The 72,089-nt window shown below is 37.8% G+C and overlaps 1 protein-coding gene, 1 long non-coding RNA gene and 1 pseudogene across 2 annotated transcripts; 1 reads left to right on the top strand and 2 right to left on the bottom strand.

The window, feature by feature from the left end:
- Window positions 1-25,690: 25,690 nt before the first annotated feature.
- Window positions 25,691-29,195, bottom strand: LOC147512858 (uncharacterized). Its single transcript, XR_015217280.1, has 4 exons — window positions 28,935-29,195; window positions 28,099-28,265; window positions 27,525-27,560; window positions 25,691-26,431 (listed from the first exon to the last, which is right to left on the bottom strand). It is a non-coding gene; the product is annotated as an uncharacterized LOC147512858 (long non-coding RNA).
- A 14,399-nt stretch (window positions 29,196-43,594) lies between these two features.
- On the top strand, window positions 43,595-44,381 carry LOC147512857 (uncharacterized; annotated as a pseudogene).
- A 3,822-nt stretch (window positions 44,382-48,203) lies between these two features.
- On the bottom strand, window positions 48,204-51,815 carry LOC147512856 (uncharacterized). The gene is made up of 5 exons (XM_086598806.1): window positions 50,156-51,815; window positions 49,823-50,083; window positions 49,449-49,626; window positions 49,129-49,360; window positions 48,204-48,803 (listed from the first exon to the last, which is right to left on the bottom strand). The coding sequence occupies exons 1-5, from the start codon at window positions 51,813-51,815 to the stop codon at window positions 48,204-48,206; spliced, it is 2,931 nt and encodes a 976-aa protein (XP_086454932.1).
- Window positions 51,816-72,089: the final 20,274 nt, after the last annotated feature.

The raw sequence follows: 72,089 nt of genomic DNA, 5'->3' as shown, positions 1-72,089 counted from the left end.
TCCCTGTAACACCTAATAAAGACCTCTAGCTCAATTAGGAATAGGTTAGTGTGATAGTAAGTGGCAGATCTGTTTGATCGACTTTGGCTCCTTTTGTGTCATTGAGTTTGTAAGGTAAAGTGTGCCCACTTCACACTGGAGTAGCGAAACTTGAGCGGAAAAATCAGAGTATTTTTGTCTTGACTTTTATGTGAGGACCTACTTAAGGACGCTATTCCAAAGTTTCAGAAACGGACCTGTTAGTGCATTTCATAGTATTACTCATTGTATATATGTTTATTTATAGATGATTGATTATTATGCATATATTAGCTTAGGTTTCAACTTGATTATTCTGTATTCATTACTAGTGAAATGTATAGATCATTGAGACATAAATAAGGAAACAATAGTTTTATTTCTTAGTCGTTGTAGTACAGATGAAGTTTGTAAGTACCTTCACTGGAAAACTCTCACGAGGCTATAACTCGTCCACTAGGGAATTCCTAGTGGTTTAAGGCCTTGTTACATATGGTCAATGCAATTGCACTCGGTGAAACGGGAGTAGTTAGAAATCCATTTTTTGTCACTTATGCTAATTTCTCATATTTGTTTGAGGACAAACAAAATGCTGTTTGGGTGTGGTTTGATAAGAGCCCTAAACTGTAGTTTTAACCCCTTTAACAATATTGCTTTTGACCAATTATGTGATTAATAAGTAAGAGTTAGTGTTTTTTTTATCGTGTTCTTATGTATTACAGGCATTGGAATCGGATATGTGCAGAAATGCGCCCCTTTTGCGAGATAATGGAGCAAGGGTTAGTTGTTAAGAAGTTCTATGATTAAAGGCCAAGATCCAAGGAGAAAAAGCCCATTTAATGCTCGGTCAAAACTAAAAACTCAAAGTCAATGCAGGCAGAAATAGCGCACAAAAGTCAGCAGAACTTTCGAAGGATGTATCTTTGGACTCATACCTCAGAATTGGGCCTACCTTATGTCAAAACGACTAGCTTTGAAAGAGCTTTCCAATGGTCTAAGCCTTGACCCAATCAGAAAAGTAAAAATGGATGAAAAGGCTGTTGAAGTCAAATCCAGCTAAAAAGACTTCTGTGGACTGAAGAAATTAGGTTTTGGGCTCGATTTTTCGGCCCAAAACATGGCTCCTCAGCCCATGCATGAAAAAGTGGATCTTGTCTCCTCCATATGGGAGAGAAAGACTTAGCTCTTAAGCATCTAGTTTTTTACTTAGCAAGGAATCCAATAACTTAGTTTTTGGGATCTAGTTTTTTTTATATTCAATAGAATTAGTTGACATTAGAATAGAATTAGTGTTAGAACAAAGAAGATATATTATTTAGAATCAGATTTAGTTTTATAATAAGTTATTAGTTTTTCATTTCAATTTCGTTTATTGATTCAATTCTTATTTAGTTTTAGTTGTCTTAAATTCATAATTAGGTTGTCTTAATTTGATAATTAGTTAATTATCATCTTAGTTCTAGATTAGTTTTAATTTCAGTTGTAATCCATTTCAAATCATTAGATTATTATTCATTAGATCAGTAAAGTTAGTTGGTTATTAATCATTACTTAGTTGTGAATTTAGTTTTGAATCCTTGATTAGATCAATATATTAAATGTATAATCTTTTTATCATGTCTTATTATTATTTATATATTAATGATAGTATAATGATTCAAAGCTAAAACCTCCATTAGAGTGGTTTGAAGAAGTCTTGATGAAACTTGATTGTTGTTAGTGTAAAATAGTTCGTAATATTCTATTCCATTCTATAAAGCAATTAGTTCACCATGAGAATGGGTTTGATTGTTTCACATGCTAGTTGTTAGTTGGTAGAGATTACCATGAACAATTGGGGATTAGGAAGACCTAATTGCTATGCGAAAGCATTGCAATTCGGATTACAACAATTCCTCGCTAGTTGATTAAGTCGAATTAAGGTAGAATCAAATCCCCCTAAGTCCTCCTCATATTGTCAAATTAGTAATTACATAGTTTGAATTATCGTATCTTGTTTAGTATAACTTCCATCGTTACTCTTATTGACTTTGGTAGAACTGATTATCGTAGTTAACATTGAATTCTAAAGAACTAGGAGTGGAACGAACTTTCTATTCCAACTATATTGCAATAGCATAAAGAGTAGAGAACTTTGATAATATTAAGCTAAAATTAGCTTTAGTTTTACTTGCGTATAGTTTCGTAGCTTATGCATAGGTAAAACTATCATTTTACCTTTTATCAGTAGGACTGGAAGTACGGTCGTAAATTCTCTGCACCAAAAACAAGTGCTAAAGCGACTCTTTCGAGTTTAGGGTACCTTGTTTCTACTGGTAGGAGCGTCCGGCTCAAGAAATAGATAGGTTTTTCAAGATTCTCTTCATCCACGCATATCAGTACATAACTGATGCCGTAGTCAGATGACCAAAGATAAAGACCCAGGACTTCTCCCTCAACATGCTTTGAAAGGATTGGTGGTGGCCCCAGGTATGTTTTGAGTTAATCGAATGCCTTTTGGCACTCTTTCGTCCATACGAAGGAGGTGTTTTTTCACAGTAACTGAAATAAGTGTTTGCACTTATCTGAACTCTTGGAGATGAACCTATTCAAAGCTGCTAACCTACCTGTAACTTTTTGAACCTCTTTCATGTTTTTAGGTGAGGGCATTTCTATGAGCGCTCGGATCTAATTTGGGTTCGCTTCAATCCCTCTCTTAGTAACTAGGTACCCTAAAAACTTTCCTGATGATACAACGAAAGCACATTTCGCAGGGTTGAGCTTCAAGCGATATTCTTGAAGAACATGAAATGTATGTTTCAAGTGGGAGAGATGATCTCCCCATTTCAGACTCTTGATCAGGAGATCGTCCACATACACCTCCATAATGTCGCCTATTAATCCCTCGAACATCATGTTTACCAAATGCTGGTATGTTGCTCCTGCATTTTTCAATCCGAATGGCATGACCTGATAGCAGTACAGGCCATCCTCGGTTGTGAAACTGATATGTTTATAGTCCTCTTCATGTAAAGGGATCTGGTTGTAGCTTGACGACCCATCTGTGAAGGATAATAGTTCATGTCCAACCGTTGCATCCACCAACTTGTCAATTCGTGGCAGAAGGTAGTTGTCTATTATACATGCACGATTCAGATATGTGAAGTCAATACAGATTCTCCATGACCCATTATTCTTTCTTACTGGGACAATATTAGAAATCCAGGTAGGGAAATTGATTTCCCTGACAAAATTAGCTGCCTTTAGTTTTTCCACTTTAGCTTTTACCTCCCTAGATCTGTCAGCACCTATCCTTCTCAGTTTCTGCTTGACTACTACTACATCACTGCGGACATTGAGCTGGTGGCATGTCACATGGGGTTCAATTCCTAGAATTTCTTCAAATTACCAAGCAAACACATCTTTGTGCTCTCGAAGGAACTGTATCAGAGCTTGGCGCTCTTCAGATCTCAATAAGGTGCCAATGAAAGTGGTATTTGGCGAGCTACCACCTATAATTTCCACTTCCTCTAATAGCTCCAGTGAGGGGGGATCCTCCCTCTCTCGTAGGACCAGGTCTGGGAGAGGTGGATCCAACTATAATTGCTATTTGGCGAGTCACCCCACCTCTATTGGTTTAAAAAAGAGTGGGGACTGCTTCGTCGCCAGTTCATAGCATGCTTTGGCAGCCACCTGATCCCCTCTGATCGTCTCAATTGTCCGGTTATGTGGGAACTTCAAACATTGGTGATAGGTGCTAGGAACAGCTCAGAGTCTATACAGCCAGGTCTTGCCCAAGATCATATGATAGGGTGTGTTAGCTGTTACTACGACAAAGTTTATGATGAGAGTTACCGGACCAGTAGCTACGAGTAGTTGGATCTCCCCAACTTTCATAGCTTTGTCCCCACTGAATCCATATAGGTTGGAGTTGGTGGCGACCATTTTAGAGTCAGGAATTTGCAGCTTTGTGAATGCTACGTAGTATAGCACATCTGCAGAGCTGCCTGGATCAACCAATATGCGATGCAAATCATAATCTCCAAAAGGAAGTGTCAAAACAAGCGCATCCTCATGGGGTCTGGATGCTACAACAGTCGGCCTCAATGAAGAGGATGAGCGGATCTTTGTGGGGTACCACGTTAACCTGAGCTCCTGTAGTCAGCTCGCTATTCATGATCCTCACCTGCTTGACAATGCACATTTGATATCGCGCACCCATCTCAGTGATCTGTGCATTCCGTTTACTTGCTTTTCCATAAATCATATTTATTTGGAGTTAGCCATTGAGCGGTTCAGTACCTGGCGGATCCCGAATCGATGCGGCCGGGTCTCTCAGTCAGCATCTTTGTGTTCACTTGTTCGTGCCACAAACCGCCCCGGATACCCCTTCAATCGGATCCCGTAGTTTATTTTTCGAGGTCCGGTTGTGCTCAGTGCTATGACCTTTACTCTTATGGAACTTGCAGTAGGTCCTTTGGTCTCTGGTACCCAAGGAGCCTGGCTTTAGCAGAGCTGGCCATTTGAGGTAGCTCTAATTTTTTATCGAGTCCAGAACCTCAACTGGTATTTTGTTGAGGGGCATTTACGTCCATCGAGGGAAGAGCTTCTTCAGTTCCTTCCACACGTGGCTTCTTCTGTGGTTTTCCATCTATACTACTGGCTATATTTTGGTATTGCCCTCTGGGCATTCATCCCTTTGATGAAGATTCGGCCCTTTGGCGATTACGATTACGGTCTCTCTTCGATTTTTTAGGGGAAGAATTTCCATTCCCCTCTGGGGGAAGCTCAGGTACTGTCCAACTAGTCTTCTTCACTTCCTGATGTCTGTTCAGGACATCTTCTTCCCACCACGCATGAGTTTCAACCCTGTCAAGGAGTTCCTCTAAATCGCAGGGTGGTTTCCTAGAGAGAGATCCGAATAAGGCGTTGTTTTCATCCAACCCTTGTTTGAAAGCTATTATAGCAGTCTGTTCGTCACAAGACTCTATTTGGATTGAAATTTCCATGAACCATTGCATGTAGGATCTCAACGCCTCTCCTTCCTTTTTCTTGATGTTGAACAGTGCATCGATCCGTTTTGGTTGATGCTTGTTGCATGAGTACCTGTCTATGAAGGTCCTAAATAGTTCTTCTGAGGACCTTATATGATGATCAGGTAATCTATGATACCACTGGAGCATAGATTCAGACAGGGAGGCTTTGAACTTCTAACACATGACATTGTCATATCTCTCATATTGTCCTATAGTGGCACGATACCTGAATACGTGATCAACCGGATCTGACTTGCCACTGAAGACACTGAACTTCGGTTGTCTGTACCCACGGGATATGGCTTCCTCATCACCCCTGATGCAAAAGGAGTTATGCCTGCTCCCATTATGGCGGATTGAACAAGTGAGTCTTGCATTTTTCTCCCCTTGCCTATCATCCGGTGCATCCTGACGGATCAGGTCACTCTTCTCAGTTGCCCATGCACTTTCTTTGATAGAAAGTTTCCTATTCTGAGTTCTTTTTCGGTGTCGAGGGCCTACATCCTGATCCTGGTCAGTGGACTCTGGCTCTGAGGCTATTCCTGAGTCCTCATCTGAGTTGTTGTATTCTAACTTAGATAGCTCGCACCGAACTGGGTCCCCTCGCCTTGGGTTCCTAGCACAACCACCTTCCGGAGGGTCGTCGTCATCGAGATCGATGAGTTGTTCCTTCCCTGTGTCGGACTGATATAAGTGCTTTAGCAGCTGTAATTCTCGCTCAAGGTTGCTTCTTTGCTATTCCAAAGCCTGCACCGCCTGAACAAATTGTGGGTTGGTGAGGACAGCATTCTCGCCATTTTGACGTTCATCCTGAGAACAACTGGTTCATCGGTGCTGGTCATAGGTCCTTGGGGGGGATCATTCACATCTTAGAGACCTTCTCACACCCTTCAGGCATCTCATGCATTTCTTCTCTAATGGCGATGCTACGCGTGGTAGCGCCACCCTTTTTTTTATTTGCTCATGTTATCACAACAGTAAGAGTTTTTAGAATAGATCAATCGTTTGAAATGAATATTTACCTGCTTTCGTCCCCACAGACGGTGCCAAAAGATGTAGGAGAAATTCCAAGTATCCTCTAATCTTCCTCTGTGCTTTGTGATCTGGAATCCTTTGCTAAATAGAGAAGGGATGAGATGATGGTGAGTTCAGGGTTGACCCGTCTGATGGCTGCCTACGTATCTCCTTTGTTCTATTGGAGAATCAAACCCTATTTTGCGTAGTTCCTAAGAGCAAATCCATATGGTTTATATAGGAATGGTGACGAGAGTCCTAGGGTTAGGGATGTCCTCACCGCTTGTGAGTCCCCTTCCATCTTTGGACTCTGCCTTCCTATTAGGATTCCTCTTCTTATGGAAGTCTGCATCTATACCACATCTTATGAGAGGTAAGTTTCCTTGTTGATCATCACGATTCCTTCCTTATCATCAAAGATCGCCATCTTCAGTTTACTTCTGTTCAAGAACTATCTATATCAGTTCCTAACGACTGGGGTAACTGTTATGTTTGAAGGCGGTCAGTCATGTGCCTGGCACATGTCCACTAAACACTCGTGCTAAGCATGAGATCACTTATTCACACAACTGATCCGATGGTCCTCGTCTCATTCTGGACATCTATAGTCTTAGATTATTTCCCATACACGTGTCATCTGTTCAGTGATGGGAAATCCCCCCTACAGTTCGTTCAACCCTTTTTTTGTACTTTTCTTCACCAACAAAAAGATTTTCTTCACAACTTAACACATATCTGAAGGTTGTGATTTGCTAACCTTACAAATGTAGGCAATTTCTGGGGAGAAAGGATTTGTATATTGGAATTGATCGAGTTCGTGTGGATGAACTGCCTGCATATCAAGATCTCTCTCTCTAGGGGGAGACTTGAATCAGGCCAGACGTAGTTCCTCCTCCTCTTTATATAGGCAAGGTACCCGCGCCTCTTTCTCTCCCGCATCAGGTCAGATCCAGGTCTTCAGGTCACTCGCCAGCCATAATGGCGAGTTAAGGACATTTATTGTGAAGCTTGCCTGAAGCCTCGGTATTGATGGCTGTAATAAAAACATATGTTACGAGCCGTTGTGGAATGAGAGGAGTGACCGCTTATATAGGTCGCTTCTGGGTGAGATCGTCTACTCGACTCGAGTCACTTTGAAGCGAGCTCGCACAACGATTACCTAAGTTTGGTTGGTTGGACACTCTGGGCGCGGGTTGAATAGATTGCTTGCATGAGTCGAGTCACTATGAAGCGAGCTCGAAGGATGAGGACTCGAGGTCGGTTTGGTAGTTCTATATGTGTTGGACATGTGTCTGATATCCATTGGTTGTGGATATTGGTCCCTCACATAGCCCCATCTCAGTAGGTCGCTTTGTGCGGAGAAGCATCTGCTGAGAGAGAATGATAGCACATGTGCGGCACATGGGAGGGTACCCGGTGTGGGTAGTTTTGAATATGAATAGTAACTGCCTCGTTTTTAGGGTGGGTGAAACTATCCCATTTTCTGAAAGGACAAGGCATATATAAGAAGACGTGTCAGTTTAGGGTTCAGTGTAATGATGGCTTGTATTGGGAACTGAATGGGCATCTTGTATAAGACGCTTTTGGGAACTGAAGTGTTTCACATTTTCTTCACATTTTTAAGAGCGGTTGAGTATCCATGTTAGTTCTTTTGTCATTTTTGCTTTTCTTGCTTTCGTAAATAGCATTTGCTTGTTAGGTTTGTAATCTTTCTGGTGTATAGGATGTCTGACTCCGATGATACACGTTCTAATGAGATTATAGAGAGATCGCTAAGATCTAAAAATATGATGGAGGAAGAAGTTTTTGGATCTGTTATTGCTATTTCGAGTGGCAACGATGTAGAGGACGGTTCTTCCTCCAGTAGCTTACCACCTAGGGTTGTAAATAGGAGTGTGGTCACGAGTTTTGAAGATATTAGGTCAAGATTTGACATTAACATCCTCGACCTGGAGGTACATGACCTGAATAATGTAGATAATATGTTTAGCAGTAGTTTTTTACCGATAAATGGGGGGGTCGTTGTATGTGTGGGGCAATTGAGGGCGGGGTTGCGCTTGCCATTTTCAAAATTGACCTGCGATGTGTTGAATTTTAGTGGGAAGGCTCCCTGTCAGTTTGTTGGAAATAGTTGGAGGTTGTTTAAGGTTTTCGATTTGTAGAACGAGTCTGGGGAATATGATATCGAACTCGATGATGTGCTCGAGCACTTCGCTATGAAGCGATCTAGGTCGAAAAAATTTAGTTTACAATCTTTGTCAAGTAAGTCGTCTGTTCTGGATGGAGTTAGCAACGAGTCTTGGGAGCAAAGACCATTGTTGTTTAGGGGGAACTACTGTGTGGTTAGAAGTAGTTTGCAATGTAGGAGTTGTAATTTTGATGGTATGTGTGTACTAGTGTTTATTTGTACTTGTGTTGATTACTAATTTCATTTTCTTGTTGGTTCTGATATTTGGCTTGTGTTGGTTTTGCAGACGTTGTTATTATGAACCGAGGGTTCCGTGGTGAAATCGAGAGATTTGCACGGCTTAGTCGATCTGAGAAGAGGGAGATATTAGAGGTTGTATGTAGCGAACTACTTCACTGAATGCGGGGGTGAAGGTACCAGGTCGAAGAGGAGGCAACAGAAGAGAAGGGCATGATCTGCTATCGTGTTGAGCTCAGAGGCTGAAGTTGAAATGGAAAGGGAACCAAGTGACCTGCTTACCCGGGAAGATTGTCGTCAAGGACGTTCTAGACCAGGGAGGATCGGGGGTGATGCTGGCGGCTCGGGGAGTAGGGCTGGTGTGATCAGGCGACCTGCTCCTCCTACTAGGGGGAGTGCAGAGGTCGCTCTTAGGGAGTTTGTGAGGTAGCAGAGAGAGGGTCCTCCATTTGTGATGGACGATATTGTCATCACAGCGCGTGACTCCCATCTGAATAGGAAGGCTGGTCCTTCTGATGTTAGGCCTGGGAAAAATGCCATGGCAGAGGGTGGGCAATCTGCCCCTGGGGCAGAGCGATCTGGGGGGGCATCCTGGGTCTGCTCCTAGGTCCAGGGTTACACCCAATTTGAGCGGCCTGGACTTAGAGGCTTTTAAGGCAGTCAGAGCCAACCTGCTGTCTCTGGTGTACGTACCGCGACAGTGAAGGTAAGAGTTCGAGTAAGGCGAGTGTGAAAGCTGTGATGGGTCAGGATGATCTAGACTGCAACCTGGTGTGCTGATAAGAGCCCAAAACTGTAGTTTTAACCCGTTAATAATATTACATTTAGACCAATTAAGTGTATAATAAATAAGAGTAAGTATTGTTTACGCGCTTTTGTGTATTTCAAGTCTTGGAGTCAAATATGTGAAAAAATATGTCACTTTTGCAAGAGAAATGAGCAAAGGTTGGTTGCTAAGAAGTTCAATGATTAAAGCCCAAGTTTCAAGGACAAAAAGCTTTTTAAAGCCTACTCAAAGCTGAAAAGTCAAAGTCAACGCGGGTAGAAAAAGAGCAGAAAAGTCAACAGAACTTTCACAAGCTCTATATTTGGACTCAGACCTCGAAATTGGGCCTATTATATGTCAAAACGACTGGCTCGGAAAAATCTTTCTAATGGTCTAAGCCTTGACCCAATTAGAGTAGTAAAAGTGGATAACAAGGGTGTTAAAGTAATTTTGTGCAGAAAAACCCTTTTTGGACATATGTAATTAGGTTTTGAGCTTGATTTCATGGCCCAAAACATGGCTCCAAAGCCCATGCACGAAATTGTAAACCTAACCCTCTCCTATAGAAAAGGTTTAAGGCTAAACAAAACTTGGCTACTCCCCTCTTTAATTTATTTTTAAAATTAGGGTTCTCTCTCTCTTCCTTCCATTAGTTAGAATAAATTAGGATTCTGTCTCTCTCTCTCCTTTTTAGTTTTAGTTTATGAGTTTAGTTTGTAGCCTCCATTAGAACCTATTAATAAAAGCTTTAGTTTATTCAATTTAATTACTTCTTCTTTACATTATGTCTTCCTTTCATTCTTTTGTTCATGATAGTCCCATGAATCAAAGTTAAACTCCCATTAGAGGGAGTTTGAATGAAGCTTTGAGAGGACTTAATTTGTTAGTATAGATTTGTTGTTAGGATGTTAAGTTTAGGTTTTTCTTGACTTAGAGATAAGAAGAGTTTAACCTAAACTAGAGAATAGTGAGTTTGTCATGAGAATAGGAACAAGCTTTCTCTCATGCTAATTAGTTTATGACTAGAGATAGTATAAAGTAATTGGGGATCATTAAAGGTCTAGTCTTTATATTTTAACCTTGTGTGAGAATATCTAGACTAGGATTTTCTATACAAATCTATGCTAGCATGTTAAGAAATTAAAAGTGGATTTCAATCTCTCTCTAGTTTTCTCCATATTTGATTCACCTATAAATAATTACTATAGTTAATATTAGTATAAGATCAATTGATAGTATTATCTCACTACAACAAAATAGGTTTATTGCAGGGCCATACCCCGTTGCTAAAAGTCCTAAAAAGCGTCGCAAATGATCAATTGCAACGCCAAACAAGGCGTCGCGAAGGTGTTGCTAAAAAGTGGGTCACAAAAGCTTAATTGAAACACATTAATAGGCGTTGCAAAAAATTCTATTTTTTAGCCATGCCAACTTGCACTGCTAATACTTTATCTGCATCGCTACTTCATTTTATTAAATAAATTGATTTTTAAATAAATTCAAAGTATTTCCAGCGCTTGGCGTCACAAAAAACTACTTGTAACAGCACCATTTGGCGTTGCAAAAGGTTTTCTTTTAGCTGCGCTAGTAACTCATGGCAAAAAGTGTTGCACCTTTAGAAACGCCCAGCCGTCACAATAAAAGGTATTTGTTTTTAGTCGGCCAACCCATTTCAAGCGCCATGCTTTTGCCGCACCTTTAGGGTGGCAATATCATACCTAGATACTAAACACCATTTACTCATCATTATGATTTTTTAATTTGGAAAATTCTACCCATTGAAATTTATGTATGTAGATACAATAAAAACACCATATTCAATTAGCAATAAATCATAACAAACTATACTTCATTAACTATTATCATCCTTTACAAAAGTATTTGAAGAATCTAGAAAATTAGTCTTTGACAATACATCATATCATATAATCTTTACAGAAATCAACTAAATATAGACATTCTGCAAAACTAGATTTGAACATCTACTAAAGATTTCTTCATTCATCTACCACAACCGATCTGCCAATCTGGTACAACAAATAAGCAATACATAAGTAAACTTAAAACAAACAATAAAAAATCTAAAACAATAAAAAACTAAAATGCACTCAAATAAGCAATACATGTGTAAGTATTTTTACCAAGTCAAAGTTATTATGGACCTAGAATGCACAAACACCACTGCCACAATTATGATCCCCACCTTTTGCACTATGGAAAAAAAAACTATATTAAGACTTGTCCCTGTAAAAAACTTACTTTAGAACAAGTGAGTTGATTAAATTCAGTTTACAAGACAAAATTTGTTCAAGGTGAAAAGAAAATATGCTTACTTATAGTAACAAACCTCTCCATTTCCGCCACACAACACTACCAAATTAGTGGTTGTGCACATCAATATGTCTCCATCGGCAACAAATTGCACTACAGAGAGTCCAGGAACACAGAAGGTGAACCAATGCAAAGGATCAAGATCCACCTAAAATACCAGTCACCAAGATAAGTGTAAATAGATTGTACAACCTGAAAGCATGCAGTGCCAAAGAATAAGAGATCCAGCAATGAAACTATCACTTAATGTGATGGAACCCAAACAACCTATCCTAGCTAGAATACGCTTTAAGGCATCCTTAGGCTCATGTCTAAGAGGGGGCAGAACATTTAAAAACTTCTCACGAGCATGAAGGGGGCATAACAACTTACATTGCATTCCACTTCTACCTTCTACCTTCTGGTAGCTAATTAACTTAATATAATTTTAGTATAGTATTTGGTACTAGCAGATGTACATGTGGATCACTGAGTTCTATTCTGAACTGGGATAAAAAGACATGGATGAGCAGATCTTAGGTACGCTAAATTTTAGAAGTTAGAACCATAACAAATTTGAACTTCATCAGTTTAGATGGTCATATCTATACGTGTTCAAAATAGGCAAAAACATGCATACATATACGAAATATTATGTTCTGAAATCCTGAAATCATAGTTTGTAAATCCAATTCAGTTTCAATAATAAAAAAACCTCACTCATTTGCTTGCCTCAAATCATTTCTACAGTAATCAACTATCAACTACATGTCATAATAACCATATAAATATAATACCAACACCAAGCACTATAGTTCAATTTTAGTTTCAGAAAAAAAAAATACAAAAAATAAATTGCATTACAGCAAACAAAAGTTCAATTTTAATTCCATAAAATAGAAGCTAAAGAACATCAAAAGAATAACTGAAAAAAAGTTAAAAGCTTTAACTTTATTTTGCAAAAACAGAGCAATATTCTTCGCCAGTGTACCTCCATGGCTTGGATCCCTATTGGTTGTCAAATTAAACAAAATGCTAAGATTAAAAGAAGGATCAAATAAATAAAATTGTTTTAATGAGTACTCTCAAGTCTTAATAGGTGATCCAAGCAAGATACCAATAGACGTACTATTTAAGGTGAAAGAGGCTTATAACGACACAGAAGTGAACCACTGTAGCTTGACCTTCTCAAGCTCAACGTTTTCAAGGTGCCGCCATAACATGGCTAGGACCAAATTGTACACCAAAAGGATGGGCTTGTAGACATGCTTAAAGTACTTGTTCAAGAAATCTTGACATTTCCACAACATACAAGTTAGTAAATAAAGAATATTATCAACTTTTATATCCACAACTCTTGTCCGTGTATAGGGTGATGTTGGTGGGTAATGATACTTATCATACATGAATCATCACTGTTTTTACTATTTTTATTCAAACTACATAATGATGTAAATAACAATACTTAAAATTAGTATATTTCAGGTGTAAATGTGTAATAACTCCTAAATTCAGTTTTATTAAATCTCAAAGAATTAGAGAATTTAAAACTAGTAAATTTAAAGATAGTTACAGTACCGCTTTTATGTAGTGAGGACCAAATGACCAATAATAAACTAGAGAACTGATGTTTCCTCAACTGGATGTAACCATAACAATCATAACAATCTACTGAGAAAAGTGATGAACTCACTTGCTCTATAAAGGGTGTTGGAGCAATGATTCAATTCTAAGATTTTCAATAAGATTTCGAAAGTTAGTCTGCTAGGTTCATAGACAAACATCCCAACATTGAAGTACAATGGAGGAGACCTTATCTCAGCAGGCCATGTCACCTTATCAGGGCATTGATGGCAGTACCCAACTGAGTACTGAGGCCAATGACTCCAAGTTTTCTTGCAAAAACAGTCTATCATAGCATAGAAGTACCTGTTTGGTGTGTCAAAGAGATGATCTATGTTCTCAAATGCTTGAATATCAGCGTCGATCAAGATAAACCATTTTGCTATACTCTTCAAACTACAAGAAATCATCAATATGGTTAGCATACTCGAGCAGTAAAAAAACGTAAAAGATATGTCTGTTTCGCTGGTATAATCACAAAAAAATTGGCAAAATAAAAGAAGACCTATAAGGTTCTCACTTGTATATCAAAGAATACTATAACATGGTTCGTACATTGCATAACTTCAAAACCCCATTTCTAAAACATACACTTCATAACTTCACAACCTTAAAATTTGTTAATAAATAGCAAAATGAAACCCAATCTTCAAGTTCAATTATGATAGACAGGAACAATTAATTGAAATAACGAATAAAAATTCAATATTTCAGTTCATCTGACATGAAATATTTACTGAATCACAACAAAATCGATATAAACTCAAACTTTACACACCCAATTAATCAAAAACTTAAACAAAGTCCTAATACTCTCAAGTACCCAAACAATCTGCACGAAACAGTAAACAAAAAAAAACAAATCTGCAAAACAAAACAAGCCACTTACCACTTCAATTAGCACAAATCAAGCAAGCCCAACTCTTAAAATCTGAAATAAAATAAGTAAAGATTAAAATTTGAACTTTTAAAATGAAATGAAGATGAAATGAAGTGAAATGAATATGAAAACGTACAGAAAAGTGAGTAGAATATAATGGAAGGTAGATCTGATGGTGTATGTGAATGTTAGTTAATCTAAATTAGATATTGTGTATGAAAGCTTCGTTTACGAGCTCGTTGAAGGAATGAAGCGAGATTGGGAGAGATAAGATTGCGAGATGTGGAGAGAAAGAGGATGTGTACTGGAGATGGAGGAAAGAAATTTTGGTTGAGATAGAGGAGGGAGAATGGAATATAGGGTTTTTTTTTGTTCTTTCTAATTTTATTTTCTAATTTTTGAGGATTGGAAGCAGGAACATGAAAACTCTAGCGGGCAAAAAATATTTTCAGCCAAAAACTATATGTCCATCCAAACCAAAGCCAATTAGCAACACCAGGAAGGTCGCAACAAGGGACTACACCAGCGGCGCCAAGCGGGTCGCAATAGGGATTTAATTTATAGCAGCACCACACTCGTTGCCAACAACAAATATTTTCAATTTAATTATATTTTTAAATTTAAGTGCACACTTTTGCAACACTCAAGGTGTCGCTCTAGGTATTTTCCAAATTGAAAATTCTATTAAGACGGATGATCTTTAGCAACGCCAAATGGTGTTGTAAAAGATGGCTTTTTGCAACAAATTTTAGGCGTGGCAAAAGAGTGCGCTGCAACAGACCCCTTTTGTTGTAGTGTCTCATAGTATAAATTCTCAACATAATATTACTCTCACCATTGTTTCTTTGTGCTTGATTAATTAGATTCTATTTAGTCTTGGCAGTTTAGGAGTGGAACAAATCCTGATTTTTAATATATTACTTCATTATTATTTGAGAGTAGGAATATTGATTTAAGCAATTATTTAGTTAATTGATTATTTTTATTTACGCATAGATAGTTAGTTAACATAAATTTGGTCTTTATCAAATGGCATCGCTACCATCTTAAACTCTTTCAGGACAAGAATTCAATTGGTTGAATCCAAGGGGCAATCCCCCTGTCACAGCCCGAATTTCTAAACAATTAAAAAAAATGAATATTTGAAATATAAATATCTCAAACATCACTCTTTTCAATTGTCTAAAAACTCAGGCTCTGACAGGGTGGATACAACATATGTCAAAACCTAAAACCCACATCATAAAGAATCTTAACAACAAAAATAATCTCCAAAATTCTCATTATTTCTTTATAAAAAATCTATCTTCTGCCCCAATAAAACATCAAATCACTCTAAGAATAACAGGTCTTCAACATCGTATTTTCATGTCATATGAAAAGAAAACTACATTATTACATACTTCTAAAAGATCAGACCTAATAAAATAAACTCCCGGACTGCTCCAGATCAAATCCAAATCAAACGCCACGGTTCCACTGCCTTCCACCTATGTTCCCAAGAACACACCCACGTTGCCAAAACAAAGCAAACATGGGTTAGCAAAAATGGAATTTGCTGGTATGAGTAGACTAACCACATATAACATTATCATATTTTAATTATCCAAACAATCACGTTATATTTTCCAATAACTTAATCATTCTCAGCTTGGAAGACAGGTAGTTCCGTCATTTCAACCGGCATATTTTCTCCCCAAGCAAAACTTCCATTATATTAACTCATTCTAATAACTCGTTTTAATATCTAAATCATTGAATTAAAACTTACCGATATCCACTGCTGTATAAGGGTAGGACCGCGTCCCTACACAAAATGTTATTAAGTCATACCCTCCTGCAAAAGAAAGTTAGAACTTCTATATAACATATGTAGATATTATATTAGGTATTCAAAAGTAAACCCAAACACTCGCATAATCAAATAATACAACTAACCCATAGAAGGCTTAATACCTTAGTTCCTCTCTAGGGCAGTCCAAAGAATCTGGTCATTCATGGCACATTCAATGAATACCCGGGTCATTCATGGCACATTCAATGAATACCCATATATAATGCTAACGGGTCATTTATGGCAAATTCAATAAATGCCCACCTAACATATGACATCAACAGTCATAAAACTCAATTCCAAAACTTGAGGCGTGGAGAGGTCTAAAAGAGTGCGGTAAATTGTTTACGCATTATAGAACTTTATTGCATGTATTATTTCAGAGAACGAAAGAGTATCTTGATTCATTTATTTGATTTACGCGTTATTAATTAGATTAATGTCTAAGTGTCATAACGTTGTATATCATAAAAGACGAAAATATCACATAGTAGTTAATACACATATACACGTATATCAAATCATAATCCTAGTTAAAAAGTCAAATTTAGGTCAACTGGTCAAAGTCAACCCTAGTCAACAGTCAAAGTCAACTCTGGTCAAAGTCAAAGTCAACTCTGGTCAAAGTCAACATCAACTCTGGTCAAAGTCAATCTAACCAAAAACCCGAAGACTAAGGCCCAAAACCCTTGGCCTTTCCCAAGCCCAATTTAAACTTAAACCCATGAGTGAATATCCAAAAATCACTCAAGTCCACTTGCCTGAGTCGGCCCAAGCCCAATCTAAACTTACTGTTCATAACTTATAACCTGACCCACTTGGAATTATAAAACCAGCCCACACAATCAAAAACCGGCCCAAAGAACTAAAGAAATGAGCTGGCCCAAACAAACAATCTAAGGCCCAAAACAAAAATTTGATTTCGGCCCAACACAAGCCCAACCGACCACCAACAAGTCTCCTCCTTCACCGCGAAAGACTCTCCTCCACCGCCTACCACCACCAGCCACCACTCATCACCTCCTCATTCCAATCCAGCAGTTTCACCCCTCATAAAAACCCAAACAACTTTAACTCACGAAGAAACTCCAATTTCAAGTTTCGAAAAACACTTCCCCAACTATAGATCTGGATTCTCGACGCCATTGATGCGTCTTCAAGCTCCCAACAGCTGCCCCCTCACTCTACCGCACCCAAATCAATCCTCAATAACCCATAACCAACCAACAATCAACACATTTAAAACAACAAGAGTTTAAACCAACCCAAACAAAACTGGCGACTCCATTAACAGTTTCTTCAAAGCTTCGACAACCGCCTCTCACGACACCAACAATCACCCTCAATTCAAACCAACACTATACTATACCAACAAATCCGATTTCCAACATCATCCAACAAATACACAAATTAACAGTTCAAAAAAACAAAATCTACACAACCCACGATATCCGCGATTATCAAAAGTATTAAGGAGGTGACGGTGTTTGGGGCTCGCGCCTCCATGATATAGTATGGAGGTGACAGTATCGCACTAAAGAGTTTCAACAGCAGTCCAAAAATTACACACAGAATAGAATGAACAGGAAGAATAAACATAAAACTTATATATTTTGATAATAAATCCGTAGATTTGAAATTGATGAAAAAAAACATCGTTATAGTAGTCCGTGAGAGATAAAATCTATTCACCTGTAGCGCTCTCCGATTATCAGCCAGCTACAAGAAAAACTTCCCTTTCTTCTTTCAGAAAAATCCCGTTTTTCTGTATAAAACTCTCGCTGTGTTTTTCCCCAAAACTCTACGTGAGAAAACTCGCCGAAAAACAAGGACAACCCTTATCTATTTACCTACGGGCTTTTATCCGTAACTGCTGGATATCATCTATCCATTTTATCTATTTTCATTCTTATTATTATTTATTCTTATTATTTTTATTTTTATTATTATTCTTAGGAAAATAAAATAATAAAACACGGGGTGTTATAATATACACACCTTAAAAGGATCTCGTCCCGAGATTCAAGGTAGAGTGTAGATTAACCAAACAAACAAGATCATCAACCAATATATATATATATATATATATATATATATATATATATATATATATATATATAAAAGACATACGTGTATACGTAAGTATACACACCTTAAAAGGAATAAACGTAATTAGTTTTCTTCAATTGCCAACACTTAATTAAAATCATTCTTTCACAGTTCAACAGATTCATATATATCATCAACGACTTATACTATGTCCACTATCACATAGGATCAAACACCTACAATGTGATGCATGCACACTGGCTCCCACACCAACGATATGCAAGTATACACTGGTTCACACACCAACGATGCATACTAACTCTCTACCATCACCTAGGATCAAACACCAACAATGTGTGGTATGCACACTAGATCACACTCCAACGGTGTACATGTATACACTGGATCAAACTCCAACGATGCATACAGAGAGATGTTATGTATATTGGATCACACACCAACGATATACATAACTTGGACAATATATAAAAACTTTCAACTCCAACCTTTATCAAAAGGGTTTTCCTTATTCCTTGGGTAAATTCCAAATTACTCAAATATGAAAATTTTAAAATAACAATTTCTTCTTTAGCCAATACTTACTTAAAATAGAAAACTCCATTAGGGAAAACAACACTATAACCTGCTGCACAATTTCGATTATAAATCATAAGAAACTAACCGTTAAAATAACCAACATTTTATTTTCATAATCATACGATAATTTCTTATATGCTAAGTACCAATAAAGGAACTAATAAACAACAAATTCAAACATACCTAACATTAACCAGTGCAATTCTTAGCATAGTGTCCCAACTGTTCACATTTATAACACTTGCCTACTAGTTCATTTGGTTTAGAACATCTTCAAATAGTATGCCCAACTTCCCCGCAGTTCAAACAATTACCATCAAATCTCTTTAGCGAAGCACTCGCGTCCTTATTCACATGCTTATTGGTTTGCCTATTATATGGGTGATGCTGACTTTTTCTCTGCCCTTGACGTGGCTGACTAGAAATAAGGTGTAAGTTGGCTTGTTTTGGGGCATTCTCTTTAATCTTCTCATCTTTGGGTTTATTATCCAATTGTTCATATCTTAATGCCAAATCTAACACGCGATCGAAAGTTTCTGAATCAAAGGGTATCAAATAACTCGATAGATATGGCTCTAGTCCACGGATGAACTTCTGGTTCTTCTTTACTTGGGTATCCACTAGATAAGGAGCATACCTCGATAGTTCATTGAACTTAGTCACGTACTCCGTAACAGTTTTCCCTCCTTGGGTCAGATGAAAGAATTCCTCAGTTAATTGCTCCTTAACAGATTTAGGAACAAACCTTCCCTCAAATCTTACCTGGAAATCCTCCCAAGTCATAGTTTCCTCATCCACATTATCCTTGATAGACCTCCACCAAAATAAAGCTGACCCCTCCAACTAGTGAGAAGCCAACTCTTGCTTCTACACCTCAGTGAGTTGCATCTTAGCAAACACGGACTCACACATAGTAACCCATTTCTCAGCATCAATGGCCCCTTTCTCTCCCTTGAACTTCTGGCCTCCTAAATTTGCAAAATCCTTGTTTCTCCTCGCAAAAGGATCCCTTAGATTAGCATGTTGACCCCTCTGAATAGTTTGCACCAACTGAGTTAATATTTCTCCCAAATCAGCAGATATAGTATTACTTCCAGTACCAGTAATGTCATTTTCATCGCCAGCCATCACCTTAAAACAAAACGGACTTCTATTAGTACTCCAAACATCTTAAACTCAAACACACCCAATCACCACATTCCGAGGATTACCTAGACCTTCCAAATCTAGGCTAACCTAAACTCCGATACCAAAATGTCACAGCCCGAATTTCTAAACAATTAAAAAAAATAAATATTTGCAATATAAATATCTCAAACATCACTCTGTTCAATTGTCTAAAAATCCAGGCTATGACGGGGTGGATACAACACATGTCAAAACTTAAAACCCACATCATAAAGAATCTTAACAACAAAAATAATATCCAAAATTCTCTTTATTTCTTTATAAAAAATCTATCTTCCGTCCCAATAAAACATCAAATCACTCTAAGAATAACAGGTCTTCAACATCGTATTTTCATGTCATATGAAAAAAAAACTATGTTATTACATACTTCCAAAATATCAGACCTAATAAAATAAACTCCCGGACTGCTCCAGATCAAATCCAAATCAAACACCGCGGTTCCACTGCCTTCCACCTATGTTCCCAAGAACACACCAACGTTGCCAAAACAAAGCAAACGTGGGTTACCAAAAATGGAATTTGCTGGTATGAGTAGACTAACCACATATAACATTATCATACTTTAATTATCCAAACAATCACGTTATATTTCTTCATAACTTAATCATTCTCAGCTTGGAAGACAGGTAGTTCCGTCATTTCAACCGGCATATTTTCTCCCCAAGCAAAACTTCCATTATATTAACTCATTCTAATAACTCGTTTTAATATCTAAATCATTGAATTAAAACTTACCGATATCCACTGCTGTATAAGGGTAGGACCGCGTCCCCTGCACAAAATGTTATTAAGTCCTACCCTCCTGCAAAAGAAAGTTAGAACTTCTATATAACATATGTAGATATTATATTAGGTATTCAAAAGTAAACCCAAACACTCGCATAATCAAATAATACAACTAACCCGCAAGGCGAATACCTTAGTTCCTCTCTAGGGCAGTCCAAAGAATCTGGTCATTCATGGCACATTCAATGAATACCCGGGTCATTCATGGCACATTCAATGAATACCCATATATAACGCTAACGGGTCATTTATGGCACATTCAATAAATGCCCACCTAACATATGACATCAACAGTCATAAAACTCAATTCCAAAACTTGAGGCGTGGAGAGTTCTAAAAGAGTGCGGTAAATTGTTTACGCATTATAGAACTTTATTGCATATATTATTTCAGAGAACGAAAGAGTATCTTGATTCATGTATTTGGTTTACGCGTTATTAATTAGATTAATGTCTAAGTGTCATAACGTTGTATATCATAAAAGACGAAAATATCACATAGTAGTTAATACACATACGCACGTATATATAACGGACTTAGCCTAAAGCCAAGCATGCCAATAGCCCTAGACCTATCCTAATAACCCAAATCATAATCCGAGTTAAAAAGTCAAATTTGGGTCAACTGGTCAAAGTCAACCCTAGTCAACTCTGATCAAAGTCAAAGTCAACTCTGGTCAAAGTCAACATCAACTCTGGTCAAAGTCAATCTAACCAAAAACCCGAAGACTAAGGCCCAAAACCCTTGGCCTTTCCCAAGCCCAATTTAAACTTAAACCCATGAGTGAATATCCAAAAATCACTCAAGTCCACTTGCCTGAGTCGGCCCAAGCCCAATCTAAACTTACTGTTCATAACTTATAACCTTACCCACTTGGAATTATAAAACCAGCCCACACAATCAAAAACCGGCCCAAAGAACTAAAGAAATGAGCTGGCCCAAACAAACAATCTAAGGCCCAAAACAAAAATTTGATTTCGGCCCAACACAAGCCCAACCGACCAACAGGTCGTCTCCTTCAGCTGGTGAGCAGCTCTCCTCCACCGCCTACCACCACCAGCCACCACTCATCACCTCCTCATAAAAACCCAAACAACTTTAACTCACCAAGAAACTCCAATTTCAAGTTTCGAAAAACACTTCCCCAACTATAGATCTGGATTCTCGACGCCATTGATGTGTCTTCAAGCTCCCAACAGCTGCCCCCTCACTCTACCGCACCCAAATCAATCCTCAATAACCCATAACCAACCAACAATCAACACATTCAAAACAACAAGAGTTTAAACCAACCCAAACAAAACCGACGACTCCATTAACAGTTTCTTCAAAGCTTCGACAACCGCCTCTCACGACACCAACAATCACCCTCAATTCAAACCAACACTATACTATACCAACAAATCCGATTTCCAACATCATCCAACAAATACACAAATTAACAGTTCAAAAAAACAAAATCTACACAACCACAGTATCACAGTATCAAAAGTATTAAGGAGGTGACGGTGTTTGGGGCTCGCGCCTTCATGATATAGTATGGAGGTGACAGTATCGCACTAAAGAGTTTCAACAAAGAAATTCAAAATTACGCCATTTAATAGAATGAAGCGGGGAAGAATAAACATAAAACTTATATATTTTGATAATAAATCCGTAGATTTGAAATTGATGAAAAAAAACATCGCTATAGTAGTCCGTGAGAGATAAAATCTACTCACCTGTAGCGCTCTCCGATTATCAGCCAGCTACAAGAAAACCTTCCCTTTCTTCTTTCAGAAAAATCCGTTTTTCTCAGATAAAACTCATTTTGTGTTTTCCCCTAAACTCTACGTGAGAAAACTTACAGAAAAACAAGGACAACCCTTATCTATTTACCTACGGGCTTTTATCCGTAACTGCTGGATATCATCTATCCATTTTATCTATTTTCATTCTTATTATTATTTATTCTTATTATTTTTATTTTTATTATTATTCTTAGGAAAATAAAATAATAAAACACGGGGTGTTATACCCCCATTCTCAACGCACCCACCCTTTTATTTTTTTATTCCTATTTCTTGCATTTTCGGTACTGTTCACTATTTTAGGCACAGGGGCGCCCGCCCTCCATTTTGCCTTGTTCAAAGTGTGCCCGCCCTCCCTTGTGTCTGCGAATTCACAGTGAAGAACACTGCAGCAAAGATATTTTTAAATTTCGAAAAATTTTGAAAATTTACAGGCATAATCCTTAAGGTGTTATTGATTTACTAAAATATTTTCAGAGTTTTTCAAGTTATTTTACCTTGCGAACTAATACCATCTTTATAGTGTTGCATTTCAGCTTTCAAACCGTAAGGTTTGGGAAAAACTGAAGAGTAAGGTTATTTAGACAGTTCCAAAAATTCTAAGATTTTTACAGGAGTATCTATCATAAGTCAAAAGTCTGCAGTAAAAATTTGAAGTGTTTTTTATTTGTTTTGACCACCTAACTAGTGGATTGTTTATAGTGTGTTTCTGCAGTTTTGCAACACTTAATTTCTGGAACAACAGCCGATAAGTAGAGTTTGTAGAACTTCAATTGCTCTAAAACTTTTACAGGAACCCGCATGATCTGTCAGAAGTGTCTAGTAAAAGTTTGGAGATTTTTGGCTCTGTTTTGATTAGTTCACCATTCGGTTGTTTGTGTTGTGTCCGAAAACTGTTTCACAAATTTTGCAGGGTAGTAGAAAGACTTTCATAACTCCGATTGATCTGAAATTTTACAGGCGACTTTTTAGATGTCTTAGCAAACTATTATAAAAAATTTCAAATTTTTTGGAGCACGCTCCCATACCCTATTAACCCTATTTCTGAGGTGCACCCACGCTTTAAGTACTGGACATCGAGTCAGGCAAGACTGCGCCCGTGCCCTTCTACGCCTATTTCCAAGCGCGCCCGTGCCCATCTGAAGCAAAGCCCAATTTTTCACAGGTTAGCCACCGACTCTCGTTTTGTTCATATTTTTATATATATTTAGTGAATCCATCTTCTTAATTACATTGAGATTGCGTATCAAAGACGTTATTCATACGCGTAGCAAGGAGGCATTTAGGTACTCCTTCTTCCACTCCTCGTTTCTTCTGTTAGAGGAGTTTCAATTCTAGTATAATCAGGCTTGTTTTTCGTAGACCCAAAACCACATGCCTATCTAGAATTTCACACTACGTCTACATCAATGGCTAAAGAAACAGAGACTCCTCTCTCTGATTTTTATAAAGCACTAAACGATGGCCCTAAGTCGTGCATCGTTCTTGCAGACCTAGTGGGGGATTTTTGAATTCCCCCAAATATATTTAACTTGTTACCGGTTTTCCATGGTTTAGACCACGAGAAGCCTTATCAACACATGCGTAGGATAGAACAAGTTCTCACTACATTCCATCATACTAGCGTAAGTTTGGATCAAGTTAAACTTAGGGTGTTTCCATTCACCCTAGCCAACAAGGTGGCGTCTTGGTTAACTGCCCAAACGCTAAACTTTGTGGACTCATGGGCTAATCTTGTTCAATTGTTCATGGAACAGTTTGACTCACCCCTGAAGACAGATGAAATGCTTCAAAATATTCATTTCTTCTACCAGAATCCTCATGAATCCTTTTCACAGGCCTGGAATCTTTTCACTGATCTTCTCATTGAATGCCCGCATCATAATCTTGCGAAAGACACGCTTGTTCATACCTTCTTCAAGGGGCTTTTACATCGTCATAAGGAGGTTCTAGATATCATGACTGGGGGTAATTTTCTTAGTAAAGGAGTCTTGGAGGCTTATAAATTCTTAGAAGATCAATCTAAGAGGAACAACAATTGGGGAGGTAACGACTCTTCCGGCTCCACTCCTTCTTCTTTTGAGGTTAAACATGATCCCAAGCTTAAAACTTTTATCGATGCCCTCATTAAAAAGGTAGATGTCGTCTCTGTTCAACAATAGCCCACTCTAGTCATGAACATTAACTCTACTCGTTGTAATGTCTATTTTAGTCTTGAGCATGTAGACTTCTATTGTCCTCTTGTCTATGCACAACCACCACCACCACCATAACCATCAAACTTCAACCAGTTAACTCCACATCAAGGACAAGGAAACTTAGGTGACCAGAATAGAAGTTTAGTGCCCATGACCCAGAACTATCAACACCAAGACATGAACGCTCAACAAGCCTTAATTCCAGTCTAACCATCTACAGAAAAAGTAGTAGTGACCTTATTGGAAAAACAAAATCAAATTATGCAACAAAACTCCAACTTGATGAAAGATCAGCATAATCAAAACTCTAATATGATGAAACAAACGATGCAAATGATGCAATCTTTGTGCTAAAAGGTTATTAACATGTCTCCTAACCAAAATAATAACCAAATAGGCGTGTTTCCAGGTCAAGCAGTGCCTAATCCTAAGTCAACAAACACCGCCTTCGAAATAAATAGTATCCAGTATAATGGTAATATAACCCCAGGGGACCTACATGCAGTCACTACCCTTCATTCAGGGAGTGTAGTTGATAACAAAGTGATTATGCTTACAGATTGCTCGCAAACGGAAGCTGAATATGAAACCATACAGAATACTGTCATAGAAACTGAAGACTCTACAACTGTAGAAGTTCCAGTCCAACCACAACCAAGAGGTACAACCTTACTAAATACCACCATAGAAATTGATGATCCTACACCTGTAGAGGTTCCAATATGGACACCTAGATGGAAAATGGCCAAAGATAAAGAAAATACTAATAACACTTTTGACCCTTATGCTAAATATAGAGATAAACCACCGTATCCCCATACACTAATTGTGTCTAAAAAGGATGAGAATTTTGATAAGATTAGGGAAGTGTTTAAAAATCTGACTATAAACCAATCTTTTCTAGATACTATAAAAAGTCTACCTGGATACGCTAAGTTTCTAAAAGAGTTGTGCACCAAGAAGAGGAAAACCAACATACCCAACGAAGCCTTCTTAACTGAACAATATCCCTCTTTATCTGAACATAACGGAATTATTAAGTACAAGGACCCTAGTCATCCTACTGTACAATGCACCTTGGGAGATTACATAATAACAACTAGCACCGTAGTGCAGTGCTAATGAGTCATCCATTTTGCAAGTGAATTAAATGTAGAAAACTATATCTAAACAGTACCAACAACCCATTTCCTTGATAAGAACAAATTTAGTCTATATTAATTTCTTTCAGCATGGCAAGTAATTTCTTTTTTCTAATAATAGAAAAAAGAGTACATAAAGAATTAACCTTCAATCCAAGATTTGAGCTAGAACAATACCTGAAGGTGAACTTGGATTTCATTCTTCTGAATCTAATGACTCGAAACTAAATTTTTGCCTTGCAGTCATATCACAGAAATAATTATTGTTTCCCACAACCTTTAAAATAGAAGAAAATCAGTCAGTATGCCAATTCTTCATCCTCCTAAGGAATGAAATAAGAGAAAGAAAAACACATATTAGAGGAACACATAACAACTTATAGGTCAGACAGTACAAAACACTTAGAACAATTTAGAGATGATTCGCCACCTGCCTATGAACCTTATTGAACTCTTCCATTTCAATAAAATATATAGAACTGCTTCCATTTTGCAAGAAACCAGACATGGGTCCAAGATAAAAGGATAACTAAAGAGATCATTACATGATTTAGAAAATATATAACATAAACACACATCAAAATCTTAGAATGTAGATCCAATTCTCAAGAAGAAGATAAGAAATATTATATTACCAGTACTAAGTAGTGGAAAGAAAAAAGCAATATCATCATTGGGTCTAGCAAACAAACCTGATATTGATGCCCAGGGTCATATATAATGAGTTGTATGTATGCTCAAGACACGCAATACTTCATTCCAGCTATACTCAAGAATTGGACTTGTTATCTTCCTACAAATAGACAAAGGATAAGAATGGCATTCAAGAAAAAAATAGCTACTCGATGCTTCCAAGAAACAGGTTTTTTAACACGTACTAATGTCTACCAAATAGATGAGAATATGAGATACAATAATACAATGCAATGACACCCCAGTTCTCTATCTAAAGTAATGCTAGGCTGTTTCACACTAGATTTTGAAAGCTCTTGGGGAATGAGGCTTGGTGGCATCCCCATCGAGACTAGCGACTAGCGCAGTGCCGCGAACTATTGATCGAGAATAAGCAATACTCTTTCTCCTGTCCTCTTGGAATGCAAGTGAAGGAGGGGTTATCAATGCCATGGTAGTTTTCCATAAGACAAGCTACGATTGGGCACCGAAAAAAAGGTAAGCTTACTTATCAAGTTAATAACATACTTTGCGAAGTTCAGCAGTTCTATTTTAGATGTTGGATTTCTTGGTTGGTCATGTAAAAAAGTATTAAGAAACAAGCACATGAAACTTGGGAAAAATCAAATTTGACTCATTTAACGTGGCCATACAAACTTGGAGGAGGCAACAAACTATTGTATGTACTATTTAAAACAAAATATTTGGAACGCATTGTACACAGAAGGCAACGGAATAAAATATTTAGTACAAGGCTTGTACGAACATCCAACCATTATACAGTCTTAAGCATATGACTATAAATCCACAAATGATGCTACCACAAACTCACAAAGCTTTTTGGTATTAAGATAGCAATATTGCCGCACAATCATTTTTTTTTTTTTTTTTTAAGTTTGAGAGAAAGATTGTTACACAAGAGAAAGCAAAGCCCATGTCCAATCACCTTAAGGCCCCTCACTTGAGTCAAGCCCTCATTCTTGAGCTCGACAAAAATGAACAAACCCAAAAAGATTTAACCTTTTACCTACACAGGAAAACTTTTGCAAAAATCAGTAGACAAATCCCTTCAATATATAAGTAAATAGAACAAATATGAGATAAAGGAAAAAAGGAAAGGAATTTATAACCGAAAACACATGATAGATTCAGAAAACCCCATTGAATCCATAATAATAATAAAACAAGAAGAATGAAAAAGGGAAGAAATTTACCTCGATTTGGAGAAGGAACTTTGATTTGAGTGAACTCTAGCAAAAGAAATTTACCCATTTCAATTTAACAAACAAATATCGGATGAAAAACTTAAACTTGAAGCTTTAAAGCATTGACTAAATATTATTATGGTTTTTTTTTGGGGGAGAGAGAGAGCTTACAATTTCACAGTAGAGCTCTTGATTCAGTGACAAAACTCATGGCTTGTTAGAACTTAGAAGTCACCTTTTTTTCTCTCTCTTCTATTTCCACTAGGGTTTCTAACTGGTATAATGAGCGCGAGAATGAAAAATTACCCCGCGACGAGTTCTTGAAAATTCAAGCACTACCGCTACCGTTGTGGATGCACTACACTAAAGCTCATCCTTTATTTTACCTTATGCCAATATACAACAGGCTTAGGCTATATAGGACAGTTCTTGCAGTCCTACATTAAGGACAGTCAACACAGTCCTAACAAGATGTCGTTATTAATCAATTCTGGTGTAGTTAAAGAAGGGCAACAACAAATATGATAGTTATGTATTTGTATGCAACGGTAAATTCATATAGAAGCAGACTTTTCACACACACCTGGCAGGCGAGATCACCAAAGAACTTGGATTTTCATGGACAACTAAACTATAGATTTATGGCTTCTACTGAACCCACAAACATCCAACCAGATAAATATAACCAAATAAGCTCCAATGTCTAAATTCCACCGCCAATCAACTCCAACACGCACTGTCCCCTCCGTTCTGCACACCCAGTAAGTGATTACAACTTGAATAAAATTGAAACTAGAAATTACCACTTAAATGCAACTAAAGAATCAGTTAAAATAAATCAGACCATAAACGTACAAAAGCTCAACCAATAAGGGGCCTTCATTATAAAGAACACAAGGAGATGCTTGCAAGGGGATGCATATAGTAATAAAAAAGAATGAGGCATTGTGGAAACTGGAGCTATGTTATGTATCTATGTATTATTTCAATTCCAGTGTCAAAATGAAGAAGCCTAATGAGGGTTGGCCGGGCACCTAGCTCTAAAATTATTTTCTTCAAGTAGTAAAGAGAATTAAGTACCAAAACTAAACCCAGTTATGTAAATTGAGCTATTAGATCCTAATCAGGACAAAAAGGATATTAGTATAGTTCCTAGTGCACGTCGTGCATGTTTTCAGCAGTAACTTTGACATTGTTTGATGCTTTCATGGTCTGAAATTTACAAGCTTGAATCAACCCCAATTCCAGAAACAACAATAAAACCATTCAAGATGTAATTTTGTTTCAGCAAACTAATACTTCAACTTGTACTCAAATTCACTCAAATTCAAGGATTACAAGTTTTGTTAAAAACACAATTGGCAAAGTTGAAAACTAAACTCGATGAATCAAAGAAGATACGAACTAAAATCAACTAACCTGTGCCAGTTCCCTTGTTAGGTTGCTCTTCTCTGATAGAGGCATGTTCATTCCCTATTTGTAAGAGAAAACAGTTGTTGCCCAAGCACATCATTAGTTCTTCCAATCGAGTTTGTACCACAATTGAAATATGAAGCCCTAACCGTATGAATATGCATCTCAAAGAAGAAATTACCCAAATCTCAGTACTAATTTCTTTGAACAAAAAATGAGAAAGCAACTAGATTTCACGGAAGAGACTAACCAATAAGCATAAAAAGAAGTTGAAGAGGTTCTAATTAAGAAGGAACCAGAACTCGTGCTATTAAAACAAAAAACTTGGAAATTCGCTAGCTAGGGTTTGGGTAGAAGGAGAGAGTGAGAGAGAAAGCGTACCTGGTTCACTTCCTTCTTTGACAGAGGAGACGAGATTTTCATGGAGGCATGAAGACTTGAGAGAGATGAGCATCGAAGAGAACTTTGTTTTATTTAGTTCTAATATTTTCCGTTAGTTCCACATATACCCTTTTGGTCTTTGCGTTAGATGTTTTTTCTTTTTTTTAATTTGTTTCCTAACGAAATTAATTGTTACTAAACATTAAAATAATACTTTTATAATAATTGGAAAAATAAAATAAAATATACTAACGGATACGAATGAACCTAACAGTTATGTCTGTTAGAAAGGTAGTAACGGATATATGTGTTACAAATGAGAATTTTGCTGCGTTACAAAATGACTCTTATGGTGTAGTGACTGCTCTATTAGACCTGGGGGCGAGTGTTAACTTTCTACCTTTTTATTTATATAAACAACGAGGTTTAACAAAACTTCAACCAACCAAAATGACTTTGCAGTTAGCCGATCATTCTATTAAGTATCCTAATGGCATAGTTGAAAATATATTCGTTAAAGTTCAAGACTTTTACTATCCAACCAACTTCGTTATTCTCGACACAGAAGTTGCTCATGATTCCATTCCCATCATCTTAGGGCGTCCTTTCTTGGCAACTGCCAATGCACAATCAATTGTCGGGAAGGCTCAATGACTCTTTCTTTTGGAAATCTTTCTATGGAAGTTAACATGTTTAGACAAAAGCAAGGTCAACTAGGTTTGCCTGTAGAAGGAAAAGTGAAGTCCATTAAGAGTTTTGTATCTAACATTAGTGCGGCTGACGCTTTCGTCCCCACACTAGTACATACCCCTCTTATGGAAGAAGACAAAGATTACAATTTCTACTCCCTAAACGTAGATAACATTAAGGAAGATTTCCTTCTACTCTTTTGCAATCCTTCTTTGCCACCTCGCGAGTCCCCTCCTATTGACATCCATTCATCTCTTAACGCCACGATGAAAGAAAAAAAATTCACCCTCTATCCCAGTGATTCTTCTGACGTACCTATTGAGGAATGTCTTGCATATCTCAAGGCCTCTGATGATATAGAACTAAGAACACTAGTTGAGCACCATTCACCCACCTCACATCCTCATGTCACTCATTCACCTTCCATCATGAATGTTCCTCGCCCTCTACCTTTTCAAAGAACCATTGAGTTTGCACTTGACCTTTTGGATTCTCCTGGGATTCCTGATTTTCTAAACCCTCTTGATACGGAAATAATACCCAAGGACCGGCCATCTGACACTTTTTCATTTTTTTTCCATTCCATCCTTCTAAATCTTATACACATCTCACGTATTTTCCAAAACCATCCATTTTCTCACGCTCATTTACTTGGCCTCCCTTTTGTAAGAGGAAAAAGAAGAAATTGTATGCTCGATTAGGTTCTAGATCCATCAGAATTCACTCCCATTCCACTAAGCCACGTCATAGGAAATCTTGGTGTTTGATTATGTTTGATGGTGCATTCCTTGTTAACTATTTATGGAAAGATCCACAATTATTTAGATTATTGATATATGGTAAACTACATGTTACTACATATATATCACATTAAGTTTAGGGAATCTGACTTTAAAATACCCAAGTTTTTGTACAATACCACCTTTATGGGTATATGCCAAACAAAAATTTTCAAACTTAAAAAGAGTTTTCCAATTTTGTTTAGGGGTAATATATTTTGGTATTTCATTTCAAAACGTTTTGCCCCCCATTGCCTGTTTAGTTAGTACGTAACCATTTAATTGTGCTTCATGTTATCATATCATCTTTATAATATTTCTGTTACAGGTACTGCCAATTTTTGCCACGTTTCTATGGTAAATTCTTTCCTCATCTCTTTACACTTTGAAGACAAAGCGTTCGATTGTTTTGGGGTGGGATAGAAACATTTGAAAAAATTAGGCACTTTTAGGATGTAAATTACCCACTTTTCTTTATAAAATATTTAAAAAAATCATAAATACTGTTTATACTAGGCTCTTAGTGATAATGGTATTGTTCCCTTCTCCATGATGAAATTAGTCTAGAAATCTCATGTAGCACTTGAATTAAGATTTATTTTTTGAGACTTAGATTAATATATAGGTAATAGTCATTACATATTTTCATGAACATCTTGCATGAGCATCTTTGATTGTACTTGGCAGTATTTTTCTGGGACCTAGATTAGAGCATGGACCAAAATATCTCCGATATATATCGGTATTTTGGTACACCGACATTGATATTTCCGATATATATCCACCGAATATAGAACCCTTTTTTCCCGATATATATCGAAATTTCAGATATAAAACTTTATATCGCCGATATAATTGATATTTACGATATATATCGTTTGACTTTTTGACCATTTTTTAATATAAATCTGATATTTCCGATATTTTGTCGATATTTTTGATATTATATTTCCGATATATTTGATATTTCTGATATTTTAAATAGTTTGGACTGGTCACAAAAAAATGGATATATCCAATATATTCGATATATATCGGTTTTTGGGTACATCAATATCGATATTTTGGGCCTTGGGTTAGAGTACTTAATACATATCCAGTGCGCATCTAGCCTAAAAGCCTCATAAGAGTGAAATATCTGAGTGATGACACAAGGGAGAAGTAAATTCCGAGTAGAGAAATTACACATCCACTTGCTTGATCATCATACCATATCCTAAGCGAGAATTTAGGCCCTCTTTGGATCGATATAGCTAGAAATGCACACCTATATGAAATTTATTATCCGCTAGTAGCCCCATTAAGCCTTTCATTAGCCTTTTCACAAACCAAAAATCCTTTACCCAATAAAACCAAATAAAAAACTAAAATCAGCCTACCTATCTAGATAAGTATGAGAAATACGATGAGTGAAGAAAAGAGAAGATAAAAACTTGTGTAAACAAAAATTAGTTAGTTGTTTCAAAAAAGAAAAAGAAAAGAAGTTTTCATCCAAAGAAAATAAAATAAAATAAAAATAAAAATAAAAATAAAAATAAAATAAAAACTCTAAAACTAGAATAAAATGAGTCAAAAAGCCAAAATAAAAAGGCTAAGGACGGAAACAAAGTGTAGAAGCAAAAGAACAAGGTTTTCTCTAGTTACAAAATATGAAGACCCTATTTTCTCATACTTGTCTTTTTGAATATCCATGATAAGAGCCCAAAACTGTAGTTTTAACCCTTTAACAATAATACTTTTAGACCAATTATGTGAGTAATAATTAAGAGTTAATGTTGATTACGTGCTTTTATGTATTCCAGGCATTGAAGTCAATTATGTGCAGAAATATTCCACTTTGGCGAGATAAAGGAGCAAGGGTTGGTTGCTAAGAAGTTCTATGATTAAAGGCCAAGATTCAAAGAGAAAAATCCTTTGTAAATCCCGGTCAAAAGATGAAAAGTCAAAGTCAACGCGGGCAGAAATAGTATACAAGTCAGCAGAACTTCCGAAGACCATATCTTTGGACTCAAACCTCGGAATTGGGCCTACCTTATGTCAAAACGACCGGATCGGAAAGAGATTTCCAATGGTGCAAGCCTTGACACAATCAAAGGAGTAGAAGTGGACAAAAAGTCTGTGGAAGTCAAATCCAGCTGAAAAGGCCTATGTGGACTGAAGAAATTGGGTTTTGGGCTCGATTTTCTAGCCCAAAACATGGCTCCTCAACCCATGCACAAAAATGTGGATCTGGTCTCCTCCATTTCAACACACAAGACTTAGCTCTGAAGATATACTTAGTTTAGATAGCAAGTAGCTATTAGAGAATAGTCTAGATCTAGTTTTGAAAATCCATTAATTAGTTTATTAATTAGTTTTTATTATCTTGTTTTAATTTAGTATTTGAATCAATTGTTATTTATTTATTAGATCAATAAAGTAGTTTGTTCTTTATAATATAGTTTCATTTCATTAATCATTGAAGTTTCAATTCCTAGATTTAGTCATTTGTCATTATTAGTTTCAATCAAATCTTGCATGAGTAGTTTCCATTTGAATTCAAATAAGCAAAGTTATAATCTTTATACCATGTCTTGTTTAATTTCATTGGGAAATGATATCATAATGATTCTAGGCTAAACCTCCATTAGAGGGGGTTGAAGAAGCCTTGATGAAGCTTGATTTGTGTTAGCGTAGAGTAGTTGTAATTTCCATTCCATTCTAGAAAACGATTAGTTCACCATGAGAATGGGTTTGATTGTTTCATATGCTATATGTTAGTTGGTAGAGATTACCATGAACAACTAGGGATTAGGAAGAACCAATTGTTATGTGAAAGCAGTTCAATTCGGATTACGATCATTCTTTGTTAGTAAATTAAGTCGAGTTAAGGTGGAATAAATCCTCCCTAATTCCTTATCATAGTATCAATTTAGTATTGTCGTAGTTGAATTATCATAGTTAAGTATTTTAGTATAATTTGCATCATAGGTATAAATTCGTAAAACTCTCATTGACTTTGGTAGGATTGATAATCTTAGAAAACGCAAATTCTAAAGATCTAGGAGTGGAACGAATCTTCTATTCCAACTCTATTTCAACAGTATCGAGAGTATAAATCTTTGATAATACCAAATCTAGTTCAATTTTAGTTTTACTTGCGTTTAGAGTTAAATCTTTTATGCGTAGGTAAAACTATCAATTTTACTTTTATCAAATAGCGCCGCTGCCATCTTAGTTCCCTTTAGAATTGTTTTCGTTAGTATTGTTAGTATTTCCAAAGTTCCATTAAACCCACCCACCCTTGTTTGATTCTAACTGTGGTTGTCCATTTCAGCACTGAAATTTTCCTCGCAGGATTACACAGAGCGTGACCAGTGCCCTAGGCAGGCTTAATTGGAGCGCCACCCGCGCCCAAATCACTAGACCAGAGTGCACCCCGCGCCCTCCCAAGGCAAAAATCGAGCGTGCCACACGCTGAAACGCCTAGAACTCCATTTTGACTGAAAGACGCCCGCGCCAACCAAGGAGAATTCAAAGCGTGCCCTTGTATTTGAAGACCTCGGACCTCGAGGTTGACCTGAGAGCACCCTGCGCCCTCCTTAGGCTTATTCTAAGCGCGCCCGCGCCCTCTGCTGAAACTGCCCTATTTCCACAAATTTGTTTCAAACTTCCATTTCTTCAAGTATTCAGTGTTCTAACTTGTTATACACACTGAGCTCGCGTAAACAAGACATTATTTATAAGCGAAGCAAGGAGGCATTCATGTACTCCTTTCTTCCATTCCTCGCATCTCCAGTTAGAGGTTTATACTAGTATATCAGGATTGTTTGCAGTGTTGTCGTGTTTAGTTAAGATTGGTCTTAGCCTTGCATGAGATTAAGATCAGGTCAAAGAAAAACACCTAACGTAATCAACCGGCAATGTTAACAAACACCCCTTTCTAGTATACCACTCACTACACCTCTAGCTAATATACGACACACACTACCTGAAAAAATGGCTGAAGAAAGAAAGTCTCCTCTCTCTGACTTTTACAAAGCCTTGAACGATAGCCCAAAATCTTGCATCGTTCTAGCAAACCCAGTGGGGGATTTTTGAATTCCTCCAAATCTATTTAATTTGTTACCCGTTTTACATGGGTTAGACCATGAAAAATCTTATCAGCACATGCGTAGGATTGAACAAGTCCTTACAACATTCCACCATCCTACGGTTGGTGCTGAACAAATTAAACTGAGGGTATTTCCCTTCACTTTAGCCGATAAGGCGGCGTCTTGGTTAACTGCCCAAGCACCTAATTCTGTGGACTCGTGGGCCAAACTTGTTCAACTATTTATGGAATATTTTTACCTTGGAGACAGATGAAATACTTTCCAAGAGACTAATAACTGGGGGGTAGTGACAATATCTCCTGTTCCGCTAGTTCTTCTACAACAGTTAAGGCCGCCGGTATGTTTGAGATGAAACCCGATCTCGAGCTAAAAACTTTAATCGAATCTCTCACTAAAAAGGTAGAGGCTATTTTTGTTCAACAAAAGCATATCCCCGTCATGAATGTCAACTCCAATCCATGTAATTTTTGTTTGAGTCCTGAACGTCCCGACTCATATTGTCTTTTAGCTTATAAACAGCAAACATCACAACAAGATAACGTTTGCTCAATTAATAGTTATCCTATTCCTAACGCCCCTTGGAGACAACATCCCAACTTTAGTTGGAGAAATAATCAACAAGTAACACCTCCAGGGTTTAATAATCAAAATGTTAGGCAAGCAAACAATTATAACCAAGCTCCACCACGACAAGGACAAGGTCAAGGACAAGGTCAGGGTAATTATAATAATTATAACAATAATAATTATAATGCTAATAGAGGTATCGTTCCGGTTAATAATAATAACTATCACAACCAACCCATTAATAATCAACGTGACATAGTTCCTATCACACAACCTGTAACAAATACTCCTCCATAACCAGATTGTTTTGATACCTTTATGCAATCCCAACAACAGATTTTACTAGCCATCCAACTTTCTTTACAGCAGTTAGTACAAGAGAAAGTACAACCCAAAGGTGTGTTTCCAGGTCAAGCAATAACTAATCCTAAAACAACAAACACAGCCTTTGAGGTGAACAGTAATACTAGTACAGAAAATGCAAACGTAGGTGAGCTAAATGTCATCACCACTCAGTTACCCCACCAGTTGTCCCTACACCGGAGATTGAACTAGTTACCGAAATAGAAACTGAAGAGCCTACCACTGTAGAAGTACCAATTAAACCATAACCTAAGAAATAGAAAGCCAAGGTTAGATATCCAGTTGATCCATACACTAAATATAGAGAGAAACCACCGTTTCCCTAGAAATCAGCTATGTTAAACAAGGATACAAACTATGACGAGATTAGGGAAGTTTTCAAAAATCTAACGATAAACCTACCCTTTCTCGAAGCAATTAAAAAATTACCTCACCACGCTAAGTTTCTTAAAGAGTTGTGCACTACTAGGCGTAAGACAAATATACCTAAAGACGTCTTTCTAACTTTATCAGACCGCTTTATTAGACCTGGGGGCAAGTGTTAATTTACTCTCGTATTATTTATACAAACAAATAGGTCTACAAGAGATGCAACCTACTCAAATGATGTTGCAATTAGCGGATCGGTCTATTAAGTATCCTAAGGGTGTGGTTGAAAACGTGCTTGTTAAGGTTCAAGATTTCTACTATCCTGCTGATTTTGTTATCCTCGATACGGAAGTCGTTAACGACTCTGTTCCGATCATCTTAGGGCGTCCCTTCTTGGCAACTACCAACGCGCTTATAAATTGCCGCGATGGTTCGATGTCCTTGTCTTTTGGCCATCTTTCTGTTGAGGTAAATATTTTTAAAATGACAAGATAGTTACCTGATACGACTATAGATTTGGAGGTTAGCATGATCAAGAGCTTAGCTCAAGATTATTTTAATAACACGTTTCCAGAAAACAAAATGCATAAATTCCTTTCTTTAGGAAGTTTAGATTTTGTCGATGACTCCTACTTAGAGGAAGTCAACACCATCTTTGAGTCTACACCTATCGTAGACCCTTCTGTTGCTCCATCTACTGAGTTTGAAGATCTGCTGCCAAAGAAAGTATTCATTACTCAAGATGAGGACCCTCCAGAAGAATTTATAGACATCCCTTCCACCCCGGTGCTTAAACATCTTCCTTTTGAGTTAAAATATATTCAACTTGACCTGGATGGTAGTCATCCGGTAATTATATCTTCTCTTTTATCTAAGGAGGAAGAGACACGTTTGATCAGGGTGATTAGGGAACATCGTTCTGCAATTGGTCAGTCCCTAGCCGACATTAAGAGAATTTTTTTAATGTGTGCACTCATCGTATCCATTTAGAGGATAACGCAAAGACTTCTCGCGAACCTCAGCGTCGTTTGAACCCTGCCATGAAAGAGGTGGTTAGGGAAGAAGTCTTACAGTTACTTATGCGGGTATCATATACCCAGTCTCTGATAGCGAATGGGTAAGTCCCATTCACGTAGTTCCTAAGAAATCAGGGATTACCATGGTACGTAATGCCAAGGGTGAATATGTTGCAACGCATGGTCCTATGAAATGGAGAATCTGTATTGATTACAAACTTTTAAATGCCATGACACAAAAGAATCATTTTCCCTTACCCTTTATAGATCAGATGCTAGAACGTCTAGCTGGTCATGCTTTTTACTGTGTTTTGGATGGCTACTCTAGCTATTTCCAAATTATTATTGATATGGATGACCAAGAAAAAACTACCTTCACATGTCCTTTTGGAACATACGCCTATAAACGAATGCTCTTTGACCTTTGTAATGCTCCTGGTACCTTGTAGCAGTGTATGCTTCATATATTTAGTGCCATGGTAGAACGCTTCATGGAAGTATTAATGGATGATTTTTCTATCTATGGAGACTCTTTCACTGACTGCCTGTCTAACCTATCTAAGGTTTTGACACGGTGTGAAGAGAAGAGTTTGGTTTTAAATTAGGAAAAATGTCATTTCATGGTGAAAAAGGGCATAGTACTAGGTCACATTGTATCTAGTGATGGCATCGAAGTAGATAAGGCCAAACTAGATAAGATAGCGACTCTACCTATACCATGGGTTGTCCGTGATATTAGAGCATTTCTAGGCCATGCAGGTTTTTATAGGCGCTTTATCAAAGATTTTTCGAAAATAGCAAGGCCTTTAACTAATTTGATTTTGAAGGATGCCATCTTTAATTTTAATTTTAACTGTAAACAGGCTTTTGAAACTTTAAAAGCCGCCTTAACTTTTGCACCCATTATACAGCCTCCCGATTGGTCTAAACCTTTCGAACTCATGTGTGATGCTAGTGACTATGCAGTTCGTGCTGTTTTGGGACAGAAACTAGATAATAAGTCCACTGTTATTTATTATGCCAGTAAAACGTTAAACGATGCTCAAATAAATTATACAACTACTAAAAATGAATTCTTAGTTGTCGTTTATGCTTTAGATAAGTTTCGTCCTTATTTGGTTGGTTCTAAGACTCTAGTTTACACGGACTATGCATCCCTTAGGTACCTTCTCGGAAAGAATGATGCTAAGCAGAGATTAATCTGATAGATTCTTCTCCTGCAAGAGTTCACATTAGAAATAAAGGACAAAAGAGGGGTCAAAAACGTAGTTGCCGACCACTTATCTAGACTTACAAATGACGATGATAGTGATTCTGAGTCCATACTGGACTCTTTTCCTGATGAGCACCTGTATGCTATTTTTTCTACACCATGGTATGCTGACATTGTGAATTATTTAGCGTCTAATACTATTCCTATTGATTGGTCAAGAAATGAACGTAAGAAGTTCTTGACCAGAGTTAAGATATACTACTGAGATGAGCCCTACCTCTTTAAGTATTGTGCGGATCAGATTATTCGTCATTATATTCCCCAATGGGAATATAATAAGGTTCTCTCATTATACCATGACAAAGAGTGTGGTGGCCATTTTAGTGGTATGAAAACAGCTGTTAAAATTCTTCAATGTGGGTTTTATTGGCCTACTCTCTTTAAAGATGCCCAAGTGCATTGCAAGACGTGTGTTCGTTGCCAACAACTTGGGCGAATCACGAAGCGTAATATGATGCCATTAAATCCAATCGTGGTGGTAGAAATTTTTGACGTATGGGGCATTGATTTCATGGGTCCCTTTCCTATTTTCCATGGTTTCATTTATATTCTAGTTGCTATGGACTACATGTCTAAATGGATAGAAGCCATGGCTTGCCGTAGCAATGACCATAAGACAGTTGTGTTTTTTGTTAAAGAGTATATTTTCTGTCGATTTGGCATTCCTAAAGCCATCATTAGTAATGGTGGAACACATTTTTGCAACAGAGTTGTTGCATCTCTAGTAAAAAAGTATGGAGTTACACATAAGGTAGCAATTCCGTATCATCCACAAACTAGCGAACAAGTAGAAGTTTCTAATAGGGAAATCAAAAAGATCTTAGAAACAACTGTAAATCCTGATAAGAAAGATTGGTCGAAGCGTCTATCTAATGTCTTATGGGCATATAGGACTGCTTTCAAAACTCCTATAGGTATGTCTCCCTTTAGACTTGTATTTGGGAAACCTTGTCATTTTTCCCGTTGAATTGGAGCACCGTGCTATGTGGGCTATAAAAGGCCTTAACTTCAATTTTGATGAGGCAGGTGTCAAGCGCAAGTTGCAATTGAATGAACTTGAAGAAATCCGTAGCGATTATTATGATCTCGCGAAGGATTATAAAGCTAACATGTAACGAATTCATGATAAGCAAATCTTGCTCAAAGAGTTTGTGGTAGGTCAAAAGGTCTTGCTTTACAACTCCCATCTACATATTTTTCTAGGTAAATTAATAACCCGTTGGGCTGGCCCTTTTCTGGTTATTTTCTGGTTGCTGAAGTCACCCCTTACGGGGTAATCACCTTGGTAAATCCTAAGGACAACAGTACCTTTCAAGTCAATGGCCAACGGTTGAAACATTTTCACGAGTTATTGTCCCCTAATGTAGAGAAAGTCCTTTTACAGGACCCTGTCTATGAGGACTGACCTTTGTTGGTTGGTGTACTTCTTTTCATTTCCATATATTGGTAAGTGCACCATTCAGATAATCGGGCCCTCCCTATGGAGTGTGTGGTTGTAAGTACCAAATCCTAAGTCCAAATTTAACATAATTCACGTTTTCCACTCTTGCATGTTTTCTCAATTTTTTAGTAATTTTCCTCTATGGTGTGAATTATGTCTTTATTGTTTTATTGTTTTTCTTCTATAAATCTTATTCATAAAAACTAAAAAAAATTAAAATCATAAACATAGTAATTTAGGAAGTCTCAGGAATCTGACTTTAAAAGACCCACTTTTAGAACAAATTTTCTAAACTCTGTTGTCTAAAATTTGATTGGGGTGGGCTATTCGTTTTTCCGTACTTGATTGTTCAACTTTTCATTTGTGTTGCTTAGGCCATTTAATCGTATTTCGATTCGGGTTGACATTATCTAAAAATTTAGATTTCATTCGTTCGCATAACTTACTTCATGCATGCACTTCGAGGCGTTTTCCATCTTCTTATATGTCAACCACGCACTACACTAGAAAATGTGTTTACTAACAGCTATATCCGTTACTTATATTTTTACTAACGCTTATATCCGTTAGCTCTGGGGTGGTACAGTCACTTAGGCTAAATTTAGTAACGGATATAACCGTTACTTAAATTAATCTTAGTAACACTTATATCCGCTACTATAATTCTTTGTAACGGATAGCCAATTGTTGAATCTATTCATTTCTAACGGATGTAAGTGTTAGTAACGTTTGGCACTTCTTTAGTTACTTTTCTAGCGGGAAATCAATTTTCATATGTCACGGATATATCCGTTAGTAATAGGTGTGCCACTTGCTATTAATATCGATTAGTGTAACGGATATATCCGTTAGTAATAGATGTGCAACTTACTATTTATATCGATATTTGTAACGGATATATCCGTTAGTAATAGATGTGTCACTTGCTATTTATATCGATGTTTGTAACGGATATATCTGTTACTAAAGTTTTGTTAGTAAAAAAAATATTTATTTATTTATTTCGCAGGTCAAAATGTCTAAAAAAGTTCACCCTGCACATCTAACTCTAGCACATATGAATATTCTATCTTATAGAGATATCACATTCCACAAACTTAATCAACATATAATAACAAAAAACAAAACCACTAATCAATTAAACATTAATTAGTATAAAAATATAGACACCAATCCAAATCAAACTTATATAGAAATGACTTCACCTAACCTAATCTTGGGATGTCAAATATGCCGTTATAGAATATCCCATTGTATTGGTCGTCCATCGCGCCCTGTTATTGTTTCTCGAAAGTGTTCCCCCCATCAGTTTCAGGGGTGAACATCTGCAATTCCCATAACTTCTCCCACGATATCACCACTTATTTGACAAAGCCTGGCAAGAACTGAAAAAAGTGAGAGAAACATTACAAAATTTCTTAAGAAACTTTTCATCGGGTTGTGAGAACTAAAGAAATGATGAGTGGGTTAGTGTGGTGGGCTAATGTCAACTCTTGCATTAGCACTTCCTCAGCTATTAGACCACTATTTGAATAAAGCTTATGGATAAGAACAACTAATTTCTATGGACGAAGACATACTTTAAGCCCATACAAATCACTTCAAGCTAACCCACAATGGTTTTTGTGACTTTACTAGCTCTAGTAAAATGTTTTTTGACAAAGGCATTAGGATGGAATACTGGTAAAAAAATGTCATAGAAGTTAACTAAACGGATAGTATTAGACAAAGATAAACACCTGGAAGAGAAGAGACCGCTGCTTTGTCTCCAGATCAAATTGCTTAGTTACCCGGTAACCAGGCCGTCCAAGTTTTACTGCAAGTGAAAGAAATAAGTCAAGATTATGTTAAGGATACAAATAAATAAAGGTTTATTCATGAACCACACAAGGGTTACAAGTAGACACCTACTTATGCCGACCAATTTTTTTGCACTGGGATTATGACCTATAATCTCATTATTGTCACAGAAAGCACGTACTCTGATTTGAATGGTGCACTGGTAGCTCCAATAATAGTGCTGAAAGCAACATCTTGAAAAGGACCACGCTAATGGGGTCATTTTTGCTTATAAAACAAAATGGTGCACAAGGAAGCAATAAGATACTGCGGTCCATCATAAACAGCTACTGATGCTATCTCACCGGCTGGTGACGGCATCCCTGGTGACTATTTAATCTAAGACATAGAAAATGCACTCACCTTTAAGATCCCCAGCAAGAAGAAAATGACTCTGCAAACTATGGACAAACTTAAGGCAATCAACAGTCTTTGATGCTGCAGCCAAGGTCTGCAAATCGCAGAACATTTTAGAGATATAGTGCATTAAGAATTCTGCGAAAAAAACTATCTATTAATAAAACATGAACTAGATATTAATGTATTGGTAGAGTTGATCACTGAGGCAAATTCATTTGAGAAATTATCGCTACCATGCGCACCTTATGCAAAGAATCACTAAATCTACTACTGGCTCACTATAGTTTACTAGATCTGTATAGTATTCTTCTTCTATTTTAAGGATCTCTTTGTTTCTGCCACAAATCTTTGGCGGATGATCTAAAATGGATTTTGTTGCAGATAAAAGCAAAAAAAGAGTTTGTTGCATTTGTAGTTGTTCCTGATCTAGGATTTGAAAGAAATGGGAGGCACTCTAAAGGAAGGTTCAAAAAGAATCTTATTGTGTCCATTCAAGCGCTGAAGTTGTCATTCTTGTGAAAGTTGACTCTTCAACAAGTTTAAGTATTTTTATATCAAAATTTTCGGTTCTTAGATGGAAAATGGATTATTTTCTTTGTTAGATTTTGAAAGCTACTTGCATGTTTTTAAATTTTAATATCGAAGTTTCTTCTCGAATCGACTATACTCCAAAAAGATAAGATTGAAAAGAGAGATATACAGAGTTGAGACAAACTGAAGTAACAAAAACGAAGACTAGAAACGGACATGCCCAACCAGGTTGTCCTCCAAAAAACTTGTGCAAACCTCGGAGCATCTCGCAAAGTGAATCCATGAAAAGTGTTGACCTTTAAAAAGACGAGAAACAAAAGGATGAGTACAAATCACAATCTTGGTAAATTATATCTTACTCATGAAAAGTTGTGTTCATCTAATATATAAATTAATTAGATTGTGGTTTTTTGTATCCCTCCTAATACCGAGATGGTAAAAGAATCGAATAATGAAACTTACGCCCATTGGCTCCAACCGCAGTAAATGTTCCAACATTGAGCATAGTGTATCATCAACATTCCATATCGATTTTGGTTTCATTAAAGAATCAGATCTATTAGGCGCACCAAGCAAAGTGAGCTGCCATCATCAAATTACAATGCATCGTAATCTAATCTATCTCGGCCCTTGCTTTTCGGGTGTGTGTGCATGTGTTGGTGGGGGGTGTAAATATGCTAAAATTGACATAATAACACTCGTATTTAAGAAAGTAAATACCTTAGACAAAACAATTACATCTGCCTCGTGAACAGGAGTTCCAATACCTACAAGATCATTGATTTAGCAACATCAATAAACTTGAACAGTTACATCAATAAACAACATGTTACCTCTCCATCCCATATGAAGTAACATCTTCTTGAGAGATGAACTAAGGAGTCTCTGTAGCAACGGAATGTGTCCTTAAACTCCAAGATCAATCTGAAAAAATGGTAAGCATCAATTGAATCAGCAATAATAATGGCGACGACGGAAGCAAATTCTTCGTCCTCAATACCCAGATCAATGAAGCAGTCTCAGGTGCCAACTGGTTTCCCGACATCTCCTAATGGTGATATCAAGATGATGTTTCCAATCATGTGCCCTGCATTTGTGCCAGGTTTAATTCCTATGCAAAATCAAGAACAACAGACTAACCTTGGTGATGGTCTTTATGTTGTGCCCACTTTCCCATTTATGCCTCCGATGTCTGGAATTCCTTCCAACACACTAATTCCTCTTAACTACACTGTACCCACAAGGAGAACTACTGCTGAGGGTGGAGCGATGACTGACGAGCATGGATGAAAGGGGCGGCAACAACATGCACAACAAAGACAAGTTGCTGTAAAGAGATTTCACTTCGCATTCCAACTTGACTTGTTGCCGATAATCGAAGTTGGTCGGCCGGTCATTTTGTGTTCAACCAAGATGGATCAAAACAGAGACTTGCCCCGCTTCTACGTTTTCGCAAAGACCGGTTTATTTCTATCAGACCGGAGCTCTCACTCCTTTGATACAGTGGTTTTCACAAGGCATGCATAGGGCAGCGACACCTCCACAACCACAACCTCCTGTTAGGGCTGAGAATGCTCTTGGTGCTGCTAGGCCAGATGGTGAAAATGCTACTCAAGCTGAGGGACAACCTGGAGATGAGAATAAGGGAGAGAATGAAAATCGACCAGTTGAAAATGATAACCAAGTGGAACCCGCTGAACAGAACGGCTTCAACTGGAGGGTAATTGTAAAGGAGATTCAGAAATTCTGAAATACTTTGGGAGGTCCCTAGAGTTCCAGAAAGAAATGCTGCAAGATCATCTCTTTCATCTTCATCTAAATGTACCCATTGAAGTGATTGTTTCTCCTGGTTGAGTGATTCTCCTAAGGCCTTTTCAACTCGAGATATTTGATCTTCCATGGCATCAACAAATTGCATGTGCCTGTTTGTTGTATTGTCCTGGGAGCGATATCCATGACTCAGTCGAACGGCTCTCTCAAATTCCTCCAACTAATTCATCAACCATATTAAAATTAGTACAAAGCAATTAAGATATCACAGCAATTCTAAGAACAAAGAGACTTGAGGTGTAAGATTAACCTGCCATTTTGCAGTTCCTAAGGCCATTTGAAGCTCCCCACGTAAGTCGATCAATAATCAAGTTCTTGTCCTTCCCTTCCTCCCACAGAACCACATCCTATACATGGATTCCATTCTAGACCAAGAAAACAAATTAAATTAATGACCCCAAAAGATTATTGCTAATTGAAACCCCGAATATCAGTTATTGAAAAATCAGTGTGTTTCATCATCACAGTTGAAAATTGCATTTAGAACGGCGGGCGGCTTAAGTTACATATAGTTATTGAAAATTGCAAGGAAGTTGACAAGGCTAAGAATTTCGAAACGACGAGCTTACTTTTTGGTCCTAAAATATTAAAATCGGGCCAAATAAAATTTCATGTTATATGCTTTTGCATCCAAAGAAGTTGGAAGCTAAGCTAGAAACATTCTCAAAACCCAAAGGACAGAAACTAATGAATGAAACAATATGCAATTAAATCAACAAAAAGAGAGACATGAAAAACAAGACAGGCGGAACATACATATCAACGGATTGTTGGACCTCCTCGGCAGCAGAGAAGAAAACATCCTTTTGCCAGAGATCAAAACTGTTATTATTAGCGACCAACATCATCACCTGACCCTCCCAAACAATATTCAAGAACCTGTATAAGAAACAATTCTTGATGTGCTCGGACAGATAAGTAATAAAAAGACAAAAAAGAGAAGCAAACAAAGAAAGAAACGTAAAACAAACTACTTTTCTCCCCTAGCTTGCCACCTCTCTCTCTCTCTCTCTTTTCTTTGGTTGTTGTATACTTTTGTATGTATACTTCTTCTAGTTGTAAGCGTAGTTGAAGCAAAAGAGAAAAGAGAGAAGAGAAGAAAAGAGGAAGGGTATTAGTTCGAGATGGAGGGAGAGGGAGAAGGTGGGCTGCCTATTCTGCGTGCCTTCACTACCCGCTAAAAAACTATTACTTGTGTTGGAAGGTTGACACTCAACAGCATTTCTCCAACATTATGAACCTCGCATGCATCAAAAAATTACACATTTATTAGTGATATAAATGAAAATAAGAACTTCATATTAAAATAGCTAATAGAAAGAAGAAGAAGAAAATAAACAAAAACTAACCAGGGGTTTACGCATCCCCCGGCTGACTACTAATTGCTCTAAGTATCTCGACATCTGCCATCTGCACCAGAAACTTAAATACACAAAAGACCTTGGTTTGTTTACAACAAGGCAAGTCACGACATAAAACCAATAAAAAGATTTGATTTGACAGCTAAAGAGTTTGTTATATTATTACAACTACACAAGACTAACCACATAAAAATTTCAAGGCATGACAACGCACCCAAAAAGTTCCAAGTCATGGCAACCACAACCACATAAAAATATATGTCTTGAGCTTAAACTAAAGCAGGAAGAACAAAAAGTAGAGAAATCCACAAAAGGTCTAAAACCTACAAACATCAATCATACTTCAATCGCCCATCAAGCCAAGCTATATACCCTCCTTCAAGCCAAGCATTCAAAGTTTCATTACCATCTTGTGGACCATCATAAACAGCAGCATCGGGAACCATTACTTCATCAATATACACTCTTCTCTCTCCACCAACCAGAATTCTGCCATGACAAATTTTTGCACTTACATCAATAGACCCTTTAGCAACTTCTATACCAAACTTATCTAGTAATGTGACTCTAGGCTGTTCAAGCAACCCAAAAGCAGGAATCAAGTTCTGAGGGGTTGCGGGAGAATGGCGTTGAGCGGAACTAGAACTGATTTCAGTTCTGGGTGTAGCCACATCCATATGTGGTTCGGCATTGGCTGTCACATTATTACCTGCTATAGTATTGCCTAGTTGTTGTTGAAGGAGAACCTGTGCGGGTATAGATGATGACATGATAATTTTAAAGTGTGGATTACATATTACTAACTCTAACCATTAACCGTAATTGCCAAGAAAAAACTGACCTTGAGCATTGATTTGACCTCGACATATGTCCGTCTCTCGACCTTTGATTTAAATGTAGCCACATCGGCCTCAACCTTTGCAACCGATGTAGTAGCCATTTGGTTGTAAGTAAATCGCCATGACAAGTAGCATGTTGTAGCTGCTTCCTAGTGATATTAGAACCAACTCCACCTAACACGGTTCTTCTTATCCTTATGGTATACTTCAGCCAATGCATCGGAGTCGATGTATCCCGTGTCAGTCTCTCCAGATGCTAGTCTTCTTTCTTTAACTGTTTTCACTTGATCCTGCATTTATTTGTTTTTTAAAAAAAAAGAGAAATCAAATAGCCCAAAATATACCTGGTAGCAATCAAAAACTAAAGTTATCAAATAGATAGCAGTAAAACTTCTACTCACATATTTTTCCCGAGCACTTTCCAAAACTGTTCCATCACTGCGTTCATGGCCCTTAAGCCAATCATCAACTCGAGTTATTTTTGCTTGAGGGTTTTGTTGTTGCTACAGGCAAATAATCATTGCTTAGTAATAGTGGTTCAAAAAGGACAACAATAGTATTCATATCTATATACATAATCAAAAGGCTTAATAATTTAGAAAATGATACGTACCAGATCGTTATGCCTTTGGGAGAAGGTTCTCCTATCATTAGTACTACCAATAGTATTCATGGCCCTATTTACCACATTTTTCGCATTCCTTTCTTTTACTTTAGTTTGAAGCTCATAGTCGACAAAATCTACCCAAAGAGCAGGATTAATAGCAGGTGGGCAGTTTGTCTTAGCTGCTTCAATGTTTTCAGCTTTCTCCAAAAACTTTGACCTATATGTCGCTTTCTGTGTCCTAAGTTTTTGAGAATAATTTGTCTCGACCAACGGACGAGCTTCAAAGTTTTCGACATTAAATTCGAATTCCTCCTATCATGAGTACAGTTGATAAGAAACAATATATTAAGACATAGCTGAATGGTAAAGTTGATTATTTAATTAACACATTAAATAAATAAATAAAAATAATTACCGTCAAGGCTTTCCAAATTGCATCCTTAAAGCCATCATCCACTAGTCTCCAATCCTTGGTGTTGATAGGGATATTAAGCCTCACTTCGTTCCCTATTGCAGTTTTGAACTTGCTTGCATTTTGTCCAACAATTTGACCATTAGGCCATAACTCAACAAGCACTTTCCCGGAGGTACCCATTAATTGTGTCTTCTTGGATGACTGAGAAGTACATTGACCTGTGGGAGAAGAGGCATCTGATGCACTAGGGTGTGCAATTGTACCACCTGATTCCATTATTTAAAAATAGCCTAACAATTTCCAACAACATTTGAAAATAAATTATTAAGGATTTCATAACACTTAAAATATGACATAACCAATTATTCAAAAAGAACGAAAAGAAATAAAAGAATATGCACTATCAAAGTAACCATAATATCCAAAATTAATTTTCCAAACTACTAGAAAATCTTAAGATGATCATCAAAAAAGGAAGGCAGGCATTTGAACATATTTTCAAAATTATTGCACACTACAATCAACGACGTGGTTCTAACAGTGATCTCAAATGAGATTGCTCTGCAAGAGTAGATTGGAAGTCTTCTGGTTCTGGGGCTTCTAGCTTGTCCACTTCACTAGTCATTCGCCTTGGTGAATGTATGACCACCCACCAATCAGGATATTTCAAATCCCTTGAATAGAACACTTGATGGGCTTCTTTAGCACAAATGGCCGGCTCATCTAACATTTTGTCGGAACTCTTGAGCCGATTAAAATTTACCACCACCAAGTTAGAGTCTGGGCATAGCTTACATCCATTGGTCTTATCTTCCACCCTAACCCAGTCACAATAAAACACCACTTCCTTGAAATTTGTGTAATTCACCTCTAGTATCTGTTTGATGACTCCATACCACCTAGCAGACGCATCGATAGGATTTTTATCTTTCCTACTTGATGTAAATGTAGTAATTGCACTCATGCAAACACCACAGTCTTGCGTAAGAACGGTTTCATCGTGAGACTTAGTAGAAAATACATAACCATTGATGCGATACTTTCGAAAAGTTTTAGCTTTGAACAATGGCCCTCTAGCAAAGAACCACAATTCAGATGAAGTGTCGCCATTCTCCAACAACTACAGAGAGAACATACCACAATTCAAAAAGTGAAAATAACATAAAAGCATAACTTACTATCCTAATTAACAAAGACCTTATTATATAACCAGTCGATAAAATATGTTTGTATCTCTACTTTTGTCTTTGCTATTCCTTTTCTGCTACCTCGGGAACTAGATTGCAAAGACTCACGATACTCACTACAATTTATTCAAAGAAGTTAGTATATATGTGTGAATTTATTAATAGGGAAGTAAACATTCATGCCAAAAACTAACACCTGTAGTGATCATCAAGTCCATCGACTTCCAAACGGAAAAGTAGCCATCTACGGATTTGTACAAATTGCTCCTTCGACAAAATCACATCTTTACCTTCAAGCACAGAACCCTCATCGCTATATTCATCATTTTCATCTAGAAACACTTGACCAGTGGTTTTGTGATTCTTGGGCTGTGAATTTGGAATGTACTCCATTGCATACCTAACAGACTCTGAGACAAGATATGACTCTGCAATCGATCCTTCAACAAATCGTTTGTTACTGGGTATATCTTTGCACTCCTTCATTGACCTAATTAAGTGATAAACCCATGAATGCATTTATTAATTTTATTTAAAAGCAAGGAAAAAAAATTGGGATTGAAAGAAGAATTATTTACCGCTCAAACGGATACATCCAACGATCTTGAGCTGGTCCACACATCAATGCCTCATCAGCTAGATGCACAACAAGGTGAATGCTAATATCAAAAAATGATGGTGGAAAGTACTTTTCCAGCACGCACAACACCTCTGCAACCATGTACTTGGCATCTTGGATTTCTTTCCGAATTACAACTTTCGAACACAAAAGGTTAAAAAATAAGCTTATTCGATGAAGAGCTTTCCGCCAAATCGGGGATGAGTTGGAAAAGCATGTTGAAGTAGCACGGGCAAAAGATATTGCATAATCACATGATAGTCGTGGTGACTTCATTACAAGCAAAACCGGGGAGGATCAAGACGACAATGTTACTCAGATTAGATGAAAAACCTGAAGGGAGCCTCAAAGTTTTCAAAGTTTTAAGGAAATCCATCTTCTCTGCCTTATCTAGGAAGAACGGTGTTGTAGGTTTAACTTGTTTCCCACTTGCAGGGTCAGTTTGCATCCACTGATCCCGGTGTATGCCAAGTTCCCTCATATCCTCTCGTGCCTGAACTGTATCTTTCGATTTGTCTTTCTTATTAAGGATCGTGTCTAGTATGTGCTTTGCAACATTCTTTTCAATATGCATCACATCAATAACATGACGAACTTTGTGATAGATCTAGTAAACAAGGAAAAACAATATGGACTTTCTATACCATGCCGATGTAACTTCATTACCTTCATTGTCGTCAACCACAATTTGACCACCTCTCTTCCGCTTCTGACCAGGTTTATACTTCACATAACTCAATGTTTGCAAAAGTACATCGCCATTTAATCGTTGAGGAGGAATTCTATGCTCTTCTTTCTTGCTACCCATTAGTCCCAAGTACTTGCCGTTCCTGAACGGATGATTACCTTTAAGGAATATACGGTAATCTAAGTATACATTTTTCCTACTAGACTTCAAATATATGGAAGAACTATTGTCACCACAAACAGGACAAGCTTTGTAACCATGTGTTACGCAGCCCGCTAAGTTTCCATATGTAGGCAAATCATGGATACCCCACATTAGCATAGCCTTCAAAGTGAAGTTTTCTCTTTTGTTCATGTCATAAGCCGGCACTCCTTCCCACAACTCTTTCAACTCATCGTACAATGGTTCAAGAAAAACATCGATGCCTCCTTTTGGTGCCTTTGGACCAGGTATAAGTAAAGACAACATCTGAAACTCTACTTTCATGCACATAGAAGGGGGGAGATTGTAAGGCACAGTGATAACAGGCCAACAACTATAACTAGTAGACTGAATGCCATGCGGATTAAACCTATCGGTTGCAATTGCAAGCCAAACATTGCGCTGCTCATTAGCAAAGTTTGGCCACTTTTCTTTACAAATTTTCCACTGACCTAAATCAATTGGATGACGTATATAAGCTGCAGAAGTCTCTGCTCGTGCATGCCATGTCATCTCATGCGCTATCCACGGTATAGTATACAACCGCTTGAGTCTTGGAATTAAAGGAAAATGTCTCAGTACCTTGTTAGGCTCCTTGGAATTCTTCTTCCCTTTACTCCCCTCCTTAACTTTAAACCTTGGTGCTTGGCACTCAGGACATTCTGTCAAATCTTTGTTCGTCTTCCAATATAAGATACAATTGTTCTCACACGCATAAATGCACGTAGCCTTCATCCCTAAGTCTTTCAACATTTCCTTCATTACCGGATACTTCTCAGGGAGGGTGTTTCTTTTAGGCAACCATCGCCTCAATAAGGATAAGAGTACTGTCATACCAGTTCCAGACCAACCAAATTCCTTCTTTACATTATGAAGTTCTACAAGTGCTGAGAGAGTTGTCTTAGGACCCTCACATGTAGGATACAATTTTTCAGTTGCTTTTTTCTTATAATCGTAATACCTCTTTCCTAAGTCTGGTTCAGGAAGATAAGGTTCATCAAATTCAATTCCCAAACTGCCATCACTTGTCACCGCATCACCGTGTAATCCAAAAGCAGAGTCGACAAAGTTTCCCATCCCAATCCCGACATCCCCAATGGTTTCTTCCTCGGTGTCCTCCATCTCAAACCCATCATCAACCGAGGTTTTTTCCCCAATATTTGCAACTAATGGAGGATGAACAGCAGCGTTAGATAAGTCCTCACCGTGTAAAGTCCATACACGATAGGACTTCTCTATACCTTTTGAGATTAAATGGTATCCAACCTCTTTATAAGTCAACCAATACCTATTCCGGCACTTCTTGCACGGACAAGGACACTTCTTCCCGCCCAACTTCCACAATGCAAATTTAAGAAAAACCTCAACTCCCAATGAATAGACTACACCGCCTCTTTCGTTTTCACTCATCCATTCTTTGTCTATTGGTTCTGACATTCTATACTATATTTAGAAACCAGGGAAAATAATAGTCAACATAAATACCAATTAGCTAGTTTTCCAACTATATATAAACAAAAAACAAGAAAGAAGCGGCATCATAAATACAAATAATATACACTTTACATGCGTAAAATAAAAAACTAAATAAAAACAAGTAAATAAGTCCATTCAATCCTAAATACAGACATGTTTATTATAGAACTAAGGAATAATACTCTTCAAAGAAATATACATGGTCCCCTTCACCAAGTAAATATTTTTTCAGTTAAAAAGATAAAGATTCAAATGCAGGTAACATTGTTTTCAATCCATATGGGCAGCAACAGTTAGAACACTAAATTTTGCAGGTGTATAGCTCGTCGCTTAATGCAACATATAATTTCCACCATATCTACAACTCAAAACTAACAAATACAATGAATATATGTCATGCGCCCATATTTTCAAAATGAAAGAGCCACTAGGAAATTGTATTTGTGAGTACAAATGCTACTTTAGCACTACCTATTGACTTGCTTTATTCTAGTGGAAGGCAAATAATGCAATTAAATATGCACCAACCTAAAAGAAAAGGTCTAGCCTAGTTATATTCTTATATCCTCAACAACTAATTATCACATTTCAAGTAGTATGTAATCCAGGAGCTATGTACATAACCAACAAGGAAGCAAACTTTTATAACCATATCTATTAAACCAATAAAGATTAATATTTTACCTCAAAATTAGACTTAGCTGCAACAAGTGAAACTTTTGAGAAAATCAATCAACCCTTCAAAAAGGAAACATATCAAGTATGAGAAAAAACAGATACACAATAGATAAGTGTCATACACCAACATTTTCAGAAAATTGTATCCACGACTCCACTAACACATCTCTCTTTCTCAATGAATAAAAAATAATAATTACGGAATCACTAACTAAAAGAAATTCTATCTTACAGTTGCTTCTCTAAACCAACTGCCTAGTATGCACTACTCCCACTTACAAATCACAGACAACAACAAATTGAGGGTGCTATGAATAGATTAACATACAATCAATCAGTATTTTCCAGTGAATTCTCAATCAAATCATGCATACATTCAACTAATCTGAGCAACAATCAACAGTCAACTTAACGGTATTCTCTAAACATTAAGTTTGTTGAGTATTTCAGTATTAATTTCTATTTAATACTGAAATTAGCTCGAAACACTAACAAGGATCTCTATTAGAAAAGTAAAAACAATGATTTCATTATAGTTTCTCATTAGTGCAAAAACATGTTTACAAACAACCAAGAGTAGAGAGAGAGAGAGAGAGTCAGCAAAAAAGTAACATTTTTTAATCGAGAATCTATGAAGAGATTGACTTGGTTCGTCGAGAATGAGAAATTGGAGAAGATGCGAATAGAAGCTAGGGTTCTTCAGAGAGAGAGAGAGTGGTTTTTTTTGTTTCCTGCCGTACGAAAAAAGAGGCGAGATTAGAATTCCTTTTCTAAGTGTTAGCCGGAAAAAATAAGAAAAAAGAAGGGGGAAATGTGACCGCGTTACCAAATTTGCCCGCTTGTGATATTTTTTTTATTTTTCAATTTATTATGAATATTTGTTTCCTTTTCTAAGGGATATAAATGTTAGCATATCCAAAAAATAACCGTGAAAACATTATTAAATATTAATTCAAGATTTTAAGTAACACTTGTTGTAGTAAGTAACGGATATAACTGTTACTGATGCAGTAATAGTTATATCCGTTACTTATTGAAAATTTGCACTATTACAAAATAGCTATTATGGTGTAGTGACGGTTGGAATAGAGTGTTTTATGGATCATTGGATTGGAAAGTCTCTTCTGATCATTTCCATAGCTCATTCGTAAAAATCGGACCAGTAACGAAGCGACAATTTTAGTTTGAACTTACGCGAAAAATCAAACAAATTTCGAAAAATCAAATTGGGCTTGGGCCCAATCTCGTGCGCACGTGCCACGCACGTGCGTCTCCATCTTCCATACCAAAACAGATCGCGTGTTTTACTATTCACCACCACCATTAACAAAGCTTCAAACCCTAGAAACCAAAAAAAAAAAAAAACCCTAACTACACCCACACCCAACAGTTAAAACAACTCCAAATCTTCTCCAAACCTTTCCCACACCTTTTTCAAACCTTTTCAACCACCAAAAACATCTAAAAATCAAACAATTTCGAACTGTCGCGCCACCACCATTGTTTTTTTTAGTGAGGTTGTCTCAAATTCTCTCCCTACCTTACTCAAACCCACAAATCTTATCAAAACTCCAATGGCGCAGAGACGAAGAATTTTGCCGGAGGAAGCATTTACGGCCGACCGCTTTGTGCCGTTTTATGGTGACGAGATGATTAGGAGGGATTGGAGTAGGTTGTGGTACTCGACAGATGATTTCTATCACTCCGATTTGGTGGAACAATTCTATAAGAAGAGAGAGTTGGATGGGAATAGAATTTTTGTTAAGGTGGCCGGGACGAGGAGAGAAGTATCTAGGAGGTTGCTGGCTGAGATTTTAGGCATTCCGCCTAGACGCCATTTCGACGCCACATTACAGGAATCTCAATTTGGTGGGATCGAGCCCTTGATGAATGTGACGGTTTTGGAAGGAAACTACAATGCGAGCTCGCATTGTGTTCACCAGTCGTCTCTGTGAACCAACCAGCTGGCTGTAGCTCAGTGGATTGGTAGGAATGTCACGGGAAAAGAGAAAGTAAGTGACATCAGTTTAAACTATCTTCACGTTCTTTGGATACTCCAGGGGCAGAAGTATGAATTCTATATTCTCAAGTTTTTGGTTAATATGATTAGGGGAGTTGGGAAGAGTATTGCACCTCTCCCCGTATTGATAACAAAGATCATGATGAATTTGAGAGTAACTCTGAAAACTGAGCATACTATGGTTAAGATGCATACGAATGTCGTAGCATATACGGACTGTGTTCAGAAGGTTTGGAGGTTGCCTGAAGAAAGGGTGGTTGAAGAGGATGAGTCGGAGGCTGAGGAGGACACGACATGTTTTGATGTCGATGCCTTGGAGAGATGTAGGTCCGATGCATAACGTATGTCGGTACTTCATCGTGGCATGCGTTCTCTCAACACTATTTGTGGAGATCTCTGGACTCCACAAGGTACCATCCATCATAACTTTGAGACTCGTGCCCAGCATGAGGATGAGCGTTGGGAAGAGATGAAGGCCGAGATGGAAGCTCAGCGAAAGTTCCGAGCAGATATGCTGGAACACTACCCACCCCACGGGTATTCTTCTGAGGAGGAGGCGTCTGTGAGGCACAAGCGTCGTCGCCGAAGGACGGATGGCTCTGGTTAGGAGTCATCTCCTTCTCATGTGCCTTCCACTACCAGCAGCGAGTGGTTTAGGACCCTTATGGATTAGATGTTGTTTTTATTGTTCCTTTCATGTTTTATTTGTTTTTATTTAGTTCGGATGTTAAATTTTGAATTCTGTAGTTAAATTTGAATTTGGTAGTTAAATGTTGTTTGAATTTCAATTTTAATATAATGTGCTTCTTTTCAAATTGTGCGTTGTTTTTATTGTTAATCTCATTTTCCCAAATTGTTTGGGGGTGGTATTATTTATTATAGCATGATTTGATATATGATCCTCCATTTTAGAAGTTGTTTTGGAATGGTGGTTGAGAATATTGCCGATATTGGCAGGCTATGAGTAGATATGGTGGTAGGATAAAATCTAAAAAAGTTTAGAAGTTACTATTCTAAATTCAGTCTAAAAGATATTAGGTTTGTTTTAGAATCAAGAATATGGGTTGTTTCCGTTTTCGGTTTTGGAAATTTCTGTTTCCGACAATTGCCTTAAAACTTTTTGGCAACTTCCTGATTCGTTTTGGAAACTCAAAACCTATATAAACTTCATTCATTCTCAATACAAAACTCACATCTCTCACTTTCATCTCTCACCTTTCACTCCCAAGTTTTCCTTCTTTTTCCTGCCCACTTCAAAGACTCAAACACGCCGAGCACGCCATCGTGGAGCGCCACCGCACTCCAAAACATCAGAACTCCAAAACATCGAGTGCCACCCGCCTCCCCTCCCCTAAGCTTGAGCGCCACCAAGGCCTCGACCGCGGGCACGAAAAATTTTGATTTTTTGTGGGTTGTTCCAGGATCGTTTGCAGCTGTTCCAGAGGGTAGTTTTGAGATGACATCTCCTATAGTCATACCCGAGCAATCTTTCGAAGACTTGTTGGGAAGTGAGACTTATGGAGGTTGGTTCCTGATAAGAGCCCAAAACTGTAGTTTTAACCCCTTAATAATCATACTGTTAGACCAATTATGTGAATAATAAGTAAGAGTTAATACTGATCACGTGTTTTTATGCATTTCAGGCTTCAAAGTCCATTATGTGCAGAAATGTGCCACTTTAGCGAAATAAAGGAGCAAAAGTCAGCAGAACTTCCGAATGCCATATCTTTGGACTCAGACCTCGGAATGGGGCCTACCTTATGTCAAAACGACCGGCTCGGAAAGAGCTTTCCAATGGTCTAAGCCTTGACCCAATCAGAGGAGCAAAAGTGGACGAAAAGTCTGTGGAAGCCAACTGCAGCTGAAGAGGCCTTTTTGGATCGAAGATTGGGTTTTTGGGCCCGATTCTCCGCCCAAAACATGGCTCCAAGCCCATGCACGAATTTTAGATCTGGATGTATAAAAAAACAAAAGCTTAGCTCTTTGTTAATGGTAGCTAGTTAGACCTAAATTAATATATAGAATTCTAGATCTAGTTTTAATTAATTAATTAAGTTTTAGTTCCATTACAATTCTTGTTTTAGATTAAATTCTTGAATGATTGTTCTTGATTGATTAGATAAATAAAATAGTTATTATTCAATTTCGTTCTTGTCATTTTCATTCTATATCTAATTTAAATTCTTGTTCTTATTCCATTCCAGCCATTAAATTAGATTCATTATTGTTAATTAAGTAAATCTCAATTTCTTACATTATGTTTAGTTTAGATTCAATGGGAAATGTTAGTTTGATGACTCAAGGCTAAACCTCCATTAGAGGGGTTGATGAAGCCTTGATGAAAACTTAGTGGTTAGTATAGAATTGGTAGTAGAATCTATTCCACTCTAGAAGGTCGTGTTTTCGGCCATGAGAATGGGTGGACGACCTCACATGCTAGTTAGTATCCGGTAGGAATGCCATGAACACTAGGGATTAGACTCGAAATTTTGCCGTGAAAACATAAGAATCGAGATACCACAATCTATACTAGGTTATTAAGTTGGATTCGAGGTGGATTTAATTCCCCTCTATTTCTTTATCTAGAGTCAACAATCGATTTCAGTAGCTTCGTAGATTATCTTTAGTTTATATTTTATCTTGTTATTTATTATATCTAGTTATTTAAAATAAACGCCTTGTTAGCATAACATTTCAGTAAAGCTCTCATTAGATTTAAGACTGATTTCTTAGACTTAGGAAACAATTCATGCTAGGGTACTAGGAGTGGAACTAACTTCCTACTCCACTTAGTGCAATTCGCGATCGAGAGTAGAAGATTTGATAATAGACACCTAAAATAGTTATAGTTTACTTACGTTGGAATTCATCGCTCATTTTGAGAGGTAAACTATTCATTTTCACTTTTATCAAATCAAATGGCCGCCATCTTAGTTACACTTTAGCATTGTTTTCATAGTAGAAGTAGTCAATTTTAAGTCCCATTAAACCCACCCACCCTTGTTTGTTTCATACCGTGGTTGCCCATTTCAAGTGACAAATTCCACGAGAAAATAAACGCGCGCCAGCCGCTTCAAGGAGAGCGACCCACGCTAAGTTATGGAATTTTGTTTACCGAATCGAAGCGCCCATACCATACCAGCGACCCGCCCAAACGGCGAACTCGACTTCGACTTCTTAATCGAGACCCCCATTTGGAGCATGACCCCGCCTAAAAACACCGTAATCTGAAAATTACTCGAGCGAAGGCCGCTTCTATGCGAATGGCCGACCAAATGTTAAAATTCCCCGGATTTCCACAGCTTTGATTCAAACTTTGATCTTTCATATTTTCAGTTGTTCTAATCTCTTATATACACTGAACACGCAATAACAAGACGCTATTCATAAGCTTAAGCAAGGACGCTTATCGTATTCCTTTCTTCCATACCTCGTGATTTCCGTTAGAGGTTTTCTACTAGTATATTAGAATTGTTTGGAGTGTTGCATGTTTAGTTAAGCTCAACTTAGTCTTGCATGAGATTAAGGTCCGGGTCGAACAAAAACAACAAACGAATTACACGGCAACAAACAAGTCTATCTAGTATACCACACCTACACCTCTAACTACTATCACACACACCATACCCGACATAATGGTGAAGAAAGAGAGACTCCTCTCTCCGACTTTTACAAAGCCTTGAGCGATAGCCCTAAATCGCATCGCTCTAGTAATCCAATTGGGGATTTTCGAATCCCCAAACATATTTAATTTGTTACCCGCTTTTCATGGGTTAGACCATGAAAACCTTATCAGCATTACGCGTAGGGATTGAACAAGTCCTTACAACATTCCATCATCCTACGGTAGGTGCGGAACAAATTAAACCGAGGGTATTCCCTTTCACATTAGCCGATAAGGGCTGCCTTGGTTAACGCCCAAGTCGCTTAATTTCGTGGACTCGTGGGCTAAACTTGTTCAACTGTTTATGGAACATTTTTACCCACCCCTAAAGACGGATGAGATGCTTTCCAAGATTCATTTTTTCCCACGTAATCCTCATGAATCATTTTCTCGAGGCATGGAATCGCTTCACCGATCTCCTAATAGAGTGTCCACATCATAACTTAGCTAAAGACACGTTAGTTCGCGGCCATTTTCAAAGGTTTTCTACACCACCATAAAGAAGTCCTTGACATAATGAATGGGGTAGTTTCCTAAGTAAAGGAGCCTCTGAGGCTTATAAAATTTTAGAAGACCAAACTAAACGGAATAATAATTGGGGGTAGTGATGATATCCCCGCCGCCTAGTTCTTCTTCAACAAGAAAGGTCACGCCGGTATGTTTGAGAAGAAAACCGATCCATAACTTAAAAATCTAATGAATCTCTAACTAAAAAGTAGAGGCTATTTCTCGCTCAACAAAAGCCTATCCCCGTCATGAATGTAAACTCCAACCCATGTAATTTTGTTTGAGTCCAGAGCACCTCGACGATTATTGTCCTCTAGCTTATGAACAACAACCACCGTAACAAGATAATGTTTACTCTATTAATAACTATCCTATTCCTAATGCCCCTTTGAGACAACATCCCAACTTCAGGTTTGAGAAATAATCAACAAGTAACACCTCCGTGGTATAATAATCAAAACGTTAGGCAAGCAAACAATTATAACCAAGCTCCACCTAGGCAAGGACAAGGACAAGGTCAAGGAATTATAATAATTATAACAACCAAGCTAAACCACGACAAGGTCAAGCACAAGGTCAGAATAATTATAATAATTATAATACCAATAGAGGTATCGTCCGCTAATAATAATAACTATCACAACCCACCCATAAATAATCAACGAGATAGTTCCACCACACCACCCGCGGACTACTACACCTACACAACCGATCGTGATCGATGCCTTTATACAAGTTACCCAACAACTTTTCCGCATAATGACTCAATCAAACCAACAGATTTTACAATCCATAAATCAGGGCATACAAACAGCTTAGCCCAGTTTAAAGCCCAACCAAAAGGCGTGTTTCCGTGACAAGCAATACCAAACCCTAAAACAAAGAACACAGCCTTTGAGGTAAACGGTAATTTAGTACGGAAACTACAATCGAGGTGACCTAAATGCCATCACCACTCTCCGGCCCGGAAGAGTGGTTGATAACAAAGTAACTATGCCTATAGTTACCCCATCAAGACTTCTACACCGGATATCTAACTAGATAACGAAATAGAAACTGAAGAACCTACCACCGTAGAGGTCCCAGCTTAAACCACAACCTAAGAAACGAAAAGCCAAGGTTACACTTCAAGTCGAGCCATACACTAAATATAGAGTTTAAACCACGTTCCTCAAAAATTAGCCATGCTAACTGGGGATATAAACTTTGAGGAGATTAGGAACGTTTTCAAGAATCTAACGATAAACCTTCCTTTTCTCGAAGCTATTAAAAAGCTCCCTAACCACGCTTAAGTTTCTTAAAGAGTTGTGCACTACTAGGCGTAAGACCAATATACCTAAAGACGCTTTTTAACTGAATAGTTCCCAACTTTATCCGAAAAATAATGGAATTGTTAAGTACAAGGACCCCGGTCGCCCCATCGTAAAATGCACCTTAGAGATTCCCACACGACGACCGCCTTTATTAGACCTCGGGGCGAAAGTGTTAACTTACTCCCCGTATTACTTGTATAAACAAATAGGTCTACGTGAAATGCAACCTACAAAAATAACGCTGCAATTAGCGGATGTGTCAATTAAGTATCCTAAAGGTGTAGTGGAAAACGTGTTTTGTTAAGGTTCGTGGATTTCTACTATCCCGCTGATTTTGTTATCCTCGATATAGTAAGTCGCTAATGACTCAGACCGATCATTTTAGGACGCCCTTCTTGGCAACCGCCAATGCGCTTTATAAATTGTCGCGATGGAAAGATGTCCTTATCTTTTGGCCATCATCCGCCGAGGTAAATGTTTTAAAATGATGAAACAGCTTACCGTGATTCGCCTGCGTAGATGGGGAGGTTAGCATGATCGAGAGTTTAGCTCAAGATTATTTTAACAACACGCTTTCGAAAACAATATGTACAAATTCCTTTCTTTTGAACTTCGATTTTGTAAATGACTCCTACTTAGAGGAAGTCAACACCATCCTGGAGTCCACACCAATTGTAGACCCGCCGGTTGCTCCATATATCGATTACTTAAGACTTGCTACCTAAGCAAGTCTTCATTACGCAAGATAAGGACACTTATGAAACATCAACGGACATTCCGCCCACACCGTGCTTAAACCTCTTTCCCCGAGTTAAAATATATTCAACTTGATCCGATGGTAGTCACCCGATAATTATATCTTCTCTCGTTAACTAAGGATGAAGAGACATGTTTAATAAGGGTGATTAGGGAACATCGGTCGCGATTGGTTGGTCCCTAGCCGATATTAAGGGAATTGACCCTAATGTTTGCACTCATCGTGATCCATTTGAGGATAACGCGAAGACTTCTCGCGAACCTCGGCCGCTTGAACCCCGCCATGAAAGAGGTGGTTAGGGGAAGAAGTCTTGCGATTATTCGACGCGGTATTATATACCCAATCTCCGATAGTGAATGGGTAAGTCCCATTCATGTAGTTCCTAAGAAATCGGAGTTACCATGGTGCGTGAACGGGAAGGGTGACTATGTTGTCACTCATGGTCCTATGAAATGGAGAATCAGATTGACATGTGACGCTTAAATGCTATGACACCTAAAGGATCACTTTCCCTTACCATTTATAGATCGATGCTAGAACGCCTAACCCGGTCATGCCTTTTATTGTTTTTACGGATGGCTACTCCGCTATTTTCAGATTATTATTGATATTGATGACCAAGAAAAGATAACCTTCACATGTCCCTTCGAACATATGCCTATAAACTAATGCCTTTTGGCCTTTGTAATGCCCCGGTACCTTCCAAAACATGTATGCTTCATATATTTAGTGACATGGTAGAGCTTTATGGAAGTGTTCATGGATGATTTTTCTATCTATGGAGACTCCTTTACAGATCGTTTGTCTAACCGTGCCTAAGGTCTTGACACGGTGTGAAGAAAAGAGCCTCGCTTTTAAATTGGGAAAAGTGTCATTTCATGGTCAAAAGGGCATAGTATTAGGTCATATTGTATCTAGTGATGGCATCAAGCAGATAAAGCCAAACTAGATAAGATAGCTTAATTCTACCTAAAACCACGGATCGTCCATGAGATTAGAGCCTTTCTAGGCCATGCGTGGTTTTATAGGCGCTTCATTAAAGATTTTTCAAAATAGCTAGGCCTTTAACTAACCTCTTTTGAAGGATGCAATCTTTGATTTTAATTTTAACTGTAAACAGGCTTTTGAAACCTTAAAAGCCGCCTCTAACCATCGCACCTATTATACAGCCTCGATTGGTCTAAACCTTTCGAACTCATGTGTGATGCTAGTGACTATGCAGCTTGGTGCCGTCTGGGGACGTAAACTAGATAATAAGTCCATGTTATTTATTATGCTAGTAAAACATTAAACGACGCCAACGGAATTATACAACTACTGAAAAAGAATTCTTAGCTGTCATTTATGCTTTAGATAAATTTCGGCCCTTATTTGGTTGGTTCTAAAACTTTAGTTTACACGGACCATGCAAAATTCTTAGGTACCTTCTTGCAAAGAAGGATGCTAAGCGAGATTAATCCGATGGATTCTTCTCCCGCAAGAGTTCACATTAGAAATAAAGGACAAAAGAGGGTCGAAAACGAAGTTGCCACCACTTATCTAGACTTACAAATGACGATAGTAGTGATTCCGAGTCCATACCGGATTTTTTTCCCCGATGAGCATCCAGATGCTATTTTTTCATCACCATGGTATGCGGACATCGTGAAATTATTTAGCGGCTGATGTTATGCCTTATAATTGGACAAGAAATGAACGTAAGAAGTTCTTGGCCGAGTCAAGTTATACTCTTTGGGATGAGCCCTACCTTTTAAGTATTGTGCGGATCAAATTATTCGTCGCGTTGCATTCCCCGATTGGGAATATAATGAAGTTCTATCGCTCGCCATGACAAAAAGTGTGGTGGCCACTTTAGCGGAATGAAAACAGCCGCTAAAGTTCTTCAATGTGGATTTTATTGGCCTACCCTTTTAAGGATGCCCAAGTGCATTGCAAGACGGTATTCGTTGCCAACAACTTGGGCTTAATCACGGCGCGTAATATGATGCCATTAAATCCAATCTTGATAGTAGAAATTTTTGATGTTTGGGGTATTGATTTCATGGGCCCTTTCCCTCGTTTCCCACGGTTATATTTATATTCTAGTTGCCGTGGATTACGGTCTAAATGGATAGAGGCCCTAGCTTGCCGTCGTAGCAATGACCATAAGACCGTGGTATTTTTATTAAAGAATATATTTTTCTCATCGGTTTGGCATTCCTAAAGCCATCATTAGTGATGGTGGAACACATTTTGCAACAGAGTTGTTGCATCCCTAGTGAAAAGTATGGAGTTACACACAAAGTAGCAACTCCTTATCATCCACAAACTAGCGGCCAAGTAGAAGTTTCTAATAGGGAAATCAAAAAGATTTTAGAAACAACAAGAAACCCCGATAGGAAAGACCGGTCGGGTTGCCTATCGGATGCCTTATGGGCATATAGAACTGCTTTCAAAACTCCTATAGGTATGTCTCCCTTTAGACTTGTATTTGGGAAACCATGTCATTTGCCCGTTGAATTAGAGCACCGCGGCTCGCGGGCTATAAAAGCCTTAACTACAATATTGATGAGGCGGTGTCAAACGCAGTTACAATTAAATGAGCTTGAAGAAACTGTGAAGCGATTCTTACGATCTCGCTGGAAGGATTATAAAGCTAACATGAAACGTGTTCATGATAAGCATATCTTGGCGCAAAGAGTTTGTGGTCGGACAAAAGGTTTTGCTTTACAACTCCCCGCCTACATATTTTCCTGTGGAAACTAAAAACCCGCTGGTCCGGTCCTTTTCGTTATCAAGTTACCCCTCAAGAACGGGGCAATTACCTTGGTAAATCCCAAGGACAACAAGATACTTTTCAAGTTAACGGTCAACGGTTAAAACATTTTCACTTAACTTCGCCCCCCGACATAGAGGAAGTCTTTTTACAGACCCTATATACGAGGAATGACCCTTGTCATTGGTGTACTTCCTTTCACTTCCATTTAATGGTAAGTGCACCATTAAGGTAACCGGCCCTCCCTATGGAGTGTGTGGCTTTAAGTACCGGATCCTAAGTCCACGGTTCACATATTTCACGTTTTCCACTCTTGCATGTTTTCTCGGATTTTTGAGTCATGTTTCTCTATGGTGTGAATTATGTCTTTCTTTGCTTAATGTTTTTGCTTATTATTAAAAAAAAAAAAAAAAAATAAAAATAAAAAAAAAAAAAAAAAAATAATAATAATAATAATAATTGTTTTCATTTTTAGATATAGATATATATCTAAACCCATAAAACTAGCAATCCAACAAGTCTTGGGAATCTGACTTTAAACGACCCATGTTAAAACAAATTTTGTGTTTAAAAATTTGTTTGGGGGTGGGAACTCAGTTTTTCCATCCGGATTGCTCGAACTTTCTATTTGTGTTGCTTAGGTCCATTAGTATAGTTCATTGGGGTTGATGTCATCTAATTTAGTGTTCATTCGCTCGCGATAATTTACGCCATGCATGCACTTCGAGGCGTTTTCCACTATCTTATATGTCACCCACGGTCGGAATAGAGTAGTTTATGGATCAATGGATTGGAAATTCTCTCCTGATCATTTCCATATCTCATTCGAGAAAATCGGACCGATAACGAAGCGGGAAATTTAGTTTGAAGTTGCGCTAAAAATCGACGAAAGTCGAAAAATCGAATTGGGCTTGGGCCCAACTCAACACACTACTATTAGCCAGCCCCCTTTCCAAAATCCAAATCGCGAGTTCATCTTCTCCAACCGCTTGTCACAAATTTAAATTCAAACCCTAGCAACCAAAAAAAAAAAAAAAATAGAATAAAAATAAAAATAGAATACATCAAAATAGAAAGACATCCCACGCCTTTGTGAAACACCAACACAATCTCCAACCGTTTCCACCAAGAAACCACCCACCAATTCAAGTTTTCAAACCTGCCACCGTAACCACCACCGCCACCACCATTGTTTCTCCTTGTTTTTCATCAAACTTGCATCCACCTCCATCTACAAACCCCAAATCAGTTCAAACTCCAATGGCGCTACGACGAAGAATGTTGCCGGAGCACGCGTTTGAGGCCGACCATTTCGCACCATTTTACGACGCCAATATGATTAAGAGGGATTGGAACAGACTGTGGTATTCGACCGGGGATTTCTATCACTATGATTTGGTAGAACAGTTTTATAAGAAAACGAATTGGAGGGAAATAGGATTTTCATTAGGATAGCAGGAACGAGGAGGAAGTAACGAGACGGTTGTTGGTCGAGCTATTAGGAATCACGCCAGAACCAACCTAGATATACGACCATTCAGAATCCCCAAGATACTGCAGTTCCTGTTTTGATGAAAGATACGGTCATAGAGGGTGAATACAATACGATATCTCATTTGCGTTCGGCCAGACGATTCTCGAGAACCAATCAACCGGGTCAGAGCTCGCTGGATTGGTAGGAACGCCCTCGGGAAAGACAAAGTCGGCGACATCGGACTTCAAATTGTCCGTGACGTTCTCTGGATTTTGCAAACGAATGAGTGTAATTTCTGCATCCTCGATTTAATTTTGAATGTGATTAGAGGAGTGGGGAAAGAGCATGGCCTCTTCCCGTGATTGATCACTAAGATTATGCTCTCATTTAGAGTCGCCGCTAAATCTGCTCCTATTAAGATCAAATTGCATTCTAATGCAAGTATTTATAAGGAATGCATCCAAGAGACTTGGCCGTTTGTCCGCAGAGAATAAAGTTGAGTCGAATAATGAAGGCTAAGATATGACATGGTTGGTTGAGGATAATTTCGATAGTCATACTTCTAATTTAGAACGAATGATAATGTCGCGAAACGGGTCATGATGCAGCTTATCGTGATCCGGCGGAAGATATCCGACATAGACAAATTGTAATTGAAATAAGCAAACGAACTTTCGACGAGAGTTGAAATGCTCGAAAAGGGGTCGAAGATATCTTGTCTAACTTGGAGATTATCCACCGTAATCACCAAGCCCAAGATGCAAGACTCAAGATCGAGATGGAAGCACGGCTTGTTCAGATAGAGATGCTACGACGATGCCACTCGTGGATGAGTCCGCTCTCACCGAGTCCGAGAGGCATGAGCGCCGTCGCCAAGAGGCCGATGGCTCAAGCCATTCTTCACCACAGAACCAGTCTCCATCTCGGGGACCATCTTCTTCACACCTAGGTGTTCACCATCGGGTCCCTGTTATTTCATTGTTTTTATTGTTTTGTTAGTGGAATTTTATTTCAGTAGTTAGATTTAAATATTAAGTTGTTTGTTTTAGATTGCTTGGATTTCATATTATTTTAATATAATTTATTTTGATCATTTTTCGTGAAGGTTGTCTTGGAGTTAGAGTTGAAAATTAGGCCGACATCGCATAGCTATGATTTTTGTAGTGGTAGCATGATATGTAGGAGAGTTTAGAAGTTACTATGCTAAACCAAGTTTAAAAGATACCAGGGTTGTTAGGAAATCAAAACTATGGATAGTTTCCGTTTTCGGGTTTGGCAGTTTTCAAGTTCCGGAAATTGCCTTAAAACAATTTGGCAACTTGCCGATTCGTTTTGGAAACCTAGAACCTATTTAAACTTCCATCTTTCTACACTCACAACCCACACTACACCCCACAATCATCTCTCACTTTTTACTCCAAGCTTTTTCAGCTTGTTTTCTTGTAAACTCGTTTTCAGACTTTACGAATACTGCGTCCCTGAGAATTTCGCTACTCTACACTTTTGTCAGAAATTTTGTTCGAGAGCCTACGCTTCAAGTAGAGAGCGACGACTCGCCCTAAAAACTGTCAGAATCGAAAAATCTCAGAGAGCGCCGCTCAGCGCCGTGCTCAAACACTGTAATTCAAACCACGAGGCGATTTCGCGCTTCTATAATCTGGCAGCGCCGCCCTCCTCCCGTAAAAGCACGTGAAATTCCAATTTTCCTGAGGTTTCTTCCAGGTTTTCGCAGCTGTTCTACACAGTAGTTTTGAGATGACACCTCCTATAGTGATTCCTGAACAGTCATTTGAAGACTTGATGGGAACCGATACCTATGGAGCATCGTTCCGCGAGCGGATCGTGGCGTTAGGATGGCGGCATCTTCTGGTGAGTGATGACGACTTTTTTTCACCTAAGCTAACTAAATTCTTCTATAATAATATTACTTTTTATTGTACCCAAGAAGGGGAACAAAAATTTTCCCTTGCTATTGATGGCACGACTATGAAATTCAGTAAGCAATTGATAGCTTTGGTTTCGGGTTGCCATTACCCGACCTCTATGCACACGCGGGGATATATGATGGATAACTCATACCTATATGAATATGCCTATTTCCATGAGTATTATGGGGGAGGGTGTTTCAGATCATGGACAAAGACCAATATAACATCGCCCGAAAGTAGCCTATCCCCGAATGTAGGCATTAACCATGTTGTTCATCATGATGAACATTCTAGGGGAACGGCAGTTTACTATCGCCAATAATATCGCCTGGTGACGTTTTTCCTTGTTTTAGCCGAGGGACGTCGTCGGTATGACATTCCCCGAAGTTTTAGTTGCTACTTCGGCGAGGCCATACCTTGAGGCATAAGTACCTTCTTATGCCTGTCTTGGTTTGCCGCGATTATGCACGCTTGCCTACCCATATTCTCGTATACGATTAACGAGTTGGGAAAGGGTCGAAACCATGAGACCCACCAATCGCGGTGGTAAGATCATTCCGAGCCATGACTTGGTCGGGATGGCAAGTGCAACCACATTTGGTTGCCCCTTACACCCCATCAGACCAAATAACACTAGAGAGGTTAGCACTAGTTGATGATACACACTACGGAAGGTGCAGGCAAGTTGTTATGGCATGGCAGGGATGCGAAAAGAACCTCATATAGAAGAGGAGGATGACGAGTAGATGCCGGGGTGCAGGTAAGTTTTTAGTTAAGTTAGTGTCCGCTATGTCCCAAGCAATTTAATTCTGTTAACCCCATAATGGGTGGAACTCTTAAAGAGTCAAGGCGTCGGTTTTTTATATTACTATATTTGTATGTTTTAACCTTGGTTTGCAGATGTTCTGAATTTCACGCTTCAATGGTATTTTTCCTACCCTCTTTATTTAAATGCTTTGAGGACAAAGCATGCTTCTTTGTTTTGGGGGCATAGAAACACGTGTAATTAAGGCATCCTGTTAGGATATAGATATGTATAATATGCACTTGTTTTCTAGTTAAAAATTAAAAATTTCAAAAATATAAATAAATAAGTTTATGTTATACACTTAGGAATATTGGTATTGTTTCTTTTCTCTATGCTCTTAACAATCTAGAAGTCTCACATAGCTTTTGCATCGAGTAATAATTGTTAGAAATTTAGGTTAATATGTAGGTAATAATCTTTGCATCTATCTATAAATTTATTACATGAGTATCTATGATTGTTAGCAAGTAAGTTTTGAAATCTAGGCTAGAGTACTTATTCTACAAATCCTGTGAGAATATAGCCTAAAGCCTTATATGAAAGTGAAACATTTGAGAAATAACACAAGGGAGAAGTAAAACCGGATAGAGAAATCACACGCCCACTTGCTTGATCACTAAACCATATCCTAAGCGAGAATTTAGGCCCTCTTTGGATCGATATAGCCGATATTCAAACCTATGGATTATTTTCCGCTAGTCGCCCCTCGAGCCTTCCTTTAGCCTTCCATAAACCACAATTCCTTTACCCAATTACAAAAAAAAAACAAAATAAAAAAAAAAAATCAACCTACCAAATTTAGAATAAGTCCGAGAATAGAATGATGAAGAAAGAAGAAGAGAAAACCCGTGTAAAAAAAAAAAAAATTAGTTAGTTGCTTCGTGAATTAAAGAAAAGAAGTTTCCATCCAAAGAAAAAAAAAAAAAAAAATAGAAATAAATAAAAACTCAAAAATAGAATAAAAAGGAGTCAAAAGCCAAAGAAAAGAAAAAAGAAAAATATGGCTAAGGATGGAAACAAAGTATAGAAGCAAAAGAAAATAACAAGGTTTTCTCTAAGTTACATAATATGAAGACTCTATTATCTCAGACTTGTCCTTTTGAATATCCATTTCCTTCCTTCTTAAACCATCTCCTAATCCCCTCGCAACACCTAATAAAGACCTCTAGCTCAATTAGGAATAGGTTAGTGTGATAGTAAGTGGCGATGTGTTTGATCGACTCGGCTTCCTTGTTGTCATTGAGATTGTAAGGTAAAGTGTGCCCAATGCACACTTGAGGAGCAAATAAACTTGAGTGGAAAAATCAGAGTGGTTTTGTCTTGACATTTATGTGAGGACCTACTTAAGGACGCTTATTCGAAGTTTTCTAAACGGACCGCTATTACATTTCATAGTATTACTCATTGTTATATGTTTATTTTAGATGATTGATTATTATGCATATATTAGCTTAGGGTTAGGACCGGGTTATTCTTATGTATTTGCTAGTGAGATGTATAGATAGTTGAGACATGAATGAGAAAACAATAGTTTTATTTCTTAGTCGTTGTAGTATAGATGAAGTTTGTGAGTACCTTCATCGGAAAACTCTCACGAGGCTATAACTCGTCCACTAGGGAATTCCTAGTGGTTTAAGGCCTTGTTGCATATGGTCAATGCAATCGCACTCAAATAAAACGAGAGTAGTTAGAACTCCATTTTTGGTCACTTATTCTAATTTCTCATCTTTGCTTGAGGACAAGCAAAATCTCGTTTGGGGGTGGTTTGATAAGAGCCCAAAACTGTAGTTTTAAACCCCTTAATAATCATACTGTTAGACCAATTATGTGAATAATAAGTAAGAGTTAATACTGATTACGTGTTTTTATGTATTTCAGGCTTCAAAGTCCATTATGTGCAGAAATGTGCCACTTTAGCGAGATAAAGGAGCAAAAGTCAGCAGAACTTCCGAATGCCATATCTTTGGACTCAGACCTCGGAATGGGGCCTACCTTATGTCAAAACGACCGGCTCGGAAAGAGCTTTCCAATGGTTCAAGCCTTGACCCAATCAGAGGAGCAAAAGTGGACGAAAAGTCTGTGGAAGCCAACTGCAGCTGAAGAGGCCTTTTTGGACTGAAAGAATTGGGTTTTGGGCCTGATTCTCTGGCCCAAAACATGGCTCCAAGCCCATGCACGAATTTTAGATCTGGATGTATAAAAAACAAAAGCTTAGCTCTTTGTTAAATGTAGCTAGTTAGACCTAAATTAATATATAGAATTCTAGATCTAGTTTTAATTAATTAATTAAGTTTTAGTTCCATTACAATTCTTGTTTTAGATTAAATTCTTGAATGATTGTTCTTGATTGATTAGATAAATAAAATAGTTATTATTCAATTTCGTTCTTGTCATTTCCATTCTAGATCTAATTTAAATTCTTGTTCTTATTCCATTCCAGCCATTAAATTAGATTCATTATTGTTAATTAAGTAAATCTCAATTGCTTACATTATGTTTAGTTTAGATTCAATGGGAAATGTTAGTTTGATGACTCAAGGCTAAACCTCCATTAGAGGGGTTGATGAAGCCTTGATGAAAACTTAGTGGTTAGTATAGAATTGGTAGTAGAATCTATTCCACTCTAGAAGGTCGTGTTTCGCCATGAGAATGGGTGGACGACCTCACATGCTAGTTAGTATCTAGTAGGAATGCCATGAACACTAGGGATTAGACTCGAAATTCTTGCCGTGAAAACGTAAGAATCGAGATACGACAATCTATACTAGGTTATTAAGTTGGATTCGAGGTGGATTTAATTCCCCTCTAGTTCTTTATCTAGAGTCAACAATCGTATTTCCGTAGCTTCGTAGATTATCTTTAGTTTATATTTTATCTTGTTATTTATTATATCTAGTTATTTAAAATAACGCGTCTTGTTAGCATAACATTTCGTAAAGCTCTCATTAGATTTAAGACTGATTTCTTAGACTTAGGAAACAATCCATGCTAGGGTACTAGGAGTGGAACGAACTTCCTACTCCACTTAGTGCAATTCGCATCGAGAGTAGAAAACTTTGATAAACAAGCAACAAAAGATAGTTTTAGTTTACTTACGTTGTGAATTCATCGTTCATTTCGTAGGTAAACTATTCGTTGATAATAGACACGAAAATAGTTTTAGTTTACTTACGTTGTGAATTCATCGTTCATTTCGTAGGTAAACTATTCATTTTTTACATTTATCAACTTGGCTGCACAGACTCCGAGCTGTCCCAAGCACCTATCACCAATGTATGAAGTTCCTGAACAATGGGAAAATCAAGACAATCAGAGGGGATCAGGTGGCTACCAAGGTATGTTACGTTATGGCAATGAAGCAGTCCCCAATCCTTTTGGAACCAACGGAGGTGGGGCAACCTACCAAATAGCAATTACAGTTGGATCCCCTTCTCCCGGATCTGGTCCCAAGAGAAAGGGAGGGTCCCCCCTCACTGGAACAGTTAGAGGAAGTGGAAATTATGGGAGGCAGCTCACCAAAAACCACTTTCATCGGCACCTTGTTGAGTTTTGAAGAACGTCAGGCTCTAATGCAGTTCCTCTGAGAACACACAGACATGTTTGCTTGGTTATTCGAAGAAATGCCAGGAATTGACCCCCACGTGGCATGCCACCAGCTCAATGTCCGCAGTGATGCAGTTGTAGTCAAGCAAAAATCGAGAATGATAGGTGATAAAACATAAAATTGAATAGTTTACCTACGAAATGAACGATGAACTCAAAACGTAAGTAAACTAAAACTATCTTATGTGCCTATATGTTTATCAAAGATTCTACTCTCAATCCTATGAGATATAGTGGAGTAGGAAGTTCGTTCCACTCCTAGTCCTTCCGCATGTTAATGTTCTCTACGTATAAGTACTCTTAACTCTAAAGTCTAATGAGAGATTTACGAAGTGGCAACTAGACTACGATGCAACTACCCACAAGATGCAACTAGTCGACTATTAGAACAACTATGGGAAAGCTACGTTGATTCTATGATAAGGAGTTAGAGGGGGATTGATTCCACCTTAACTCGACTTAATCCTACTAACGACGAATCATCGTAATCCGAATTGAACTGCTTCGCAGAATAATATGGTTACTCCTAATCCCTAATTACACATGGCATTCCTACCAATTCATAACTAGCATGTGAACGATTAAACCCATTCTCATGGCAAACTAATCATTTCTAGAGTGGAAAGGAAGTTACGACGATTCTCTAACGATAATCGGAATCAAGCTTCCATCAAGGCTTCTCAACCCCTCTAATGGAGGTTTAGCCGAGAATCATTACGCATAATCAT

The sequence above is a fragment of the Coptis chinensis genome, chromosome 3 (assembly GCF_015680905.1).
Source record: "Coptis chinensis isolate HL-2020 chromosome 3, ASM1568090v1, whole genome shotgun sequence".
NCBI classification, from domain to species: Eukaryota; Viridiplantae; Streptophyta; class Magnoliopsida; order Ranunculales; family Ranunculaceae; genus Coptis; species Coptis chinensis.
The sequence above is the reverse complement of the archived record's forward strand: the minus strand, read 5'-3'. Positions and strand labels throughout refer to the sequence as shown.

Excerpts from the sequence above, each read along its gene's own strand:
- LOC147512856 (XM_086598806.1), bottom strand. The coding sequence starts at position 51,815 with ATGTCAGAACCAATAGACAAAGAATGGATGAGTGAAAACGAAAGAGGC. Across the intron at positions 49,627-49,822 it reads AACTTTGAGGCTCCCTTCAG|TTGTAATTCGGAAAGAAATC; the intron begins GTTTTTCATCTA and ends TGTGTTCGAAAG. Across the intron at positions 48,804-49,128 it reads TTTTGTCGAAGGAGCAATTT|TTGTTGGAGAATGGCGACAC; the intron begins GTACAAATCCGT and ends TTCTCTCTGTAG.